This window comes from Macaca nemestrina, chromosome 16 (genome assembly GCF_043159975.1).
Source record: "Macaca nemestrina isolate mMacNem1 chromosome 16, mMacNem.hap1, whole genome shotgun sequence".
In the NCBI taxonomy this organism is placed as follows: Eukaryota; Metazoa; Chordata; class Mammalia; order Primates; family Cercopithecidae; genus Macaca; species Macaca nemestrina.
Genome location: NC_092140.1, coordinates 103,630,943 through 103,703,031, shown reverse-complemented (window position 1 = coordinate 103,703,031; position 72,089 = coordinate 103,630,943). Strand labels below are relative to the sequence as shown.

Below are 72,089 nucleotides of genomic sequence, written 5' to 3'. Positions count from 1 at the left end.
CTCAACTTTAACTAATAGAGATAACACTGTTGAGCTTGTAGTGTAATGAAGTTAAATGAAATATGTGAAGTTCTTTTCCACAGTGTACGCTTGATAAATATAATTGCTGCTGTTAATATTATTTATGCCCCATCTATATTATGAATGTAGGAAAAGTTAAAATGGGTTATGCTCGAGTGAGACTAAAAGAAGAGTGAAGTGCAATGGAAATGAAGAGGCAGATGAAGAGGAGGTGGCCATATCAGGAAGCTGAGCAGCTTTACTGGCCATAAGGCTGGCCTCGGAGAGGGAGATGGGGCAGTTTGAACCAGCAATGTGATGTAATATGGGGACAGCGGTAAGTGAAGAAAATCCCAGGGCTTTGTCAGCCATCTTTTATGACAGGAGAAATAGAGAGAGGCTGGAAAGTAAAATGACCGGGAAAAAAGCCAGACATGGCTAAGGAAGGACAAGAGTTACAGTGGAAAGCTGGAAAGTAGCAGAACTTGCCAAGCTCCCCGAAGGCCTGATGAGTTTGTCTTTTCACATTTCTGGAGATGTATCCACGCACACACACCTGGGGTATGTCGGGTGAAAGTGGCCCCTAATTATGACGTTTTCTGCAGTTGCTCACAAGATTTTGCGTCAGGCACGGTACTTCCATGCCTTTCAGACAGGAATATGTAATTATAGTGAAAAGTTAAACTCTATTATTTTTTGTAAATAAATAACACATTCAACAAAGTGTATTAGTGAAAATTCCCCCTCCCACCCCTTGTCCCCCAGCTATGCAATTTTCTTTTCCAAAGGGAGCCAGTGCTGTTGTAATTATTTCTTGTATATATTTCTGGAGATATTACTGATATATGTAACTATAAAAGGTTTCTCCTTAGGACACAAATAAGGCATGCCATATACACTGTTCTGCATTGTATTTTTTTTCCTTAATATTCTTTGACAATTTGTGCCTACCAGTATCCAAAAAGCTTCCCTGTTTTTTCTTTTAACAAGCTACATTAGATTCTATTTTATAGGTTTACTGTAATTCACTTAAGCAGTCATTCTGGATGGACACACAGCTGTTTGCAATCTTCCACTACTGCATAGTGCCACAGTGTGGAATCTTCAGCACATGCATGCATAGACACATATAAGATAAATTCTAGAAGAGAAATTGCTGAGTCCAAGGGTCCATGTACTTGGAATTTTAACAGAATTTACCAAAGTGCCCCTTCATAAAGACTGTGTCAATTTAATCTCCATTAGTAATATATGAGAATGCCTGATTTCCCAAACTCTCACACACATTGTTTTATATAACTTTTTAATATTTGCCAAATTTACAGGCTAAAAATGGTATACTGACATGATTTTATTTTGCATTTCTTTTATTATGAACAGAGTTAAGCATAGTTGTTAATGTCTAAGAAACGTTTGCATTTCGTTTTCTGTAAACTGATTATTCTATTCTATTGTTGATATATTTTTCTTTCAACACTTTAAATATTTCATTCCACTCTCTTCTTGCTTGCATGGTTTCTGAAGATAAGTCTGATGTAATTCTTACCCTTGTTCTTATATAGGGGTCCACTTTCTGTTGCTATAACAGAATACCTGAGACTGAGTGATTTATAAACAAAATAGGTTTATTTAGCTCATGATTCTGGAGGCTGGGAGGTCCAAGATTGGGCGTCTAGATGTGGTCAGTTTCTGATGAGGGCTTCATGCTGTGTAATAACATGGCAGACCACGGGTGCATGCAAAGAGAAAGATGAAGCCAGCTGACCTGCTTTGTAACAAGCTGCTCTTGAATGAACTAATCCAGTCTTTTGAGAACTGCATTAATCCCTTCATGAGGGCAGAGCCCCCATGACTCAAACACCTCTTAACGGCTCCATTACCTCTCAGTACTGTTATGTTGGGAATTTAATATCAGCATTAATTTTAGAGGGGAAAAACCACATCCATAGTATTCTGCCTCAGACCCCCAAAACTCACATACTTCTCACATGCAAAATACAGTCATTCCATCTCAGTAGTACCATAAATCTTAATGTGTTCCAGCATTAACTCAAAAGTCCAAAGTCTCATCTGAGACTAAGGCAAACTGCTTCCAGCTATGAGCCTGTAAAATCTAAAACAAATTATCTACTTCCAAACTATAATGGTGAGACAGGCATGAGGTAGACATTCCCATTGTAAAAGGAAGAGGTAGGCAGGAAGAAGGGAGTAACAGGCCCCAAGCAAGCCCCAAATCCAGCAGGGAAGACATGAAATTTTTAAAGCTCCAGAATAGTCTTTCACACCATATGTCACCTCTTGGACACATGGGTTGGGGTAAACTCCTGAGGCTTCAGGCAGACTGCTGGGTACAGACTATGTGGCCATTCTCCCAGCGCCTCTAACTATCTCAGGCAGGTGTTGCATGCTGCTGGTGGCTCAACAGTTCTGGGGTCCCAGTGGCAGCCCCACTCCCATGGTTCCACTAGGCATTGACATGGTGGGGACTCTGTGGCAGCTCTACCTTTGAGGCAAGTTTCTGCTGGTCCCATGGGCTTTCTGTGACATCCTTTGAGATCTAGGTGGAAAAAACCATGCCTCCAAAGCTCTTGTATTCTGCACACCTGCAGGGTTAGCACGACATGGACACCACCAAGGCTTATGGTGTGTGCCCTCTTGAGCAGTGGCCTGAATTGCACCTGGGGTCACGTGGGAAGCAAGGACTGCTTCCCTGGGATGTGGGGAACGGGAGTCTGGAGGTGGCCCTAGGCAGCAAGGCTGTTCTGCCCTCAAGGCCCTAAGGTTCTGAGTCTGTGATGAGACGAGGAACCTCCAAGATCTTTATAATGCCTTCAGGACCATTCGTCCATTGTCCTGATGAACAAAACCTGGCTTCTTTCTGTGTGTGCTAATCTCTTTAGCAAACAGTTGTCTGGCTGCATCTTTGTACTGACTTTTTGCTCCCTACATGGCCACACTATGAATTTTCCAAATTTTTCCACTCTGCTTCCTGCTGCTGCTGTAACTCACTGTAAGTGGCCAGAAGTAACCATGCAGTGTCTTGAGCACTTTCCTGCTTAGCTATTTCTTCCACCAGATATTCTAGTTTTCTCTCTTAAATTCCGCCTTCTATAAAGCCCTAGGGCATAAACACAATGCAGCCAAGTTCTTTGCAACTGAATAACAAGGATGCCTTTATTCCAGGGTCCAATACGTTGTTCCTCATTTCCATCTGAGCCCTCATCAGAATGGTTCTTCCTGTCCATACTTCTATCAGAATTCTGGTCACAACCACTTAAGTAATCTCTAAGAAGTTCCAGACTTTCCCTAGTCGTTGTCTTCTTCTGATCCCTCACTAGAATCTCCCTCAATGCTCTGCTCACAGTATAGGGTCTTTCTAGCTGACTCCTTCAAATTCTAGACACTACCCATTACCTGGTTCTAGAGCTGCTTTCACATTTCCAGGCATTTGTTACAGCATCAACCCCAATGTCGTTACCAATTTTCTGTCTTAGTTCATTTTCTGTTGCTGTAGCAGAATACCACAGACTGAGTACTTTACAAAGGAAAAAGGTTTGTTTAGTTAATAATTTTGGAGGTTGGGCAGCTAAATTTGGTCACCTTCTGGTGTGGGCCACATGCTGCATCATAGATGGTGGAGAAGTGAAGGGGGAGGCGGGTGCATGCAAAGAGAAAGACGAAGTGGGCCAACCCACTTTATAACAACCTACTCTTGAGAGAACTAACCCAGTCCCATGAGAACTGCGTTAATCCCTTTGTGAGGGCGAAGTCCCTGTGACTCACCTCTTAAAGGCCCTATTACCTCTCAATACTGTTGACATTGGCAATTAAATTTCAACATGAGTTTTGGTGGAGACAAACCACATCCAAACCATAGCAATAGTAAAGGTGTCCCCGACTCCCCCCCTCCACCTTAGCTTCTTTCAAGATATTCTATTTTTGACTGTCTGCCGTTTGAATATATGCCCGGGTGTACATTTTTTTGGTATTTATCCTGCTTAGTGGTCACTGAGCTTCCTAGCTGATGGTTTGTAGTCTATAATTACTTTTGAAAAATTCTCTACTATTATTACTTCCAATTTTCTTCCATTTATTTTTCTTTTCTTTCTGGCATACTCATTAGAATATTTATACTTTTTATGATTATCTCATAGTTCTTTCATATTCTGATCTATTTTTTCAATCTTTAAAAAAGTCTTTGGATTTTAGCTTCAGAAGTTTCTGTTGACATATCTTCAAGCTCCCTAATCATCTAATTACTTCTTCAGCTTTGTCCAGTTTACTGACAATCTCATCAAAGGCATTCTTCATTTCTGTCATAGTCATTTCGATTTCTACCACTTCTTTTAGATTCTTTAGTTTCCATCTCTCTGTTGACCTTACCTATCTATTCTTGCATATTGTCCACTTTTTCCATTAGAGACTTTAGCAAATTAATCATTGTTAAGTTTTCAGTGTGATAATTCCAAAATTTCTGTTCTCATTTTTGAGTCTAGTTCTTGCTTGTTTTGTCTCTTCAGACTGTACTTTTTTGACTTTTAGCATGTCTTGTAATTTTTTGTTGAAAGCTAGACATAATATATTGAATAAAAGTGACTGAGGTAGACAGGCCTTTAGTGTGAGGTTTTATATTTACCAGGCTAGGGGTTAGGCTGTGTTGACTCTTTGCTGTAGCTGTAGGTGTCAGAGGCTAATATGTCCTCTGATGTCCTTGTTTCAGTCTGCCCTCTTGTCTTTGGGATTCCCTAGAGATTCCTGGTGTCTGAGTCTTGCAGTTCTTTTAGTTCTAGTGTAGTGTAGTTTAGTTGTAGTGATGTAGTGATAAGGTTTGGAGGAGATGTGTTCTAGATTACTATGATTAGGGCGCAGTCTGTTAGTGAGCCTGGGCTGGGTATTTCTCTATCTCCACGTTTAAGGCTAGAAGGGGCTGGAGTTGTGTATTTCCCCTTCCCCAGGTTGGTTAGGCTCTGCTCAAATAGTTTTCATTGAGGGCAGGCCTTGCTAAGAAGAGAGAACCCTGGGCATATTTCGAAATAGTCACTTTTCCCCTCTTCTTGAGGGAAATAGAAGAGGATTTTTCTCAGATCTCCACAGGGAGAACCTGGTAGGGTTCCTGAAGGTAAAACTCAGGAAAGTGTGGGGACTCCTGTAAGAAAATTTATAGGAGAGTTTTTTGATGAATTCTTAACTTTCAAGCTTGTCGCAATGAGCCTCCAGCAATTACAGTTTGAAGTGTTCCTACTGATACCAGCTCCAGCTTTGGGCTCCTCCTCTTCTGTTTCTGCTCTGGTAAGCTGTGATTCTCTGTATCTGCCTGTCTGCCTTTCCAGTTTTCAGGACAGCAGTTTTCCTATGACCTTAATTCTTGACGGATCTAAGAAGCGTTCTTGATTTTCAGTTTATTCAGCTTCTTCCTTGTATGCATGAGAATGATGACTTCCAAGCACTTAACATGTTGGATCAGACACCAACTTTTCTTATTGATTTGTAGGAGCTTTATATAAAGAGGGTCAGATGAGTGCACATATAAAAATATATATGCACTCACACACGCACAGACACAGATACATACACACATATATATTTGAGATACGGTCTCCCTCTATCACTCAAACTGGAGTGCAGTGGTATGATCACAGCTCATTGCAGCCTTGACCTCCTGGGCTCAAGAAATCCTCCCACCTCAGTCTCCCAAGTGGCTGGGACTGACTACAGGCGTGTGCCACCACACCCAGCTAATTTTTTTTTAAATTTATTATTATTATTATACTTTAAGTTCTAGGGTACATGTGCATAATGTGCAGGTTTGTTACATATGTATACTTGTGCCATGTTGGTGTGCTGCACCCATCAACTCATCAGCACCCATCAACTCGTCATTTACATCAGGTATAACTCCCAATGCAATCCCTCCCCCTTCCCCCCTTCCCATGATAGGCCCCGGTGTGTGATGTTCCCCTTCCCGAGTCCAAGTGATCTCATTGTTCAGTTCCCACCTATGAGTGAGAACATGCGGTGTTCGGTTTTCTGTTCTTGTGATAGTTTGCTAAGAATGATGGTTTCCAGCTGCATCCATGTCCCTACAAAGGACACAAACTCATCCTTTTTTATGGCTGCATAGTATTCCATGGTGTATATGTGCCACATTTTCTTAATCCAGTCTGTCACTGATGGACATTTGGGTTGATTCCAAGTCTTTGCTATTGTGAATAGTGCCGCAATAAACATATGTGTGCATGTGTCTTTATAGCAGCATGATTTATAATCCTTTGGGTATATACCTAGTAATGGGATGGCTGGGTCATATGGTACATCTAGTTCTAGATCCTTGAGGAATCGCCATACTGTTTTCCATAATGGTTGAACTAGTTTACAATCCCACCAACAGTGTAAAAGTGTTCCTATTTCTCCACATCCTCTCCAGCACCTGTTGTTTCCTGACTTTTTAATGATTACCATTCTAACTGCACACCCAGCTAATTCTTTAAGTTTTTGTAGAGACAGAGTCTTGCTATGTTGCCCAGGCTGGCCTCAAACTCCTGGCCTCAAGTGATCCTCATGCCTCTGCCTCCTAAAGTGTTGGGATTACAGCCATGAGCCATCATGCCAGCTAGCTTTTTATATATTAGAAAAATGAGTCCTTTATATGAGATGCATTTTTCCATTTCATCATTTATCTTTTGAATTCATGTTTTTCTCCCATGCAGTTAAAAAATGTTTTGTGTGTGGTTGCATTTATCAATATTCTTTTAGGCACTTGGATTCTATGATACATTTAAAAAGGCCTTCACAATTCAGATCAGATCAAAAGAAAATTCTTTCATTGCTTCCTTTAGGACTTGTTATAGTTTTATTTTTTACATTTAAAATATTTGCATTTGAGTTTTATCCTCATGTAAAGTATGAAGAATAAATACTACTTGTGTTATTTGTTTATTCTGTTGTTTCAAAACCATTTACTCATAGTTCATTTTTTTCCCCATTAGTTGATGATCATATATAAAATTCTAATATGTATTTGGATCTATCTTTATAATTTCTACTCTGTTCTTGCTTTATCTGTTTATTCATAGGCTAATATAAATAATTCATATGATACTCTGTTCTAATTATTATAGCTTTAAAAAATATTTTAAAATATTGTATGACTAGTTACCCCTTAATTTTTCTTGTTAAAAAAATTTCTTGTGAATTTTATTTTTCCATATCACCTGTGGCATCAGTGTATCTAATTTAAACAATATGACATTTTTATTGTTATTGTTTTTAGATTAATTTAGGAAGGATTATATATTTATGAAATATAATTTTTCTATCTAAGAATATGATATGCCTTTCAATTTGTTCAGGACATCTTTTGTATTCCAAGAAATATTTTAAGATATTTCTTGGTCAGGCCAGGTGCGGTGGCTCACGCCTGTAATCCCAGAACTTTAGGAGGCCCAGGCTGGCGGATCACCTGAGGTTAGGAGTTCAAGACCAGCCTGGCCAACACAGCAAAACCCCATCTCTACTAAAAATACAAAAATTAGCCAGGTGTGGTGGCACATGCCTGTAATCCTAGCTACTCGGGAAGTTGAGACAGGAGAATCACTTGAACCCAGGAGGTTCAAGGTTGCAGTGAACCGAGATTGGGCCACTGCACTTCAGCCTGGGTGACAAAGTGAGACTGTGTCTCCAAACAAACAAACAAAAACAAAAAAACATACATATGTATTTCTTGGTCGGGAGCAGTGACTCATGCCTGTAATCCCAGCACTTTGGGAGGCCAAGGTGGGAGGATCTCTTGAGCCCAGGAATTAGAGACCAGCCTGAGCAACATAGTGATACCTCATCTCAAAAATAAATTTTTTTTTCTTCATATAGATCTTCATATAGATAGGAAGTGACACTTCCTACCCAGCTGCTGCTTCTTGTTAATTCTATCCCTAGTGATCTTATCTCTCCTTTCCTTCCTTCCTTCACTTTCCTTTCCTTTTTAAAAAACATATTGTAACTGGGGTCTTTTCCTTCCTTCATTTTGTCTTCTAACTAGTTGTTGTTTATATACACTCGGTGTAACTGGTTGTTGATATATACAAGTATATATTACTATCATTTGTTTCTGTGTATTTTGAGAAGACATGCTATTAAAAAATTTAAAAGTATATGCCTGTTATAATTGAGGGCAGTGTTACAAAATGAAGGTCTGACGTCTATGAACTTGACTCCACCATTTATTAGCACCGAGGCAATAGGCATGCTACTTAATTTCTATAAGCCACAGTTTCCTCATCTATAATATGGGATAAAATAATACCTCATAGGACAGTTTTCAATATTAAGAAGATAAAACACAAAAGCACTTAGCAGTGTGTTGGAAACACAGCAGTCAATAAATGGTGGCTGCAAGGGGTCTATCCTCTTACCATGAAACTCAAACCTAGTTCCTGGGGTCACACTGGGAAGAGACTTCAGCCTTCCCAAACCACTCCTCTCCATCCCATGCTCCTTACAGCTCCTAAACAAAAGCCTGTAAGTAGAGTGAAGGGTTGTGGGGTGGGGAGGAGGAGAAGGATACAGATGGAAGGGCAGAGGCCCAGTGACACCTTTATTGTAGAGAAGGAATGAAATGACCCTGTACTGATTTGTATCTGGGGTCCAGGGAAACTGAAGGAAGACAAACTAATGAACAAAGCGGGGAAGGTGGACCTTTTCCAAAGGGCCACTTCCAATTTGCATAGGACTTTATAGCTGACAGGCCACTTTAACCTACACGAACCAGTCTTCCCAGCAGAGCTGGAACCCGTGAGGAGAGGGCCCGTAGCCACGCAGGGAGTAGGCAGAGGGTCAGACGATGTGTTTCAGATTTGCGGGCTCCCATTCCAGTGCTCATTCCTGTTCACAGCCCTCTTTACTTCTCTTGTCCTTTATTCCCATTTGGGCTTAAGTACTAAATTGACAACAGAAAAGACAGATGACAAACATGATAGAAAACACAGGGAAGGGGAAGAAGGAAAGTAAGAGGAGTTAAAACGTTTTGAGAAGAGAGAGCCTCAGGGAGCTGTGGGATTAAAATCAATAACAGTGTTTGCTGAATACCCCCATGGGGGTAATCCATGGGGGGACTATATAAGGAATAGTGTAATGATAGCGACTATGTCTTGAGGGTCTATTATGTGCTGCTTGTTTCGTGTGCATTTTTTTTTTTTCCTTTTACTCCTAACAACAGTCTTTCCAGGCAGGAGTTATTAACCCAATTAAACCACGTGTCTCTAGAAGGCAAGGCCTCAGTCTTCTTTGAATACTAACATCTCTATACTCACTGAAGAAGACTTGTAAAACATACTCATAGTCCTGGACATGAGAGCTCATGGTTTTGCCAGAGCTGTGAAGGAACCTTGAGGATGTCAGCCCTAGCGAGAGGGGTGAGTACAGGAAAAATGTGATGTGGCCAGTGCAAGGAAGCACATTGTTTCTCTTACTATAATAAGAAAAACAACCAGACCAAACCAACCAGCAAAACCAAGCAAGAGAAATCTGATGGGGAAGGCAAAGGGGCGAGGAAGCAGCAAAAGCTTCTTGCAGCTGGAGTTAGGGATGCGGATGAAATGTGGATCAAGCCAACTGCAGTGGGGGAGGCTGCTCAACCTGGGAAAGTGCTCCATCAGCTACTTCGCCCTCTCTCCCGCTGCTGCAACGCTTTTTAAAGCGACAGTCACACGCTGCAGGATTCGGAAGCGGAAATGGTCTTTGCTCATTGGATGACAATCTAAATTCAGACCGAAAGAATGTGGTTGGAGACAGCTGGTGGAAATGGTCCCAGTCTTGTCTTCACTGGAAATGTCCAATGTCCACGTGCTGCTCGTTTCTCTTCTTATGAAGCGTCTCCCTGTCTCTCTCTGGGCCTGTCTCTGTTTCTTCCATCGTTTTTTCCCCCACTAAGTAACCATCCCGGCGCATTGTACCCAACCGGTCGAGGAACGCCCCTGCTGTACCCATCGCTGCTGGCTGCCTGGGAGATTAATGCGAGCGACTCGGGTGGTTTATGAGAAGTGACACTTCCTACCCAGCTTCTTGTATCTGCCGCCGAGCAGTTAACGTTAAAGCCCGCTCTGTACCACCGCGGATGTGACTGCTGCAAATACCACGGGGCAGGGCTCTCATGCTTCAGAAACACGTAAGCAAGACGCACCGAGTCAGCCCCGGACACCCAATGACCCTGGACTGCGGCAAAGGGGGGTGGGAAAGGAAGAGGGGAGGACCACCTCGCTCTTCTCTCCTTCCTCCTCGCCGGGGCGGGAGCACGCCTTCCTCCCCGGAGGGCAGGGGAAGGTCGCTCCAGGTCGCTGGCACCTCCAGCGCCCCCGAAATCTGCAAATTCATCGCTCCGTTTCGTCTTCAGGCGAAGCCCTCCCGTCCGGAGTAGGGCTAACCGCAGTTCTGCATCTCCAGCCTTTAGCTGACTACTAAGGCGGATCCGACTTCTCCCCCATAAAGAGGTTTTGATTCGCTTCCCCACCGCAGGGGTTCAGTCTCTGCTTTAGACTTTGCTTCTCAGTTGCACGCCCCGCAGTCTGGAGCTGCGCTCAAGTCTCGGCAACTTTCACCATCTTGACCCGAGAGTCGGGCCGTTTCTAAGACAATGTGAACAAAGAGGAGCAGGGGGAGGGAAGGGGGGCCCCGCGGGAAGGCTGTGGGCGAGTGTGTGTGTGTGTGTGTGTGTATGTATGTGTGTGTTGGGGGGCGCCGCACTCCGCGCCCGCAGCCACTGGAGATCCGGGCGCAGGCAGGCTGTCCGGGTGCAGAGCGCGCCGCCTCCAGTCTCTCGGGCGGGTCCGGCCCGGCAGGGCCCCTGGCGGCCCCCGGAGGCGGGTTTCTTTGTCCCTGACTCCTGCTGGGCGCGAAGGCCTCCGGCGGCTAGCAGAAACCCGAGCCCGCGCAACGGAGCTCAGGCTTCCACGTGCGGCCCCGCGGGGCAGAGCAAGAAGGAGCGGCTGCGGCCCCCGGGCGCCCAGCAAGCATCCAGTGCCCGGCCCTCCCAGCTCCGCGGGCTCCGCGGGGGGCTTCGGACGGTGGAGTGAGACGCTCGCCTTTCGCCTCCCCGAGCCGATGCAGGGCTTGGGCTGGCGCGGCTCGTCCTAAGCAGCGTGGTTTGGGGCGAGAGGAAGCCCACTGGAGCGCTCCCCTCCACCCAGACTCCCGAAGACGCGCGCCCGAGTCGAAGTCGGGGACAGAGAATGTTCTCTGGCGCCCCCCTGCCGACTGCTTTGCGGCCGTCGGGACCGGAGCAGCGGGGCGGGACCTAAACATAGCCCCAACCCAAAGATGCCCAGCAGAACGCTCCAAACAAAACCGAAACGGTGGCCGCATCTGCGTGTGTGTGTGTGTGTGTGTGTGTGTGTGTGTGTGTGTGTGTGTGTGTGTGTGTGTGTGTGTGTGAAGAGGGGTTGGTCTTACTTGCAACATAGTTTGCGCTTCTGCGTGTGTGGCCAAAGAATGGAAGAGAAACTGCCATGGCCATGCAAGCCCATTAAATCAGCTCCCCTTCCCTCCGACTCTCTCAACTCAGGCATATTCTATAATACAACGCAAGGTTACAGAGCCCACGTGAAAACTAGTTTCCCAGTTTCACTCTGACCCTCCATCAATGTAGCCAGCTAGATTTTAGGTTACCGGCTTCTGTTCTGCAGGAGAACTTTTGAGTCTCGGGAGACTCAGTGTTTCTTCCTCCCGCCTCTCGCAGTGCATCTTTCATTTGCTTTTCTTTGTAAAGCCAGGGCTCCTCGACTGCCTCCCGAGGAAGTCCTGCGCTCTGGCGCGCCGCACCTCGCCTGCCGCAGAGCGGCGCGGGTAGCAGGCCGGGCGCTAGGACCGCGGGGAGCCCTGGCGGCCGCGGCGCTACCTTAAACCCAGCCCAATGCCGCTGCCTGCGCCACTCTGCGCGCCGGCGGGGGCTGCGCAGGAGGAGCGCTCCGCCCGGCTACAACGCTCCGCGAGCCGGCGCGGCAACACCTGTTCGCGGCAGCCTGGGCGGCACGCGAGCTCCCGGACGCGGCTCTCCTCGCTCGCCGCTCGCCACCCGTTCTAAGCCAATGGACATCTGCCGAGCCTCTGGAGAATCCTGGATACTAGCTTTGGACGCCTAAAGTTTCTTCTTCTTTTTGTTTTATTATTATTATCATTTTTTGGAGGGGGGACCGGGAGGGGAGATTTGTCGCCGCCACCAACGTGAGATTTTTTTTTTCCCCTTGAAGGATTCATGCTGATGTCTGCAGAGTCGGTTAGAGAGTAAAAACAGCGCATGCCTTCCTGGAGTCAGGATCCGTAAATTCTGACGTAGCCCGTGCATCTTAAAAATCCCTATAATAACGCCTAGGCATTTAAGTTGCTATGGTCATTCTGATCTCAAACCAAATGGAGAAACTACGGATTTTTTTTCCTTATTACGGTCGGATGGGATGAAGACCTTCCTGCCTGCTAAGAGCTGGGGATCTGTCTATAGAGATACATAGATACGTTTATCAGTATGTCAGTGTGTGAGTATAAAGTGGTGGTTTCTTAGACTATCAGTGGTTTGACCTTGAACCTGTGCCAGTGAAACAGCAGATTACTTTTATTTATGCATTTAATGGATTGAAGAAAAGAACCTTTTTTTTTTTTTCTCTCTCTGCAACTGCAGTAAGGGAGGGGAGTTGGATATACCTCGCCTAATATCTCCTTGGTTGACACCATCATTATTGTTTATTCTTGTGCTCCAAAAGCCGAGTCCTCCGATGGCTCCCTTAGGTGAAGTTGGGAACTATTTCGGTGTGCAGGATGCGGTTCCGTTTGGGAATGTGCCCGTGTTGCCGGTGGACAGCCCGGTTTTGTTAAGTGACCACCTGGGTCAGTCCGAAGCAGGGGGGCTCCCCAGGGGACCCGCAGTCACGGACTTGGATCATTTAAAGGGGATTCTCAGGCGGAGGCAGCTATACTGCAGGACTGGATTTCACTTAGAAATCTTCCCCAATGGTACTATCCAGGGAACCAGGAAAGACCACAGCCGATTTGGTAGGTATACCATTAACCCTTTAGTGTCCATGAGATGGCATGTTGAAATTATAACTACCAAGAAGGTGGTGGCCGGGTGGAGGACGTGGGAAGGGTTCTCCCCTCCTCCCCTCTTTCTCTGTATCTCTCTCTGTCTTGCCAGCTCAGAAAAAAAAAAAAAAATGCCTCCGGAATTGCAGATCTGCCGCTGGCACTGATGCAAGTATACCCTGAAAGGCCCCCTACTTTTAATTTAAAGGGGGGCATAATTTATGAATATAATACAAGTTTCCAGTTCTTTTGCATCAGATACACGGGTTTAGGAAGTTTCTTTTGAATGGACTGATTGCACGAGTTTAAAGCTGTAATCATTAACTCCTAAGAACTTAATGCAGTTTCTTGAAGGCAGTGGGTATCTTGTACCCAAATTAAGGTGTTTTTTTTTTTCCTTTCCCGCTTTCCTCTAATAAGTATACTGCTTGAATTGTATATTAAGCGCATTGTTTATTCCCCCCTGTGAGGGTCTGAAAGCCCCATAGGCGAAGGTTGCTGACGGATTGTCCTGTTGAGAGGACTAAAGTCATATTTTAGGCTCCGTGAAAAGCTGGGGCAGAGGCGTGGGGAAAATGACTTGGGAAGAGGCAGGACGCTCAGGGGTTTTTGTCCTTCCAGCTATCGAGTGACAACCTCTGCTTTTAAATTTCCATAGTGTGCAGCCCTGTGTGTCTCCTGCGTGGCTCTCTGGTGTGAGTGTGTGCGCGCGTGCAAACGCTGCGAGCTAATTTTAAAGGGCATTCCGAGGATTTCATTTTTCAGCGGAGGGTATTTGTGACTCAGCACTGAGGGCTGCAGACTCGAGGGCTGGTGGCTCTGCCCACTTTATGCCTGCACACACGTGCTTGCCTGGGCACCCTGAGCCCAACAGCACGAAGTCAACTAACAGTCATAATTGGGTGTACTCTGGAGTTTTTTCCTTACTTAAAAAAAAAAAAAATTAAGCGCCAGTTTGGGCAACTAGACTGTTAGAAGGAGTTAACTTCTGAGTGAACCCACCTGACAACACTTAAACTAGGTCGTAAAAAATAAAGTCCTGTGGTGATTTTTCTTCCTCATGCTTTAGTGCCAGATGTTGAACACAATCTAAACTGTATGTTTAGCTTCGTGCGGCTGCGGATGATGCCAGAAGGTGAGGAGGATTCAGGCCTGGGCTGGGTATGGTCCCAGATCCACGAGGCCCAGGATTTGCTCCTCGTGCTCACCCCTGAGCCTAAGCCCACAGCTGAGCCTAGTAGTGTGAAATTGCTCTGGTTGTCTCCTCTCGCTGCTTAAAAAAAAAAGTTATAGCTCTTCGCTTTGCAATTATTCAGTTGAAATATAACTATCCCCTCCCCACCCCAGACGTAAAGGTAGATTCTGGTTGTTGCAAAGAGAAGACTAAACTTTACTAAGTAAAGTGCTGTTTCCATCTGGCCTCTTTAAGGGCTGCCACCCTGCCTAGCGTTCGATACCAGAACAACAGGCAGTGGGCGGCCCTGGGTGGGCGAGCGAGTGTGTCCGGGGCTGCGGCGGCCACCCGCAGGGTGTCGGGGCCGCGCAGGCCGAGGCGAGCGGCGTGGGCGGCCGACCTAGGTGTGCCAGGCTGCCGGAGCTCCAGCCCTCCCGCGCTCGCGGCCGGCAGGTGCCCGCTCGGCCGCCCGGGCCCCGCGGCGCACTTAGCGGCTGCCTGGCCGGCTCCGCGCGGTCCTAAACGCGCTCGCGTTCTGGCTCCCTTTCCGCCCGGCTCGGGTGCACCCTTCAGTGCTGCGGGGACCACGGGGGCCGGGGGGCGTCAGGCAGGGGCTGAAACACTTCTGGCCGCGTTTAGGGAATCCGGTTTTTCATTTTGGCCCAAGTTGAGCCCCTTCGCTTTCTCTTTGTGTGTGCGAGTGGGTCTGGCGGGGCTGACAGCCGCCGCCCCAGGCAGCGCGGTGGTTTGCGGTGTGGGAACAGCTGGAGGCGCGCGCAGCGGCAGGAGAGTTGGTGGCGGGGACAGAGGACGGGCTGGAGGTCGGACCCCTGAGCTCCCCTGTCACATTCCGTGTCCCTCCCCTTCTTCTGAAGCACGCAGCCGGGTTGTGGAGACTTGAAGGGCTCCGTGGTGCCCGGGAGGTGGGTCGGGGGCCCCTGGCCGGAGCCGCAGGGGAAGGAGTGGGGGTGGGGGGACAAAGGGCCGCGGAGGCGGGCGGAGGGGGCGGCGTGCTATTGTTAACCGCTTTCCGAGAGCAGAGCTCGCGAGCTCGCCGATCGCGATCTGGCTTTCCCGCGCCCCCGCCTCGGCTCCGGCTTCACAGCCGGGGGAGCCCGGGGTGCGCGCGGGAGCGCGGCGGGGGCGCACGGCTGCAGGGGCGCCGCGGCAGGCCCGAGCCGGTTTTATTGTGTGGATCAGCCGAGCTTGTCTTTGAGAGACCCTGTTGGAACGCCGGTGCAGCACGGCTGGGCCCTGGTGTGCAGAGATTATGGGATGTTCCAGTTGGGGCTCCTCCACGCACCCCTTCCCTCCATGAGCATTTTTTTTTTTTGATGCAGTCACCTTTAGAATAGGACGTTTGCCACACGCAATCGAGTCATTAGAAATCCCGTAACTCTGCCACTGGGGAAAGCGCGGATGCAAGGGCGGGGGCCACGGGGGAGGGCAGGAGAGGCGCGTTCTAGGGTGAACGACGAGGACCGCGGCGGGCTACTGTGGCTCGATAGAAACCGTCAAACAAAAAGCTAGACCCCTCACCCCTAGAGGTCGGAGAAAGGTGTTGCCAAGGAAGTGGCATCTCCACTCCTTAGGCACTCTCGGCACTGTGTTGGTGGGGTGGATGTAGAGGCTGGGGGTAGGGGAGAGGGGGTAGTGTTGGATGAGAGGGGAGCGGAAGCCCCGGCCCAGGTTGGGGACTGGGGGCGCCGAGCCGCGAGCTAGCCCGTCGGCCTGGCGTCGGCCGAGGGGGAAGGGCGCCCTGGCGCTCCGCTGTGCCACTCACCCTGGCTGGGATGGAGTTGAGTGGGTGGCTGTGCGCAGTGGGGGTGGGGAAGCAGGGTGAGGCAGGAGGGTTATTTAAGTCTTTCATCCGGTTGCAGTGAGAAGCAGGCCCCCGGGGTGACAGCAATGCCGCGGTCTCCCGCTGCTGCCGCTGCGGCAGGTCCCAATATTAGCAACCTCCGCAGAGCGGTGGTGCGTGTGCCGGGAGCCTCCTACCCTCGCCTTCCCAGCCCCGCCCGGAACGAGGCCGCGGCGGCGCTAGGACCCCGTGGCGCGCGCGGGGAAGGCGGAGGGAGGGCACGGGCGCCGGGAGGGGGCGAGGGGGCTGCAGCGCCCCGGCTCTGGCACACCTGGCGCTCCCGCGCGCCGCGGCGGCCTCACCTTCGGCCCTCCTCCTCCTCTGGCAGCAGCCTCCCCTCCGCAGCCCGGCTCCCCTCTGGGGACTTCGTCCTCACACTCAGTTTCTCTAGAAAAGAGTAACTGTAGGTGGGGGGCGGGGTGGGTTTACACCTTGATTAAAATAGAAGGTGCATTTTCTACCTGAAATGAAACAGCAGAAGGAAACCTGCTGGAAAAAGGATTTTTGCCGCCCCCATGCAGCCGCAGGTGACTGCAGCTGCTGGCAAGCTTGGCAGTGACACAGCAGCAGCAGTGCAGAGGACTTGGGGGTGGGGGAGTCTTACTGTTCCAGCAGGAGCTGCGGAGGTGACAAGTTAGGTGGGACCTTGAAGGAGCCCTTTGTGGTTTCCCCCCCACCGGGGTTGGTGGTGTGGAGATAAGATTGAACAAGGAGAAAAGGAACTCGCAATTGTATGTCTGTGCAGTAGGCTGGGGAAGCGAGATGTCTTGTTTCATCTGTATATCTACATACCTATATGTATATATAGCTCACTTTTAATTTTAAAGCACTCCAACCTTGCTAGATGGGCAAAAAAGTGAGCAGAAAATCATTTGGGGAAAAAGTAATGTAAAATAATAAAAACATGAACGCTGGGCCTGATATGCTATTTAGCTTGCTTGGGAAGCCTAAGTGTGTTCCCTTTTTGGCGGGGGTTAGGTGGCTCTGAAAGGCCGGTCTTCAGGATCTCAGATGAGCGCCCAAACTGGGGCTTCTATTCAAAGGGGGGTCAGGTGAAAGTTTTACTAGAGGGAAGAAATATGATAGTATGATTTTTTTTTTTTTTTAACGGGTGTTTCAAACTTATTTCCTGGGTTTTGAACTTTAATTCTGTTCTATGTATCTGACTCTTCAATGTCTCAGGAAAACACTGGGTGTTTAAGGAGATGGTTTTAGGATTGCTTCAGGTTCTGGAAAAATTGGTGGAGTTATAACTCCCATTCGGTTAGTCATTTCCTATGTAAACTCTGAGATGTGCTCAAGTTGCTACAGATCCGAATTTACCCCGGTGCAGGATCTGAGATGGTTGATCTGGCAGCCCTGGTTTGAGCTTCTCTGGGTGAGCAGGAAGCTCTTCAGGGAAGAGGCTTAATCATGAATGTTCTGCAGCCTCATGCCCTGCCCCTCTCCACAGTCTGCATATACTTGCGTGGCCTGAAGAGTGCACTTCTGTAATGCGTCGGGGGCTCTTAGGTCAGAGGACCATGTCATGAGGGCCAGAGTGGAGCAGCTCTGACTGCCTTGCTCTCCCACTGCTGGCCTCGCGTGGCCTTGGAGGTGAGGCCCAGCACAGATGGGCTGTAGGGGGCGGTGCCAGCTTTTGATAATGGTGCATGTGAACAGAACTGGGGCAGCCCATCAGCTCTGGGGATAGTCACTAACAGTGAGTCTGGAGGAACGGGCAAGGTCTGGTGTGGTGATTTTCCTGAAATAGTCCAGGCATTGACCTAGTCTCTCATGGACCATGGATGATCTCACACCTCATCAAATCCAGTGGGGTCCCAATGAGCTTGTCCTCATTTGGAACTGCTGACTGCTGTGGAAGACAATAAATGACAGTAGTCACCGACCCTGTGCTTCCCATGTCACCCAATCACTACCCATTATTGTGGGCCTTCTGAGCTAAGGATGTCAAGGCTGTGTCTGCCCAAAATGAGGGACAGGCTGCCATGGTACACGTGTGTGCCATAGTTCTAATTTTAGGCACAATCTCATCATTCCCTCCCTCCCTCCTCCCCTCTTCCTTCCTTCTCTTCTTTGCTCATTCCTTCTTTCCGTTTCTCTCTCCTTGATCATTAAACATTCAGACGTCTCTGCACGGACTTCTGGCTATTACTGATCCAGCCCCCCTGTGCTGCCCAGTCATGTGAGCAGGTAACATGTGGGGCAGGTTGTACTCAGGGAGTGTAGTTGGAAGCACTTGCCTGGCACCAGCTCCACCCCAGAGAGAGGTGAATGGACCTGGTTGAGTTTATAGAATTTATTGTGAACAGGAGGGTAACAGGAATGATGAGGTTTCTGGTCTGGTTGGGCTGGGATCCTTTTGCGAGGTTGCCAGATCTTCCTGACCTTACAACAGTGGAATTCTTTGCGTGGGGGAGAATGAATGTGACCCTTACGTTCAGGTAGTCTACTTGTCCTTGCATCACTGAGGTGACCACATAAAAAGCTGGGCTATTCTTTTGAGGTCTCTATTTTTAAGAAACTGCAGAGAAATGGGTGGTGGTTTGAGGTGATGAAATCTTTTCCACCAGGGGTCACTAGGTAGTTCCTTCTCACTTGGATAGCTTTTTGGAGACTTATCTCAGGTATTTATTTTCTTGGGAAGCTTCTGACTTGCCTTCAGAAACCCAGATGAGCTGCCCGTCTTTGGACTGCCCATACCCTGAACAGTTACCTCTCACTGCGTTCGCCACACTCTTGTTATATTTATCTGTTTACGTGTCCTTCTTCCCAACAGATGGTGAGCAAAAATTTGAGAGTAATAGGACCTAGGCTATATCTGGTTCATCTTCATATACTCAATAAATGGCATGGTGCTTGGCTTATCATAATCCCTCAATAATAGCTTCTTGAATGAAAAAATGAACGAATATGAATTACAGCTGTCTTGTCAATGCCAGAAAAAGAAACTAGATAGATATCTTAATATCTTCATTTCCAAATTATATGATAATACTTTCAGAACTCAACTATATGAAAATGGTACAGAAATCACAGAAACATTAAAAAAGGTAAAACCAAATGTAAGATGTGCATAATAGTTAAGGAAATAGGTTTTGGAGTCCAATTGCTTGGGGGCTAATTATTAACCTCCTTAAACCTCAATTTCCCCATTTGTACACTGGGGATTAGAATATTGTAATGCCTAGAGTTGTTCTGAGGATTAAATGAGAGAAGGCCTCTCATTCGGCATAGACTAAATGCTCGAGAATTTTCGCTATTACAGTTATCACTGCTGCTGTTGTTACTTTTTTTTTCTTGATGTTCTGCAGACCAGCCAGTGAAATGGTTTTGTGAAATCATACACCTTACTCTTTGTTGGACCTGATGGGCAACATTGGCTAATACTCATTATTAGTTCTCAGCTACTCCATGTGTGGAGAAAACAAAGATCATCACATGCCTCCTTAGAAGCTGCAAATATCTTTTAGTTTTATGATTAAACCTTTCCTTATTGATCTGGTAAATTAAATCGTTCAGACCTCAAAAGGGACCAGATGTTTCTGCATTTCATCTTACGATGAAAATTGGACATTAACTCCTTACACTAATTTCAGGATATGTATGACCCACATTTTGGTGTGCTTTCAGGTAACTAAGAAGATATTCACATACCTTTGACTGCTAATAGTAATAAAATGCCACAATTTTAATTATTTTTGACTCAGAAGAATTAGAAGTAGTACAATGAAATAAAATGCATCAAAAAGGGAGCGATTCGTGAGAAATGAATCTCATGGAAATACTGCTTTATTTATATTCCCATGTGCTTTGTGAGTAGGGAAGGCTAGTAATAAACTGGCTTCTTTTGGATGTATCTTCCGTCAGAGTCATAGATTATCAGATTCAAAACACGATTTGTAATTTTACTTTATTTTTTTATATACTATTTAACATCCTATTAAAATAATTAAATTTGAATCTTCAGATATTCTGTAAACTGTAAGCACAAGATAAATTTGTTACATTTTGTCCTTAAAAAAGAATTAGGAATACCCCTTTAGAAGAAATAGCTCTTCTTTTTACTTCACCTTGGAATAGTTTCCTCTTGAGTTAATCCTTTATTAGATTTATGCTGTTCATGTCTTCTTTTGATTGCAGCACCACTGTATTTTGAGAGAGTTGCAAAATTAATTGTTGAAAATTCATGTAAGTGCTTTTTTATTAGTCACATGAGACTGACTATAGCACATTGTTACCGTAAGTTTTTTTCTGAACTCTTAAATGTAAGTAAAATTTTTAATATTTGAAAGTATTTTTAAAATAACTCAGTATTTGATATGCATTAATGTAAGGTCTACATAAAATGTAGCACTTTAGTTTACAATAAAAAGGAAAAAAATCGCTGAGTACAAATAATATTAGCAGTGTCTGGCTGGGCGTGGTGGCTCATGCCTGTAATCCCAGCACTTTGGGAGGCAGAGGCGGGTGGATCACGAGGTCAGGAGATCAAGACCATCCTGGCTAACATGGTGAAACCCCATCTCTACTAAAAAATACACACACAAAAAAGAAAAAGCTGGGCGTGGTGGCTGTCGCCTGTACTCCCAGCTACTCGGGAGGCTGAGGCAGGAGAATGGCGTGAACCCGGGAGGTGGAGCTTGCAGTGAGCCAAGATTGTGCCACTGCACTCCAGCCTGGGCGACAGAGCGAGACTCCATCTCAAAAAAAAAAAAAAAAAAAAAAAAAAAAAAAAAAATAGCAGTGTCCTAAATATACTGTGGGCTAATCATCTTATAACCACAATATAGTTAGAGAAATTGAAGCTGCTGTTGTGTGGCCATAAAATTCTGGATTTATGCCCAGCTTAGGTGTTATTCTTAGTGAGGTAAGCAAGGGGAAAGAAGGAAGTAAAAGAAGATCATTGTGTTGATTTGATTTTGGGATACAGCATTCCATGCCTACTTTAAATCAAGAGCAGTATTATCTCTTCAGAATATTATTATTTTAATTGCTTAACTATCTATTCGAGGTTTAGATAAGCATAGCAGAAACCAATACTTTGTTTAAGCAAAAATATTTGGGATGTATGTGGGCATTTTTAGTTTTCTAGATAGAGTTAAAAAAAAGCTACACAATACAGAGCTGGATAATTTTCTGTATAAACCAGTCAAAGCTTTAGTTAGCACCTCATTCTCCTTGAGAGACAGACCATTCTCTAAACAGAATACTTTCTTTTTTTTTGCTACTTAAACAGGTATTTATTTCTCCCAGTTCTAAAGGCTGGGAAGTCCAAGAGCAAGATACTCACACACAGATACTTAACTTCATGTTTATAAAGTGGAAGTAGATTGTCTTTTTTAAAAAAAGTATTCTGTTTAGCGAATGGTCTTACATCTCTCAAAATAAGAGAATCACAGATACTTAACTTCATGTTTACAAAGTGGATGTAGATTGTCTTTCTCTTAAATTCTACTCTTTTAAGTTAATTAGATTATGTACACACTGGTTTTTCTGTCCTATTACTTCTTGGCATATCTATGTAGATACTAGCTTTTTAATTTTTAAAATGTTGGTAAGTATTTTTGTATCATTATAAGATAGAATTTAGTTGGAAATCAATTCTTTTACACAGTGATTTTAAAAGAGAAGACACTTCTTTAACTAGCATGGGGTTGTCCAAGTGGGGAGGTGGGCTCAGTGTCCTCTCCAAAACCTCAGGGATGCTGGGACTCTTAAGGACATGCTGTGTGCTCTGACCTGTCCTCTGTCTTCTACCCTTTGTTTACAGGCATTCTGGAATTTATCAGTATAGCGGTGGGCCTGGTCAGCATTCGAGGCGTGGACAGTGGACTCTACCTCGGGATGAATGAGAAGGGGGAGTTGTACGGATCAGTAAGTACTGGAGGGGCTTCATCCAGCTTTATGCTCCATGTTTGATTTGAACAGCTGTCTTTTCTCTGGATTAAAAAGGGCCAGAAATGAAACTGAGTCTGTTTGGAAGGCAAGTGTAAGTTTTTACTTTTTGAGGAAAGCCATTTTATTTTTATTAATAGATAAACAGCTCTGCATCTTCACTAGACCAAAGTTGCTAAGAAAATGCTTTATTTATATGCCAAACCGTCTTAATTATCAAGTAAATAAAAAAATTTACAAGTGTGAAAAATCCCATCTCCTTGTATTGAATGAGAGTTATTTTTGAAATGAATTGAAATGATCTCCTCCTCAGCTTTGCCAAGCATTGTAATTAAAACTAGAAATAGACCATGCAGTGAATCTAAACTCTCTCTGAGCTACATCCAAGATTTTCATTGTGCAGAGAAGAAGGGAGATGGAAATTATTGTCAGATATTTTTTGTATATGAATAGGAATATTACAATATTGTAATTATTTGCAAATGTTATGAATTTCTTTTTTTCCCCACTCCCCATCCCCACTGGGTTGTAAGGTCCTCAGGGGAGACAGTGAAGAAGTATTTATTGTGCCCTGCCAGGTGCCAGGCAGGCACTGTTCTAGGTGCTGAGGTGTGAATGAGACAAAGTCTGCTCTTCCACTCTGTGGGGGGGACTAACTTTCCATCATGGTATCGCTTTACTCCTGTTAAGGCAGTACCTAAAACACAGTGCATGGTATGCAGCAGGGACTTAATACATTTTTGCTTAATGTGTAAGTATGAAGAATATATACTAACTTGTATTCAACATTCAAACTTGTAATGAAATTAATCTTTAGTGTTTCTCTCTTTTTCTCTTTTCTTTTCTTCCTTTCCTTCCTTCTTTTCCTTTTCTTTTCCTTTTTCTTTTCCTTTTCCTTTTCCTTTCCTTTTGTTCTGAGATAGGGTATCGCTGTTGCCCAGGCTGGAGTGCAGTGGTGTAATCATTGCTCACTGCAGCCTGGAGCTCCTGGGCTCAGAAGCTCCTCCTGCCTCAGCCTCCTGTGTAGCTGGGACTGTGGGTGTGCATCACCACATGTGGTTAACGGAATTTTCTTTTTGTAGAGACAAGGTCTTGCTATGTTGCTCAGGCTGGTCTTGAACTCCTGGCCTCAAGTGATCCTCTTGCTCTGGTGTCCCAAAGTAATTTATTATTGCAATTACTGGTGGTCAAATGAGAATTTAATCCATATTTTTTGAAATATGAGAACTTTAGTTTATAAAAAGTTGAAAATGAACAGAAGCTTAGAATGAGAAAAGTTTTGGAGTTCTCAATACACAGAAATGAAGGGCAAAAATGTTTCTAGATATAATTTTCTACCATTAGGCTTGTAAAAAATACGTATATATAGATACACACATACATATATATAAAATGCTAAAATGTATTTGTAAGTGTAGGGTTGGCTTTAGTTTTTTAAACACAGTGGATGATTTAGGCAAAATTATGAACTCCCTACACAACTTTTGTGAATACCTTTACGTGTGAAGAAAGATGAGATACAAGATAAAGGAAACTTTTACATTAACAAAATAGAAAATGATGTTCCTTTTTGTAACACCTTTAGTTTTTTTTTTTTTTTTTTTTTTTTTTTCGCTTTTAGGTGTGTAATGTGGGTTTGAGTGGGTCACAGTTGAACTCAATAAAATGCTTTTTTTGTGTGTGTAAAAGAGACGTTCTGACTTTTGGTGTGTAGACAGAACTTTATCGCAATGGCCTCCAAACTTCTTTGATCACGTATCCCCACCAAAAAAGATTTTTTTGAATATGCATTTCAACATATGCATTTCAAATAAATATACTTAGAGTATGCATCTCAAATATGAAATTATTTTAAAATTGTATATATCAAAGTATAGTTTATATATGTTATTTTATAAGCGATAACAGCAAAGAAAACAATTTTAAAGAATAGAATGAATGAGGAAACCTAAATAGGGGCCCTGCTATTTGTTCCCTGCTCCAAGGATCACCTTGCACATCCCTCTGAATTCTTCCCAGTTGAGAGCTGACCAGTCTTTCAGATGAAATCACCAGCATGATTCAGACTCCTGTGGTTTATTGGTTGACAAGGAAAGCATGTCTAATTTTGTGTTCAGCAAAGCTGCTGGTAGGATTGTTGCCCGGGCTGAGTCTCATCTCTCCTTCTGGATGATTTAAATGGTTTCTTACTCATGCCTTCCTGCCTGGCACACCCCAGTTCCTAGCACAGTGCCTGGGGCAGCGTGAAAGGGACACTGAGTGTAGACCCACGGAGTGCCGGTGACAATACTGCGGGAAGCGGCAGCCGGGTAGACAGCTGGAGAGCACCATCTTTCCCCTTTTCTGGGAAGCCCAGCTGTCTTCCTAGGTTTTCTGTGACTCCTGGCTGCCTCACCTTGGGCTTTTTGAGCACACACACAGTGCGTGGGCAGAAGTAGACTTGACACCAGTACCGTACAACCGCACAGCTCGCCGGCAGTCCAGTCACGGAGTCCCCGCCAGGCAAAGGGCAATGAAAGAAAGAAAGGGTAAAATGACTCTTCTTCTGTGTGTGCTTGAGAAGCGCACACCTTCTCACGCGAAGAGAGCCCGGGATGGAAACTGCTCCGAGGAAAGGTGGCTGCGAGAGACACTTTTCCCGTATTGCGCTTTCCTTGCGGAAACATCTTCGGCTGCTTCGCTGCATCCCTAGTCTTGTGTCTCCATTCTCCACGCTGATGCCAGACGTACCTTCGAAACCCAGACAGGAGTGTCAGTTGTGCACAGAGATCCCTTCAAATACTTGCTTTTGAAGGATAGTGCCCACATTCTTTAATGTGGCATCCAGTGCTTGGGATGAACCGCTGCTTGGATCTGCTTTGCCGGGAGCACCCCGTGTGCCTCTTTCCCTGTGCCACTGGAGTCTGTCTGTTTGCTGTTTTCCAAACACATCATGCAGTCTGATTTGTATTTGTGGTCCAGTGAATTTCTCTCTCAGATGAAAGCTCTTGCCTTCTCCACCTGAAGCAGCAGACTCTATTTAAGATTCAATGGAAATATGACTTCTTCTGCAAAACCTTCATTACACCCCCAATTCTAATCCTGTTTATCTAGTTAGCATTTCTTGTGTTTTCCTTTGGGCCCTGGGAATGCTTTGTTCCCGTTATTACATAAGTCACAGTACAGTTTGCAGTGTGGTCAATTGTGTTCCTCTATTCCCTAATGTATCTAAAGGCCATGGACCACATTCTTTTCTTTTTTTTTTTTTTAAGGTTTCCTAACACACAGCAATGGCTCTTGTACACAGTAGGTGCTCGATGAGCGCTCATTGGCTTGAACTGAATTAAAAATTATGATTATTTCTGTCCCTCATTGGGTGCACTGATGTGGCCTCGTAGTATCTCCCTTGTATAGTTACTGTGTATTTAGGTCTCCAGTTGAAGGAGGAATCGCCCTCTTCCATTTCTATGCGTAATTGGCCTGCGTCTGCCTGTGTTGTCTCTGGTGTGTGTGGCCCGAGGGGGATGAGGCTGAGGCTGGAGGAAAGATAGTGTCAGGAGCATGGTTAACTCTCCTGTATCTGCTACGAAGTAGGCACCAGGCCCTCTTTCTCCTCTTCGGTAAGATGAAGAGCTGGAGTTAGACATCTGGAATGTCTCTTCCCAGTCTGGACGGATCCCAAGAATTCTGTAGTTTGAATATCTCAGGCTTCTTTCTCAAGTCTTCTCTGTCTGACCCGTGATGTTCTCTGTGCACACAAAGTGTTTGTGCAGTGAGACCTTTTTGCCTCTTTTGTAGGCAGCTGGGAGGGAGGCTTCCGGGCGGGAGGTTATTTCCCTTTGGTCTGTTCCTCCTGCAGGTGAGGGGGAGGGCGAGAGTGAAAGTCTTGTTCCTCAGGGGCTGGAATCTCATATTTCCCATTGGGTTTGCGGTTATCCTGCCTCGTGCGGCAGTGAGAATGAGGAGTGACTAAAATATCTCATTTTCATTGTGATGAGATTGAGAGAAGGAAAGAAACGAGCAATGGTTGTATTACTAAATACACTAACATTTGGAGCCTCCAGGAATCTATCTCTGTGAAGTTGCATGAAGCTCAGTAAACTAAATTGGAGATTTTCTTTTTTTTTTTCTAAACAGTTAGAAACTGATCTCATTATGAAAGAAGGTAAATAGGAGATTTGGAGAAATCACTTTTATAAAGTAAATGTGTAAATGTGAAATTCATTTAAAGTATATTTTCCTATTTAGGGATTAATTTTCTCTTTTCGTCTATGTAGTTTTTGTTTGCTTGTTTTTGTCTCCAGGTTTACCTTGAGAGTCGATCTAAAAGGTCAGAGGTAAATGGGTTAATACTTCGTCAGAAAAATATACAGGATTCTGATATCCTATTAGAATGTGGAAATAAGAAAAACTATATTGCTAATGGGTATAATGATTTGATTAGAAGGAGAACATGAATAATTTTAACTTGGGGATTGTGTTTGATTATTATATGCATGTGTAATTTGTCCGTGTATCCATTCATGTATTTGTTTATTTCACATTTATAGCTATGATTCCTCCAGCACTGTGATGAGTGCAAAACAATGAAACAGGTAGCTATACTTGTAAATAATTCAGGGCAGTGCGACATCTGCCATAGTAGAGGAATGGACAGATGTTTTGGCATCCCAGAGGAGTGTTTAAATAACTGCTTGGGGAGGTTGAGTGGTAGCATTTAAAATGGGTCTTGAGGGATAAATAGGAGCCTCAGAAAAGGAAGGGCAGGCAAGTTAAGTCACATGACCCTTCAAATGTGACAATTAAAATATGCTGCCAGGTTGAAATTTCGAGAGGATATTAGATTACACACACACCACACTTGGCCAGGGGATTAGAGTATTCATTGACATTGGTCACTTTTGTTCTTATCAAAAAGACTAGAGGCGTGGCTCTGATAGTGACTTTTAGAGTCTTAATCTAAACTGTTTGAGTATGATAAAAATACTTTTAAAAAGTTTTTTTTTATTTTATGAGATGGAGTCTCACTCTGTTACCCAGGTTGGAGTGTGGTGGCATGATCTCAGCTCACTGCAATCTCTGCCTCCTGGGTGCAAGGGGTCCTCCTGCCTCAGCCTCCTGAGTAGCTGGAATGACAGTGCGCAGCACCACCACGCCTGGCTAATTTTTGTATTTTTAGTAGAGGCGGGGTTTCACCATGTTGACCAGGCTGATCTTGAACCCCTGACATCAAGTGATCTGCCTGCCTCACCCTTCCGAAGTGTTGGGATTACAGGCATGAACCACCATGCCCAGCTTTCAAGATGCTTTAAAACATCAAGAATAATTGACCATAATAAATGCCTCCTTAAAAAAGAATGCCATGAAAAAATTAATATCCTTCAAGGAGCTTGCATTTAACAAAAGGAATTGACCGTTTCATTAAAAAAGATAGCTGGCACAGGTACTGGCATTGCAAGGATGTTGGAACATACGGCATGGAGTCTGTAAAAGTGACACTGGAGGATGGCGCAGAGATGGGGGAGGTGCCAACATTTCTGGTTTGTATCCCTTTGTAGCACTTACATTATTTTGCCCAGAATTGTAATTCCTGCTGGCCTCTTTGTTAGATGAAGGTTTTTGGAGTCAGAGTCTTTGGCTTTGTAATTTTTCTATTTCTTGAAGGCCAGGCAGGGCAATTTATGTGCAGTTGGCACATGGTAAATGTTTGTTGACCCAATTATTCACTCCGTCATGAACACGCACATGCGGTGTCTACTGTACATGAGCATGAAATAGTGATAGCACTGATACAGGGTTATGAACTTGTAGAGCCCAGGTGTTTCCACAGGAATTAGTCAGCTACCGAAACTGAAAATGAGAGAGGTTAAGTGACTTGCTCAAAGGCCCAAAACTTGTAGATGCAGAGTGAGGACCAGCCTCAGACTGACTGCCTCAGACCAGTGCTTTGCAGCCATTCCTAGCCTCATCCTGACAGGTGCTTCTTAAAGCAGGTGTTTACTAGTGGGTTTGGTTATGTTTCCAAGGACACAACAGGGCCTTGGTTTATATGGCTCCGTGTAATCAGTAACCAAGGTGTGATGGGTTTCAACTCTGTTTCCAAAGCACAGAAAGTTTCTTTTAGTAAATACCTCATTTGGGGCAGTTTTTTCCGCTGGGCAGACATATATGAGTCAAAGAAGTTTCTTGCTTGGTGTTCCATATTGTGGGGTAGGTGGGAGGAACCTTGTAGGTCCCTCTGTCCCAGAATTGAGGGACAAATCCACCTCTTTAAAAGGGGACAATGAAGTATATCTCATATCCTTATAATCCTATGTTGACTTAGATTATTTTTGTCATGTTATTTGAATATGTGCACACATGAAACTAGATAACTAGTTGGGAATTCCTTATGCCTCTTTGAAAACTGTAATTCAAAACATTTATATGCCAAAATTCAAGTTGAACGGCAAGATCAGTAAAATGCACGCTGACACAGTGGATTTCACATGGAGGAAGATGCTCCGTGACTGAGACGAAGATGCTGCCTCACTGTAAATCCAGCCTTGGCGCTTGGTGCAGCTTCCTGTGAACTCAGGGCACCTGTCTGCAGAGCACCTCAGGATGACTTGTTCCCCTGCCCCACTTCTTCCTATGTGAGTTCCCGGGACAACAAATGATCTCATGTGATCTTCACGTGTCTCAGACACACCACCAATGTACTCAGTGTGCCTTTTCTTTTTCCTATTGGTCCCGATGGTGAAAGTATTGTAGCACTGTGTACCACTGGCAGTAATTTTAAACCCCAGTCCATTCTTGGGGGGCAGTTATGTAGTTGTGGGATGGCCATCGGTGGGCTCCTGGATACCCTTAAAACAATTCTAGTACTTTTTCATTGACATGGAAAGGCAACGTGAAAACATTCTTGGAGAGAACTTGTGGCCCCGCAGATTACGCCCTTTGCCTTCTAGGTATCTGCGGTGCCAGTGTTGAAGAACACTGCATAGGCATGAAGCTCTGGGCAGGGTCAGAGTTGGGGACGGAGGCCAACCCGTGCAATTCATCAGAGACCTCCTCGTCTCCGTCAGGTGCTCTGCAGGAGCAATTTGGAGCCACTTTTGAACAAGGAGAATAACCTTATGTGTTCGTGGAACGGGATACCACACCACATGGCAAGGACCACTCAGCTTCTGATTTGTCACTGTAGTGGTTCAGTTCCGATTGCTTTGATGGGAGACGTTCAGACACGTCCTGTACAAAGAATGCAATTCACATAAAGGAGATGAATAGGTTCATTTCCTTAGTCACCTACCTGATAACAGGCATGCTCTGGAGTTGGGTGGTTTTCAACAGATATTTTGAGTAATTGAGCATTGCCTTATGCTGTCTTTCATATGTGCATGACCAATTTTCAAAGAATTGAATAATAATTCTTAGATGATACGGAGGGCAGCTTCTGCTGTGTGACTGAGTCCGTGTATCGTCCTGGTTTTAGAGATGAGGAGGTGAGATTTTAGTGGCTTAATGACTTGTTGAAGGTCACATAGATGATGACAAGTCAGGATTTGAATGTAGGTAAATTAGTAAATCTTGTCTGATATGTTAAGAGTGGCCATGCATTTTTGTGAATAAAAATATATTTACTAGAATTAATCACATGAATATTTTTAACTGGAATTAACTGTATAGTGGAGCAGGGTTTTAACATTTCTTATACAGATGTGATTTTGGAGGATTTTTTTTTTTTTTTTCCAGTAGCCTGGTTTTAACTTAGTGGTTCATTTGTTTCCTTAGCATCTATATTGCTGGCCATTAGTTAGTGGACAATCAACTTTTAAAATAATGTATCTGTTTGACTTTAGTTATGGTGTTGAGCATGGTAGCTCCATTTACGAATTGTCTAAGGCATACTGAAGACATCCCGAGCTAGTATAGAACACAGGTCTGGAGATTTTCCGGGTTTGGGGAAGGGTTGTTTTCAATTCTTAGTTGCCCAGCAGAGGCATTTCCTGTCTGGGATAGGAATTGGAGGAACGTTGCTGTGGGTCCTCAGGAACATGCTCGGGAATCCCAGAGCAGAGTTTTCCTGATGACCAGGTGCAGCTTTCGTACATGAGCCCAATGCCCCTCTTTCCCACCCTGGGTTTTACTCTCTTCCCTGCTTCACACTGCTGCGTTTTCTGAAGTCCCTCTGCCTCTGTCCCTGCCAGAGAAGCCGATAGCCTGAGAGAGTCGTTTTGGGAAGCCCTGAGTCAGACGCCTATTAAAGCTGCCCCGTTTGGTAAAGCAGAGCTCTGTGAAGGCAGGGACTTGGTGACTGTGGTTCCTGTGGTCCTGCCAGTAGTTAAAATCGAGTCTTGCATGCACTTGGCACCTAATGAATATTGCATAAATGAATGTATTGTCGGTGGGATCCCAAATCACCTTTTTAAAATTTTTTTTCCCTACAAAAAATGGACTAGGCAGACCCTAGTTGATAAAGTACTTGATTCGTGAATAGGTATTTGAGAGCTGGAGGAGTTGACATGTAGACCTGTGGTTCCTGATTTTGAGTATAAGGTTCCTTTTTTGATAAAAAGTATTAGGGAGCCCCACATGCTAGTAACTGCACTTCTAAGTGTCTTATGATTGAAAGGATGTATTATGACGGCAACTCCTCTGAATTCATAAACACTTTCAAATGAATTCCTCACTGAGCAGTCTGTGTGAGGGTCTTCCGTGTCTGTGGCTTGCTGACGGTGCTGACTCCTGCTTCCCCTCATCCTGAGCCTTGAGGCACACTGGAGAAGTCTGATCAGGTTGTAAGTTAGGGTCTGCAAGGATAACCGGATGACAGTAGCTTCAGGGACAGCAGAGGCACAAGCTCAATGTCTCCAAGGTCTTCTTGCTTCTTCCACCTCCTGGCCTCCTAAATCCTGGCACTCCTTCCTCTCGCCTCTTCCACATCACTCCTGTTTTCAGAATAGGTTGTTCATCGCATGGAACCCTGGAGAACCCCTCAACCAGAGCCTCAGTGTCATGGACAGTTCCTGAATTGAAGAGCTTCCTGCTTCTCTCCAGGGCAGCGCAGTCTCCCTGTGTTCCCTGAGTTAATGCTGTTGCACAGCCTGATGCAGAATAGGGCTCAAATTGGAAGCGCGCTCTAATCAGTCACTCATTCGCACACTCGCTCACACACGCACTCCTCCATGCACACATACATGCCTACATGCTCATGTGCACATTCACTCTTCTGTTCACACACATACTCCCATGCTTACTCACTCACGTGCTCACACTCACACATTCTTCTTTTCACAGTTCGCTCACACACTGACTTGCTCACTCTTCCATTCGCAGGCATATGTGCTTACACATTCACACACTCACTTGCTCACACCCACTCACACACTAGCATTCACCTACAACACACACCCCCTCATACTCATGCACTACCTCACGACCCCTTCTTTCTTGTTCTTTCCCAAAATCAACAAGTCTTATTGATTACCTACTAATAATGCATGCTGAGTGCTTTGGTAGGTGCTGGAAATACGTTGATCCTCATTGTTCACAGATTCTGGTTTTTTGAATTTGCCTACTTAGTAAAACTTGCTTGTAACCCCCAAATCAATATTTGTCTGACTTTCATGGTTATTTATGGACATGGGCAAAAAACGTGAGTAGCGTCCATGCACACGCTCCCAGCTGAGGTTGAAGAAGACACTGTTATCCTTGTCTCAGCTCTGCTGGAAGCAAAGGGTCCTTTTCGGGATCTGTTTGGTGCCATGTGTCACGTTTTGTGCCTTTTATTGGTGATTTTGCTGTAGAAAAACATTCTTAGTGTGGTGCTGAAGTGCGGTCGAGTGTTGCTAAGTGCAAGAAGGCTGTGATGCGGCTTAAGGAGCAAATACGTGTGTTAGAGAAGCCATTCGTTGTGAGTTTGATGTTAATTAATCAGCAACAGATATTAAATGAGGTATCGTTCAACAGAAACACACATAAAACAAGGTTATGTATCTGTTGGCTGACAAAAATGTTATGACCAGAGGCTCACGGGAACCCAACTTTGTGTTTCCCCCAGGAGCAATGGTTCAGTATTGTAGGAGAGTTTATAGAACTTAACTACCTCAAGTAAAGAGAATCAGCTGTACCTACAAATGCAAATGTACTTCCTCGTGTGGGTGATCTTAGAACTTATTCAGGAAGAACTTGCCACTTCGTTGAGGGAGTCAGACATGTAAACCAAGAATTATAATGTGGTGTGATGAATGTTATCATAGAATTATAAACAAAAGGGGCTTGGAGAGCTCGCAGGAGGGAGCTTAATTCTAGGAGTAGGAGAGAATGTCAGGATTATTCACAGAGGAGATGGAGACAAACAGGCAGGTGTTCTCAGTAGAGAAAGCTTTTCAGCCAAGAAGGCACCTTTGCTACAGGGTTTAGAAACGTGGAAGCTTCTGGATGTCCCCGGATTCTGTGGTCTTTCCTCTGTCCCTGCCTCATCTGTCTCATCTTGTCTCTGCTTCTGTTTATCCTAGTTGCTACTAGAGGCATCTTCGCTGACATTTCGAGAGTCCTCCCCTGTCAGCATCAACAGCCCCTCTGGGGCTGTTGTCCAGCGTCCTGGCCCGAGAGGTGCCCTCCCTCCTTACAAAGCGGAGTGGGAACCACTGTCCTGGGCCAGCTTTGGCAGCGGCCTGGTCGCCTCACCCCTTCTGAATCCCCCTCACCGTGGACTGACTTGAACTTGCACAGAAACATCATTTGTCAGCCTGCTGGCCTGGTGTGCCTCAGTGGCACTGTGACAACCGGCCGAGAAAAATGTCCGCATCCCTGATACCCCGTTGCAGAGGGCTTCCCCCGAGGACTAAAAGGTTATGGTGCTAAGTGTGAGAACCACGCTCAGAGCTGTCTTTCTTCATGCTGTCTGTAAATGCTTACAATCCTGACACTGGCTGATTCCCTTTGCATCTTTTTTTTCTTGGTAATTCTTCATTGCAATCTCTGTTGAAGTTTGCTGCTTCTATGTAATGAGGTGCCCCAAGCTCAATGCAGTATTCTAAGAACAGACTTGCCAGTGTCATACCAAAGACATCCTTGTCCCCATGGTGTGTGGCGTGATTGTTTTGCTGTAGCCCCGAATTATTTTTGCCTGTTTAGCTGCCATGTTGCGTTGTGCGTTCGCACATAATCAGCTGTCCGCTCTCAGCTTTAGGTTCTCCTGCTCTCTTCCTTTCTTTCCCCCTCCCCACTTTGCTTCCTCCCTTTCTGTTTCCCTGAAACCTTCTTTCATTTTCCATATGAATTTCTGTGTTTCAGATACTTTTCTTCTGGTTGTGTTGACTTGGCTTGTATTCTTTTTCCTTTTTTTCTCTGTGTCTTTCAAGCTGATTTTCATTCTGCAGTGTTGTGATGGGAGACTCTAGTCTATACTTGCATGCTGACCAGTTGCAACTTGGAGATGAAGCATGGTTAGTGGAAACGCAGGCCCCGGAATCACCACTTTGTCGCTCACTGACCCTGTAGCCGTGGGCAATCTTCTCACTGTTTCTGAGCTGAGGCTGTAGAACGGGCTAATGATAGACACTTCATAGCTGGGCTGTGAGGATTAGAGAAGATGACGCCTACAAAGTGGCCCATGTAGTGCTTGGCTTTTGTGTCTGCTCAGCATAGGCTCGTGCTCCCAAGCGTGTGGTAGTGACGGAAATGCTGTACTCAGGCGAGAGACACACTGACACTGTTTCTTGCGAGTTTGAATTCTGAAATTAAGACCCATGACACGGCCTCCGAAGATAAATAAAAAATTTCCTTCAGGTCAAAACATGACATTCCTCAAATTATATGTTAAAATGTCCACAATAAAGCCTTATTTACCAAGATTAATTTTACATACTTTATTCTCATATGCTGCTCATGATTATTTTATCTGCTCAATTAAAGAAATTTATGAGGGGTTTATTTGTGATTATACTTATTATTTTTTAAATGGTGAACTCACAGGCTGCCATAGCACCCAAAATGCTGTCATCAAAGACGGTCTCTTAGGGTTAAGGCACAATTTTTAAAACGGTGCATGTCAGCATATTCATTTGGTGTCTTGGAGGAATGGAATGACCAGATGGTCAGGTCACCTTATCCTTGAGAGAATTAGACATAGCCTACCGCATTGTTGAGGAGGGGAAGGGCCATTTCTATTGATCTATCAAAAGGTGGAGTCAGCATAAGGATTGATTTCCGGAGAAATCAGGGCTGACGTGAGTATACTGGGGGCTAGGAGTTGGGGCCCAAGGAGTGGGGAGGGTGCCAGGGACGGCGTCATCTCCCTTGCATTCTTGCTTAGGACTTCTCTGTGGGTATCAGGTGGACATGGTAGTGCTGAGGGGACATGGGCATCCGCTGTGGGTGTCTGAGAAATTCAAGAGCCACATAGAAATATATAGTGTCCAGGGATCCCTGGCATCATTGATCTTCAGGGTGCGTCTTCTCTGCCTGATGCTCATGTCCAGCTGCTCCCCCAGATTTGAGTGTCCTATGACGTTGCTAACTTTTTGTTTTCTTACGGGATTTGGCTTTTTTTCCCAGTAGGTTCTCTTTGGGCAGTTCATGGTGTAGGGTTTATTGGTCAAGCAGACAGCTCATGAATGAGCCCTGTCTGTTGAGGCCAACGTTGGGAAGAGGATGTGGCAGGCCCCACAGTGCAAGGAAGTAGCCATGCCTTGGAGAACTGTATCCTCCCAGTGGTCTCCCAGGGAAGAGAAGGAGAGCCCCTCGGGCCAAAGTGGCTGTCTTCTTCCCTGTCCTTTCCTCCTTGAAACAGCAATCTCATTCTCTGCCAGCTTCTGGAAGCATGAACTCAGTCTGTGCTTTCCATCCTCTGCCCCTCCCTGCTGCAGTGGGCAGTGATGCAGCCCATTTCTTTCGGTTTCTTTCCCTGTTTTCCAACTGCACCGGACTCTCTTTTTTCATTTCCTGTTCAATACGTCCTTCCAGAGTTACTGTGGATAACTTCGCTTTCCACATTTTGATGTTTCCAAGACTGAATCACTAGAATCTTAGACTTACAGGGACCTTAGACATCGTAGTCCAATTTCTTCATTTTCACAGAGGAGAAAATGGAGCCCTGGGAATGTTAATCAGCTCACCCACAGTCTCCGGATTGGGTGTCTGTGTCGCTGGAAGGTCAGCGTGCCTCTGCTAGGGACACTCTGTGCGTCTTTTAGGTTTTCAAAATCTGTCTTTGAGCTTATGCTGTCGTTGTATTTGTTAATCTTTCATTTTCTGTCATTTTATTTCTACAGATCATGTGCTGAATTTAGTCTGCTTTCTCTATCGTAGAAAGTCTGGTACATTAAAAAAAATTCTGAGGCCGGGCGCGGTGGCTCACGCCTGTAATCCCAGCACTTTGGGAGGCTGAGGCGGGCGGATCACAAGGTCAGGAGATCGAGACCATCCTGGCTAACACGGTGAAACCCTGTCTCTACTAAAAATACAAAAAATTAGCCAGGCGCGGTTGTGGGCGCCTGTGGTCCCAGCTACTCAGGAGGCTGAGGCAGGAGAATGGCGTGAACCCGAGATCACGCCACTGCACTCCAGCCTGGGAGACACAGCGAGACTCCGTCTCAAAAAAAAAAAAAAAAAAAAATTCTGCCTCCTCCAGTATCTCCCATGATTATCATGGGAACAAAGTAGATGCAGTCAATTGTCTTTGTAGAATGTCTTTCTTGAATCCTTATTTCCGTAATTTTACCTCTCAGCCTTTTAGCTTTCCATTTCTCCTCCGTTGTCTGCCAGTCTGATCCTTCAAGGGCATTCAACTCTCAGCTTTTACTGAGTAATATTTAATTTGAAGTATTTTCAGCTTTTGTGTGTCTTCAATGTGCATTTTAAGTGATCATTGAATTATATTACTACTCTTACCAGATACTAGTCTATAGGGGAAAAATGTTACATGTGATTTTTTTTTTTTTCAACTTGGTGTTGTAAGGTGTTAAATTTGATGAATTTTTCCTGTAGGTTTGTTTATGGAATGATTAAATGTACATTGGCTAAACATTAACACAAGCAAAAATGCTTCTCAAAGTAAATATTACACTTTGAAAATTTGAATTCTGTTATTCCCTGAGCAAGACTTTCTTTCCTCTGTGGGAATACCCCTCTGAACATGTGTTAAAAGTTTATGAGCTAATATGATTTGCTAAACAAACATTCATTTTTATAGGCAGCTTCCAAGGAAGGCCTCTCAGTCGTTTAGTTTGTTCTGTGGTATATTTGGCAGGTTCTGTCCTTGGCAGCAGACTAGGTACCACATGGTTGGTGAGCATGCAGCACTGAAGATGTGTGTGTGCATGTGTGCGTGTGTGTGTGTGTGTGTTTGTGTGTATGTGACTAGATTCAGCCTGGGACCCCTATCATTGAGTTCCCAAATACTGATGTAAGCAGCTTCTGGGAAAGGGTCTTTTCTGTTTTCCTTTTGTATCTTAGGTGGAGGAGGAGGGGAGAGAATTTAGGAATTCTTAGTTTCCTATATACTTTGATGAGACAAAATGCAAAATGGCCTGCCGACTTGATTCATTTTGTGTATGTGGACCAGACACAACTGATTCAATTGTTCCCACAATTCTGGTGGCAATTTTGACAGCCAGGAATGTGGATATAAAAGCAGGCCCATCTGGAATACTGGGGAATTTAGAGGTTTTGGAAAACTGGCTTAAGGTGAGCCATATTGGGTTGGGTCTGGGTCGGAGCTTCTCGTGAAATAAATAGTGTCCTCTTGCCTGGTGTCTCTGTGTTTGTTGCTTTCTGTCTAGTTGGGGACTTCTCCCATGAGAGAAGAGCGAAGAGACCTGGCTGCTGCTTAATGGTCCTTTAGTCATTATATTTAATCACCCTGATCCTTGCAACAACTCCCCTTAAGGCTTTACTGCTAGATTATTAACGAAGAAGAGTACATCTGTACGAGTAATTGTGGTTAAGGGAGGTTTAAAATATCCTGACTGTAATGAACAGTAGATATGAGAATGAATGATTACATTGAAGTCATTAACTTATGAAATGTTTGGGACCTCTGCAGTGAAGTCAGTGTCTGTACAGTTACTGATCCTAAGTTGATGTGTTGTAGTAGTTTACAGCATAGCAGCAAGTAGTCTAAGCAGCCCGTTGAGTAGAATAAATGCAACCATGTGGACAAAACGACACCATAGGTTTATTAATATGGAAATTATGTTTTAAAATAACAGCATGGCATAAGTCTATACGTTTTCAATCACTCTTACTAAGTCTTGACTTTTGAACCAACTCTGGCTTCATGTTTTAAGTGGGCATAGATACGAATTGAGCATCATGTTGCCCATGTGGATTACACATTTTCAAATTGTCTCATATTTTTAAATAGTGTCTGTATAAGTTTATGTCTTATAACATTCCTAAGCATTCTCTGGGCTGTACTATAATTTTCACATTATTATCTCATACTTTGGTTTTAATAGGATTGGTAAAAGTTTTGAAGTTTTAATTTCAGTTTTTCCCACCGCTTGGAATTTGATGATATAAAATGAAAAGAGGTTTCCATAGTTGCTAACATTCACCAGATTTTGTTCCAAAGCATGGACTTTAGTAGACTTTTGAATTAAATCCACATTCTCCACCCAAGCCTAGTGATATAATCCAACAGTTCAAAGATAGGTATGCCATAAACAGCTATAGTTAAATAATCTAAAAAAAAATTAAAACATGGAAATACAATAAAACAAGAATTGATCACTTTATAGTGGAATACTCTATAAACTGTCTGCATTAGAAACATGTGGTGAGTTTTAAAACATCTGAGTTCTGTAATTCTAGAGTGTATAGTTTATTTGAAGGCAGACACGCCCTCCCCCACCCCTTCCCTTCATCCGCACATCTATATAAGAATACAGGTTAATATTTTTTGCTATCCAAATTTGCATTCATTTACTTATTTTTTATTTAGAAAAATGGTTGTGGAGTATAAATACATAACATAAATATTTTCACCTCAACTAAATATTGTATCACTAAGTACTGAAGTAGGATCGTAAAGAGATTATTTCTGTAGATCTTGCTACTCATTCTAAAACAAAAATCACACATTGGCATAATCCCCAATAAAAGGAAGAAATTATTTAAAAGCATATGTATGATTTAGACGAGTAACACAGTCTTTATAACTTTTCATGATAATTTTAGTTTTTAAGGGATCTAAGCTGATCTGTGTGGCATAATTGGTGTAATTGCAGGAACTTAAATGTACCAGTGGTTTTGCAATGTCATGTTTGCACAATCTCATTTAACTTGTGGACTGAAGTTGTATAACCCTCGTGTGTATGAGACAATTGGAATTGGACTCAGCCATCACAAAAAGTGCTGGCTGTAGATTATACTGTTTTTCTTTTGTTTGATTTTTAGAGACAGGTTCTCTCTGTTGCCCAGGCTATAGTGCAGTGTCACAATCACAGTTCACTGCAGCCTTATCTCAAGTGACCCTCCTGCCTCAGCCTCCTGCGTAGCTTGGACTACAGGTGTGCACCACCATGCCCAGATAATTTTTTGTTTTGTAGAGATAGGGACTCACTGTGTTTCCCAGGCTGGTTTGAACCCCTGGCCTCAAGTGATATTTCTGCCTGGGCCTTCCAAAGTGCTGGGGTTACAGGCATGAGCTGCTGTGTCTGGCTAATTATACTGTTTTAAATTGAATAATTCGCTTTATTTTCTAAGTTACGTGTGTGTGTGTGAACGATGCTCTAATAGCCTGCTAGGAAAATAGGGCAGTGTTAACTGGCAGTGAAAAGGTCAGTTCAATTTCTTAGCATATTTACTTTTTTAAAAGGGGGGTTTCCATATTCTTTAAAAAAGTAATAAAATGAGAATCTTTTCTTAAGCACTGAAAACAATTTCATGTTTCATTCTTAGATAGTGATACCTCTACCACTGTGGAATTTTGTTCATGATTGCTATTCTCTTGCCCTCTCCACTTATTCCTCCTGCAGATAAATAGAATTACTCAAAAATTACATTTGGAAATAGAGAGACACATAGGACTCTTTTTACTCTGCTTAGTGAAAAGTGAAAAGTGGAAGGGCCTGGTCCCAAGAGTGTGGTGGCTGTGCTAGGTAGGGCTCCTGGAAACTTCTTGGTCTGGTGGCTTCATTACATAATAACAAGATCCTGTGGCACAGACCAGGTGCAAATTGCTTCACATCTGGGCCTTGCTGTCCCATGTATTTAACTGGAAAAGTTGCATTTGCTGTTTTCTAAGGTTTATTCAGGTTCTAAGATGTTGAGATGTTATTGTGATATTAACAACCCGGTTGTTGCCTGGGAGCTTCCTCGATGTTCAGCACTGCTCTCTGGTTGGATCTCTGTCACAGCTCTGCCTCAAGACACTTATTACTAACCTGTTTTAAAGGTGAGGTTACTGAGACTTGGAGAGGTGAGAGAACCAGTTGTAAAGCCCTGCAGCTAGTGACAGTGAAGCTGGGATAGGAGCAGGCTTCTCACTCCAAAGTCAGGCTTTCCTGTCACATAAACTCATTATCTTCTGCTGGGATTTTTGTGTATCTGTTTCTGATCCAAGAAAAGCCACTGTGCTGTGGGTATGAGATGTATGCAGAGGAAGTACATGCTGGCACCTCACTCGTGGCTCAGAAAGGAGGAGGAAGTGTTCTACATTTAAAATAAAGTTCAATTTCATAGTATTTGTAGGTGATGTGATTTCCTGCTGCAAAAAAGAAAGGTTACTTTGAATTCCTTTTTCTTGTCCCTTGTAGAACTAAAGGCTCATCCAATCCCATCTTTTGGTCTATTTTATTAATGATAAAATAAAGGCACATATTTGTTTAGAAATTTCACTTAATTACAGCAAACCGAAACCAGCTATTTTTAGCCAGGAATGATCTTGCCTGTGAGGAGACTATCATGCAAATGGAAGTAAGGACTAAAATAGCCATCAATGTCTTTAACACACTTAAACTTTTATCAGTTTCAATAGAGAGGAGAGGGAAGTCACATTCAGCCCCATCTCCCCAGCGTAGGAGGAGGTTGAGTTTCCCCAGAAGGGCACCCTCTAGACCGTGTGCAGAGGAGGGTGCAGGAGTGCCTCCCTCCCATGCACCCCTCCTGTGGGGTGGAGCTGCTTCTCCTGGCCACCCTCAGATGAGAGTAGTCCAGTTTGGGGTGGGGTTTGGTTTCTACGATTGATTCTGTCCCTGTGAACCCAGCACCAGAGGTCTAAAGTTTCCCCATCCTTTTTGTCCTTGCCTGATGCATTGTTTTTCCTTTCTGCTTCCCGCCATTTCAGCTCACTTAGCACAACTTGACCAGTGAGATAGTATTTTGCTGAAAAAACCTACTCAGTGCTTCCAGACACGTAGGAGAGCACCTATCAGGAAGTGCCAGCTCTCACAACCTCTTGAGTGTGGTTTAAACCTTTGGATTAGAGAAGAGACCTAGAAAAGGCGGCCTCACGATGGGCTATGATTGGTTTTGTCAAATTCTCTTCCTTTGTCCGCTCCTTTGCTCTCCTGACTTACTGTGCAAGGAGTTGGGAATGATGCATTCTACCCAACTGATACCTGTGAATTCATTGTATTAAACTGTGTCCTTAACTACATACATGGAAAGAGAACATCTGTATTTTCGTGATGTATAAAGTTTACTGTCTGTCCCGTGGGTCTGCATGACAGAAACGGATGCCCTTATCTGCATTTGCTTATTTGTTTTCTTATTTATATAAGGCGCCAGGTAGGTAAGAGAAAAGAAACTATTTCTAACAAGTTATTTTCATGTTTACTGTTTTAAACACTAAAGAGACTGATTTTAAAAGTTTCAGTTGAACAGTGAGAAGAGCGAAAAGGCCAGTAAGTCCAGTCACCCTTATTTCTCTAGGGGCCAGCTTCGATGCACACATTTTTGCCTGGGGCGTGTTCACGGCTTTGGGATGTGGGGTATGTGTGTGTGTGTGTGTGTGTGTGTGTGTGTGTGTGTGAGTGTGTTATTTTTGTTGTTACTGCCCATGAGTCTTGCAACCCCAGGAGCCCTCGGTTGTGGGGTTCAACTGGACCCCACCTTTCATAACGCTCAAGAAGAGAAGGTGCCGTCCATCTGGGGAGAGGCAGAACCTTTCTGATCTGGATCAGTGTACGTTTCTTCTTGGTATCTGTGAACCTGAGAATGTAGCCTTTTTAGTTAAGGGTCTCTTCTTCTATCTAAATTCAAGGGAAAGGAAGGCCAGGATATTTGCTTTTACTTTGGGTTCAGGAAAACTCACTCAGTCATGATAGAGGCATTATGTTTTAAAATGTAGACTGAGAATTAGGATTCTGCATTAGAATTCTCCCAGGGGCCTGTTACCAATGCATATTTTGAGAATTGCTGAATCAGAGTTTTAAAGGTTTGGGGCTCAGAAATCTGCATCTTGAAAAGGCATCTCAGGTGATTCTGCTGCACACTGAATGAAGTTTAAAAACCACTCAGAGAGAGTAGTAAGTAAATGCTGCTGCTAAAAAGGGCAGAAAATATCTGACCTCACTGGTCATGTTGCTAATGTTGATCTCTGCAGCAGGTACTTTATAAAATATATACTGGTGTTAAAGCCGTTATCTGAGCCTTGCCACGGGCATAGGCTCTCCCTCTCAGTGTGGTCACCACATAGCTGCTCTAGGAAAAATGGGAACAACGTATCACATTAGGTGTTCCTTGCATTTGACTCATTCAAATGATTGTATATGCAACAGTTTAACTAGAAAATGTTTAGACTCTTGCGCTTTAGTCATTATGAGTTAGAGATTAGAATGTAGTTACATTTGTAGGGTTAGGCAGTTTTTGCAAAATGCATTAAAATGGGTAAAATGGGCTAAAACATCAGTATTTTCTCATGGGGGTTATATTGTGTAGCAACGGAATGTTACTTTTAATACAGAATGTAGCTAATTTTGCAACATTTATCTTTTAAAAAAATTTTAATTTTAATTTTTAGTTCTGGGGTACATGGGCAGGATGTGCAGGTTTGTTAATAGGTAAACGTGTGCCAAGGGGGTTTGCTGCACCTGTCAATCCATCACCTAGGTATTAAGCCCAGCGTGCATTAGCTATTTTTCCTGACGTTCTCCCTCTTTTTCTTTTTACAGGAAAAACTAACCCAAGAGTGTGTATTCAGAGAACAGTTCGAAGAAAACTGGTACAATACGTACTCATCAAACCTATATAAGCACGTGGACACTGGAAGGCGATACTATGTTGCATTAAATAAAGATGGGACTCCGAGAGAAGGGACTAGGACTAAACGGCACCAGAAATTCACACATTTTTTACCTAGACCAGTGGACCCGGACAAAGTACCTGAACTGTATAAGGATATTCTAAGCCAAAGTTGACAAAGACATTTTCTTCACTTGAGCCCTTAAAAAGTAACCACTATAAAGGTTTCACGCGGTGGGTTCTTATTGATTAGCTGTGCCATCACATCACTCCACTGTTGCCAAACTTTGTCGCATGCATAATGTATGATGGAGGCTTGGATGGGAACATGCTGATTTTGTTCTGCACTTAAAGGCTCCTCCTCCTGGAGGGCTGCCTAGGGCCACTTGCTTGATTTATCATGGGAGAAGAGGAGAGAGAGAGAGACTGAGTGCTAGGAGTGTGTGTGTGTGTGTGTGTGTGTGTGTGTGTAGCGGGAGATGCGGGCGGAGCGAGAGCGAAAGGACTGCGGCCTGATGCATGCTGGAAATAGACACGCTTTTACATTTCTGATCAGTTGTACTTCATCCTGTATCAGCACAGCTGCCATACTCCGACTCATCAGGATTCTGGCTGGTGGCCTGCGCGAGGGTGCGGTCTTTCTTAGAAGACTTTCAGTTAATTCTCACTGGTATCATCCCAGTGAACTTAAAGCAAAGACCTCTTAGTTAAAAAAAAAAAGAAAAAAAAAAAAAAGAAAAGAAAAAGAAAAAAAAAAGTTAAATTTATTTATAGAAATTCCAAAGGCAACATTTTATTTATTTTATATATTTATTTATTATATAGAGTTTATTTTTAATGAAACATGTACAGGCCAGATAGGCATTTTGGAAGCTTTAGGCTCTGTAAGCATTAAATGGCAAAGTCTGCTATGAACCTGTGGTAAATTCATGCAAGTAGATATAATGGTGCATGGATATGAGAAACTCTGATGACCCTAATGTACTAAAGGCGACAATCTCTTTTGTGCCCATATTATTGTAAACTTATGCACATCGCTCATGACACTGAGTATTCACTCTTCAGACTGCTTGTTTCATAGCTTATCCCAGAGGATTAAAGATAAACTGGGTCTCAAACTTCGATTCTGTGTCTGCAATATTTCCTCTCTCATAAGTGACTCCACTGTTGTAGCTTCATGGTTGGAAAATATGAGGGTTGGTATATGTCTTATTTGTTCAAATCTATCGCAGAATATACCAAAGCTAAATAATAACTATGCTTTTATTTTAGCCGATCTCCAGAATGACAGTATTAACATCAAACATTGTATTGATTTAGAATTCTCAAAAAAGGAAAAAAAAGTATGTAGCACAGACTATTTTTTTTAAGACGTAAGAATCAGATTAACGGGATCATACTTATAAACATGTTTTGGTTCCCTTGGCTATCAAATATGAAATTATAGAAGGATCATAGGGGTCATTGTAACATCTTTTAGAGAAAATGGCTTTCAGTGTGAACTGTCCTAATTACGTGGTAATAGCACCCTTAGTAAAACTTGCAAAATGAAACTAATAAATCGTTATCAATAATGACAATGAGGGGGAAAGTATTACCCTTGTTGACTGTGTTTTGTTTTTTAAAATGGTCTCCACAAGCGCTCAATTTTTTTAGCGGGGGTGTTACTATATAGAATATCTTTTACAAGGCTTTTATAACATTTTATGCTGAAAAGCATAAGAATACGTATTTCTTTAGTAGCAATAATTTTGGAACTTGCCCTTGGGCAAGCGAGACTATTTCTTACTATATACTAAGGAGAAAAGAGCCAAATTCTTAAAGCAATATTTAAGAAAAAAGGAAATTTATAACAAATTCTCATCTACATATGACACTTTCTAGCCAGGTGTGTTGAGAAGTGGAAAGTGACAGTTTAAACATGTGTTGGGATTTATGGAACTAATTTTAAAATTTACTATTCAAACTTTGTTTTTTTCTGATGCACATTCTCTATGAAAAATAAAAGTGTGTCACTGGTGAGTGACAGCTGTTACGAGCTAGAAGCGCGTGACTTACTGTTGTGACGATGTCTTGCCTTTCTGTGGTCCAAGTTGGAGTACATGGCAATGCCCGCCTGCTGATGTGCATTACGGAAAATCTAAGTCTAATATTTGGAATTAAGAGATATTTTAGGGGGAGGGGACAGAAGCAATGTAAAATAGTTGATTTATGATAAAGCTCAGAATGTCCTCTTCATTTATTTTCTTGTTTTTTTTTTCCTTTCTAAACAGAAACTGCATTTAATTCCAAAAAGTAGTTATTCTTATTTATTATTTAACCCTTTGCTGCTGCTAAAATGTGCACATATTCAGGCTTTAGTTTTTCCAAAAGGCATTTTTTTTCTTTTTTTGGCTGAAAAATATTAAACATTTGACCACAGGGAAGAATCAAGTTTCTAGGATATCATAGGTATACTATGTAGCACTGAAAAAATTGATTTTAGGCGACAGCCAAAAGTAGTCTTAAAAGTAGCATGAGACCTTAGATAATCGACCTAAAAGAAAGAAATTTGTGAAAAAGACTAAAATCTTCATGCATTCCTAGAAAATGCTACTTTAATGTCTACTTTTGGAGTTAATTTTGTTTTGGTACTTTTTTTTTTTAAGACAAGCAAAATGTTATATGCTTTTGGCAATTGATACAATAAACTGTAATGGTCTGTAAATAAATAAATATTGACTCATGCGATTTATGTAAATAGTCGAACCGGGAGAGTGGATGGCTCAGGGTTTTGACGTGGGCATTGTCTGTTGGGCGGTAGAGTGAGTCATCCTCAGCTCACGGGTTTGCATCCAGTTCTTGTCTTAAGAGACCCAAAACCCAGTGAATGGCAGCCCTGAGCCACTGTGGAATGGGGCTTCTGGTTTCACAAACAGATGCTTCGATAGCCAAACCACTGTCTTGTTGGTGCCAACACTTGCACCATGGTCAAAGACTTACCGAGCATGGCCCAAACAACTTTCCCATCTGTCATGCGAATGTCCCCAAGCAGTGGTGAAGGACATGCCAGGTCAGTGTTGGGGAACATGCCCTGCCAGGTCCTGTTTTGTAGATACACAAATGGCTTCCTTCTGGTGTTTTTATTCTATCTCATCTCGTTAACACTACAACCTTGTGTTAGTTACTTGATAATCTGTAATTGTATGTAAATACATACAGGATTATGTAATTTGTGTAAATACATAATTACAGAGTTTTGAAAACTGGTATTTTTTACTTGATGTCCATTTTGGAGCTGCTTCAGATTCTGTGCCTGCGTGAGCCAGTGGAATTTAAAAAGCATATTCTCCTTGCTCTTACAGCTGGGCTGTGTGTTGAGGGGTTGAGGGTTATGGGGGATGGAGGGGAAGGAACAAACATATCCAGATGTCTTATCTCTGTAAGTGTTCAATGAAGAAGCAAGTAATGTTCTGGGATGAAGATTTATGAACTTGGAGCAAGCGAAGCTAAGTGTGTGTGCACATTTACGTGGATGGGTGAATGGACAAAGGCATATTGTTTGAGGTCAGATTCTGTTTGCTGCCTCACTTGACCTTGAAATGTGCCAAATTTAGACCCACTGTTTGTGGTCACTTGCACGAAAAAGCAATGAAATGGTGGGGGTGGGGGAGTATGCCAGATGAATTAGAAAGAAACATTAGCCACCAAGGCCTTCTCAGATGTACGTGTGTATACGTGTGGCCTACATGCTCTATGACACCCACATGTATCCATAGACATTTCACATTTTAAAATTTATGTTTTATTCTTAAAAGTGGAATGGGGAGGAATTATAACAATACATCGTGTTGACTTCTTTAGTACACAGTCCAGAATTCAGGCCTTCAGGTTTGTAGGATGGACCCTGGCCACAGAATGTTTGGTGACAAATGTGTGAATAAATGGCACAAAGTGTGATTTGTGCTTTTTACTTGCCGCATGCTTCTATCGTTTCCCTGAGGTCTTTAGAAAAAATTTTTTGATGTACCCTTCATTAGAGAGGAACATGCAGAAATAAGAAATAGACACTTCTATACTTTTCTTTTGGAAGAAATTGAAAACGAATATTCTTAATGTGTATTCTCCACCAGCTTAGTCACCGGGTTGCTAGACAGACTCTTAGGTCAGCCAGTTATGAGGCCTCTGCCGTTTGGGTTAATGGGAAAAGAACATTCTTCCTTAAAATTCTCATTATTCTCCAACCATATTCCAGGTTATATATTGGAAAATATTTTAAAAATTTAATTTTAATTTAAAAATTTGTAGCCATAGGCCAGGCGCGGTGGCTCACGCCTGTAATCCCAGCACTTGGGGAGGCCAAGGCAGGCGGATCACAAGGTCAGGAGACCGAGACCATACTGGCTAACACGGTGAAACCCCATCTCTACTAAAAATACAAAAAATTAGCTGGGCGTGGTGGTGGCACCTGTTGTCCCAGCTACTTGGGAGGCTGAGGCAGGAGAATGGCGTGAACCCGGGAGGCAGAGCTTGCAGTGAGCCAAGATCACACCAGTGCACTCCAGCCTGGGTGATAGAGCGAGACTCCGCCTCAGAAAAAAAAAAGCAAAAAAAAAAAAAAAAAAAAAACTGTGGGCATAACTGGACATCTGAATAGCCTTTGGCAAACTGTGCTCTTGCTTTTTTTTTTTTTCCTGTCCCTTTCTGAACATCCTTCTAGCTCTGCTGTTTTGGTTGTTATTCCCATTGATATTAGTAGACTTAGGAAAATCTGGAATTAAAAGGAGTTAAAAGAAAAAGTTGTGTATGAGAGCATTCAGAACTGAATGACCGGTGCTGCCCTCCTCACTCTGGGGAAGGGCATTACCGACAATGTTCAAGGCCCAGCTTGGAGAAACTTATTTTTGGGAGCACTCAGCGCAGGCTTCTTCCTTACCATTTTGTGGGATGTTGCAAAACGTTCTCTAAGTTTCTCCTAGCTGTTGCCTCTCGCTCCTAGTGTATACACAGGCACAGGGCTGCAGCCTGGTGAAATTTCTGTTTCTTACCACTTACTAATAAGAGGGCTCTTCCTGGTCTGTGAAGATACTAGAATTACAACTCCTGTTCAGAGCGCAGCACTACTCCAGGTGTCCCCTTGCTCTGTGGTTGACCACACTCATCCTCCCTCTTTCCTGCCTGCTTATTTTTCTTCTCAGTCCCTTCCCTCCTTCCTTAATTTCATTATGTGGAGCTGGAGTCAGGTTGAAGAAGACAGACTTGTCACTGGTGGTACACACACAGTTTAGATAAATAGACATCATGGTGCGTTGTGATGAATACTGGGATAAGGAAGGTAGTGGGGGCTGTGGAAAGTAAGTTGCATGCAATCCGGACTTATGAGGGTCCAGGGAGGTGATGTTTACGGTGAAATGCAAAGAACGAGAAGGGCAATGGAAAAGAGAGCTATAGATTCTCTGGCGTTCTATGTGTGTCCAGAAAGTGCTGTGTCCCTGGTGAATTTGGGCTCATTCTATCTTTGGTGTTTCCCAGATAACCATGGCTGAGCCTGAAGTAAAAGGGACGTAAAAAGCCTGAGGTAAAAAGTGCTGGCTGATGGGCCAGCTTTGGTCTTGCAGGGTTTCCTAAGCCTTGTGTGGGGGTGTTGGCTCATGGAGACAATCAGAACACAGTCATTGCGTCAGATCAGCTCTGTTGCCTTGGGCTCACCTGTGGCCTCCTTCAGAATGCTGTTGTGTTGTTCTTGGTTTCTTTCCAGAGAAAGGTTATCCTACTCATTTTTGTTTTAATTTAATTTAATTTTTTGAGGCAGGGTCTCACTCTGTTGCCCAGGCTGGAGTGCAGTGGCACGATCTCTACTCACTGCAGTTTCCATCTCCCAGGCTCAAGCGATTCTCCCACCTCAGCATCCTGAGTATCTGGGATTACAGGCATGCGCCACCACACTTGGCTAATTTTTTGTGTTTTTAGTAGAGATGGGGTTTCACCGTGTTGGCCAGGCTGGTCTCAAACTCCTCGGCTCAAGCGATCTGGCTGCCTCAGCCTCCCAAAGTGCTGGGATCACAAACATGTGCCACGGCGCCCCGCCATGTTTTTATTAACGTTACTTATTTTAATTATCTCTCTCACATTTACCTCATGTCACAGGCAAAATCTGCAGTATAAAAATCATTAAAATATAGGAAAATAAGAGAGGCAAAAATATAATCTTTAAAATATCTGATTCATTCTTTCAGTAAATGTGTATTGAGTAACTGCTGTATGATATGAAACAGGGCTGGGGATATCGTAGTACAAAATAAGACAACATTCTGATCTTGTTACATAAATACCGTGCTGGATTCTATGTCACTGAATCTGTAGACACGTGGTACCTGCTCAAGAAACTGTGGAACTGGGATGCCCACGTCCAGAGGAAATGAGGACGCCTCGGCAATTTTTCATGAACTTTGCTCTTCTTCAACTATGTATTTAATATACCTTAATGTGTAAGAACTCAGTTTGAAGCAGCCTTATTCAAGTTCTATTGGTTTAAGTAGGATGGCATTGAAAGATGTCCTCAAATTTGATGATACAGATTGTTTCAGTAAATGAGCGACTGCTTGGCAAAAAATGAGTTTCTTTTGAAATAAACAGAATGTAGGCCAGTCTGTTCTCTGACCTCCCCTTCTTGGGAAAATTCAAGGGGAAAGGCAATGGAATTCCAAGTTTTTCAGTTGTAGATTTGCGCTGTCTTTTAAGGGTATGAGAGCTCAGTGAAGATGTCACCTAGTGGGGCTAAACGGACTGATGGAGCTTGGAAAATGCCTCCTCTCCTCCCATTGAACTCATCTCATTGAAATATCAATGGCCATCTAATATATAGTCATAGGTTTAATGCCAGAGAGATGAAATTGTACATCTTGGTTAGAGAGATGAAACCTTTCATTTTGCTCATCTTCATCGAATGACAAATCTGTAATTAATCTGTCTCTGGATTCCTTGTGGCTTGCTTTGATTTCCTTTCCTAGTTGTGAGGGTGCCATGGATTCCTACTCTCTTGGGTCTCCCTCTCCCTATCCCATGTTTAAAGAGTAGACATGTTTAGGTTCATATTACAGAATAAGTAGAACTGACAGAGCGTGGTGGATGGTCTTTAGAATTGTCTCCGAAGTGTCTTATGATCTTAAATTTGGCTTAGGAAATAATAGTGAATTGAATCAGAGCAGTATTTAAAGCAGGGCATCTTGGCAAGCAAAGAAACTCTCCATTCTTCAGGAGATACTTCATGACTGACACTGGTTGAGTAAAGCCTAAATATTTCCACGATGCTGCCATTCACCTAGCATCTGAAGTGCCATCTGGAGATAGATGAGGGTTATGAATGACTCTTGGTAAGTGGGCACAAAATTAGAAATCAGGCCATTTCTTCTGATTATTTGCTTCAAAGAAGCAACTTAAAATTTTGTAGTGACTCTAATGTGCCTAATGTATGTTTCCTCTTTCTTCCTCTTGGCATATTTCCTATGCAAACAGGCTGAATTCTACTATTTTCATCTCAGAGCATTCATTTTCTTCCAGATGCAAAATGCTTATTTCTTTTAAAATATAGATTATTGGGTGAAAGAGTTGTATTAACAATGCTTTTTGTTGAAGTGGATAAATTCACTTGCCTGAAAATATGGTCCAGTCACCTCTAGTCCCTATCCATCAGCCCAAAAGCAGATTTCTGTGTTTTGGCCCCATTCTGTATTCCATGTGGTCCTAAATGTCTTTCAAAAGTATCAGTACCTTGAAATGGCCAAATTGCATCTCAAACGAGTTATGTCCTAATGAACTGATTTTAATAGAAACTTGGGTTGTATATATTTTTTCAAATATCAAAAGGTCAGCTTATAGGAGAATTAAAATACAAATAGCAAATATTGTAGTATGAATAATAAAGGTTATTTTTGTAGTCATGAATCCTATTTGGTGCCTTTTTAAACAACAACAGCAACAACAAACCTTTAAAAACTGGCCAACAGTTGAGGTTTAGTTTTAGGTAAACCCACGATTTTTTCAACATGTCTGTAATTCCCATATAGCTTAGAACCTGACCAAAATTCAAGTGAAGGGAACTTGTCATTGAAACTTATTAATATATTCAGCAAGCAATTATTGATAAATACTATGTTCTAAGATTATTAAAGTAAAAACATTAAAATCTGTTTTCATGTACAATATGGATATATATTGATCCATATGGTTTTTGCATGCCTCTTGCAGAAGTGAGGTAAACTAATTTTTATGAGCTTTTTTTTATTGTCTTCCTTATGGAGAATATCTCTTCTTGGTGGGGAAAGGGACTGGGATATGACTTAAAGTAGACACCATCTCTTTAAAGTAAGTACTTTAAATAACAGACCTAGATCATTTGGAAATATTTTGTTTCTCATTCAACTGGGTGTTTAAAATTTTTCCCCAAATAATTCCTTCTTGGTTTGATTTTGAATTGTGCTTCTGAAAAATAAAACATACATAAAGTCAATATGCGGTAATTTAGCATACCTTTTGGCATGTTTTATAATGATTAGTTCTACATTTTTAGTTCAGAACAGTAGTTAAGATTCAAAATTCCTATGTGACTATGTGACTGTTTTTATCTCAGAAACATGTGACAGCTTGTCATGAGGCTATCTTATTTGGGAACCACACCCAGTGGTTCTGAGCACGCTCAAGGAACTATATTAAGGAGCATGCGGCAAACGTATGAACAATTATAAGTATATTTGATTAGCTGCTACTCTCTAGAAAGGGGCCGTGTACTGATTAGTGCATGAGTTTCAGGAAACTACTAAAGGACAGGGAAAGAACCACCCTAAAATATGAGAGGCAACAGTGCTTGGCACTTACAAAGGGCCAGGAATAGTGCTTGTTCCTACAGCCAGATAGAAAACTTCAAGATTCACAGAGTCCTGGGTAGAGTACAGAGAAGAGTTTTGCCTTGGTTATGGAGAACAATTAGTCCTAAACACTTTTCCAGCCCCACCTAACATATTTTAAAAGCAACACCAAAAAGGATAAAACTATATTCCAGAAGCTCATCCCAGAGCAAATCTCAATATGTTTAGAAATAAAAAAATCCAGCACCCAAGAAGATAAACAATGCCTGGCATCCAACCAAAAGCCAACAGACATGCAAAGAGGCAGGAAAACGTAACTCATACTAAGGAGAAAAAGAATCAATCAATTCAACTTGACTGAATAGGCCATTCTTGTATGGCTATAAAGAAATACCTAAGACTGGATAACTTATGAAGACAAGAGGCTTATTTGGCTCACAGTTCTGCAGCCTATACAGAAAGCATGGTGCTGGCCTCTGGCCTCTGGTGAGGCCTCAGGAAGCTGCCAGTCATGGTGGAAGGTGAAGGGGGATTGGGTGTCTCACATGGTGAGAGTGGGAGCAAGAGAGAGAAAGTGGGGAGGGGAAGTGCTACACACTTTTAAACAACCAGATCTCATGAGAACTTGCTATCACAAGGCCAGCACCAAGCCATTAGGGATTCACCCCCATAACCCAAACCCCTCCCACCAGGCCTCATCTCCAACTTTGGGGATTACAATTCAACATCAGATTGTGGGGGACAAACCAAACTATATTACCTAGAAATAGAAAGATGTTAGAATAAGTAGAAAAATACATGGAAACAGTTTTTGTAATTGTGTTCTACATTTTCAAAGACAGACATGGAAGATACAAGAACAGATTAAAATTTGACTTCTAGAGATGAAAACTACAATGTGTGAGGTGAAAAATACACTAGAGTATATTTTAAAAATGGCAATTTAGACAAATTTAGGCAAAAGAAAAGATAAATTCTCTTGCAATTACAGCAAAAGAGACTAAAATGAAAAGCAGAGAAAAGATAATTTAAAAATATTGAACCATGGGACAGCTTCAAGTAGCTCAAAATGTGTGTAATGGGAGTCTCCAAAACAGAGGAAACAGAGAAGAGGAGAAAAACATATTTGGATAAATAATGGTCAGAACATTTCTAAATTTGATAAAAACTGTAGACATACAGATCTGAGATGCCCAATAAACCTCATGTATAAGGAAAATGAAAAACAGAAAACCAACTATACCAACGCACATAATAATCAAATTGCTGACCACCGTTGATAAGACAAAATCTGAAAAGCAGCCCTTTAAAAAACACTGCTTACAGAGGAACAAAGTTAAGGATGAGAGATGATTTATTATCAGAGACAATATAAGCAAGAAAACAGAGTAATATCTTTAGTATCTTTATTAAAGGAGTAGTGTCTTAAAAGTACTAAAAGAACAAAGCTGTCAAAATTCTATATAATATAGAATTACATACCTAGCAACAATATATTTCAAAATCAAAGGTGAAAATTTTTTCTGACATACAAAAACTGAAAGAATTCATCAGCTGACCCTGACATACTGTAAGAAATGTTAAAATTGTAAATGTTGGCCGGGCACCGTGGCTCACACCTGTAATCCCAGCACTTTGGGAGGCTGAGGTGGGCGGATCACAAGGTCAGGAGATCGAGACCATCCTGGCTAACACAGTGAAACCCTGTCTCTTCTAAAAATACAAAAAATTAGCCGGGCATGGTGGCGGTGCCTGCAGTCCCAGCTACTCGGGAGGCTGAGGCAGGAGAATGCTGTGAACTTGGGAGGTGGAGCTTGCAGTGAGCTGAGATCACGCCACTGCACTCCAGCCTGGGTGACAGAGTGAGACTCCGTCTCAAAAAAAAAAAAAAAAATTGTTGATGTTAAAAATGTTAAAATGTTAAAATCCTTCAGGAAGAAGGATAAAGATACCACATGAAAATACGGATCTATACAAAGGAATGAGGAACACCAGAAATAACTTCACGTGTATTTACGTGAATAAATACATAATATTTTTTCTTTTTATTCAAATCATTTAAAAAGATAATCGACTGTTTAAAAATAACAATGTGATGTGAAATTTATTGCATATGTAAAAGTAAAATAGATGACAGCAATAGTACAAACCTGGGAGGGTGTAAATGAAAACTTATTATTGTAAGGTTCTCATATTACATCTGAGATGGTATATTACAGTAAGTTAAAAGATGTGTGGTATCAATCCTAAATCAATCACTAAAATAATAAAGAGTTATAACAAGATGATATAGTTAAACCTACCTGTACTAATAATCACATTAAGTGTAAATAGCCTAAGCACCCAAAGGCAGAGATTGTCAGATTTGAAAAAGCAAGACCCAAATGTATGCTGCCTACAAGAGAGACATGTTAAATATAAAGACACAGATAGGATAAAAGTAAAAGAATGAAAAAATATACACCATGCTAACAATAATTAAAAGAAAGCAGGAGTGGCTATGTTAATACCAGATAAGATTATTTCACAGAAGAGAATATTATCAGGGATAAATAAGATCATGTCAAAATAATAAAGGGGTCAATTAATCAATAAAACATAAAAATCCAAAACGTTGTGTACCTAATAAACAGAGCTTTAATGTACATGAAGCAACATGTGATAAAACCTCAAGGAGAAATAGACATCACAATTATAACTTCAGATTTCAATAACCTTCTTCCAATAATTGATAGAACAAGTAAACAACACATTATTAAGAATATAGAATGTTTATACAATACTATCAAACAATATGATCTAATGGATATTTATAGAACACTCCATCCAACAATAGTGTATTACATAGTGTTTTCAAGCACACAAGGAACATTTACCAAGGTATTCTGAGCCATAAAACATATCTCTTGTAAATTTCTTTAAGTTCTTTGTAGATTCTGGATATTAGCCCTTTGTCAGATAGGTAGATTGTAACAGTTTTCTCCCATTGTGTAGGTTGCCTGTTCACTCTGATGGTAGTTTCTTTTGCTGTGCAGAAGCTCTTTAGTTTAATTAGATCCCATTTGTCAATTTTGGCTTTTGTTGCCATTGCTTTTGGTGTTTTAGTCATGAAGTCCTTGCCCATGCCTATGTCCTGAATGGATGAGTTCATGTCCTTTGTAGGGACATGGATGAAGCTGGAAACCACCATTCTGATCAAACTATCGCAAGGACAAAAACCAAACACCGCATATTCTCACTCATAGGCGGGAATTGAACAACAAGAACACTTGGACACAGGACGGGGAACATCACACACCTGGGCCTGTCGTGGGGTGGGGGAAGGGGGGAGGGATAGCATTCGGAGATATACCTAATGAAAATGATGACGTAATGGGTGCAGCACACCAACATGGCACATATATACATATGTAACAAACCTGCATGTTGTGCACACGTACCCTAGAACTTAAAGTATAATTAAAACAAAACAAAACAAAAACAAAAAACAAAAACACATATCTCAATACATTTAAAAGAATTCACAGCAGTATGTTCTCTGGCAATGGAATTCAGTTACTGGACAGATCTGTGGGTAATCCCCAAATACTGGAAACTAAATGGTATCCTTTTACCCAAGGTTCAAAGAAGAAATCAACAGTGAAATTATAAAGTAATTTGAATTGAATAAAAATTAAACTACAATATATCAAAAATTCTAGACCACTGCTAAAGTAAAGACCAATATCCCTCATGAATATGGATCCAGACTTTCCAGTAAAAGAAAGTTTCTTTCTATTACTAATTTATTACAGACACGGTGTCTCACTCCTATCATCCCAGCACTTTGGGAGACCAAGGCGAGAGGATCACTTGAGGTCAGGAGATTGAGATCAGCCTGGCCAATATAGTGAAACCCCGTCTCTACTAAAAATACAAAAATTAACCAGGTGTGGTGGCGGGCGCCTGTAATCCCAGCTACTTGGGAGGCTGAAGCACAGAATCATTTGAACCCAGGAGGTGGAGGTAACTGTGAGCTGAGATCACACCACTGTGCTCCAGTCTGGGTGACAGAGAGAGACCCTGTCTCAAAAAAAAAAAAAAAAGAAAGAAAGAAAGAAAGAAAGAAACTTTCTCAACCTGATAAATGGTGTCTATGAGAAACCTACAGTGAACATCATACTTATGAAAGAATGAGTGCTTTACTGCAAAACTCAGGGAGATGACAGACATGTGTACTTTTATCACTCTTACCAGCATTTGTACTGGAGATCTAGACAGTGTGATAAGGCAAGATAAAGAAATAAAAGACATCCAGATGATAAACTAAGAAGAAAAACTGTCTTGTTTTTTTGCAGATGGCATGATCATGTATGTAGAAAATTTGATAGAATCTACAGAGTTGCTACTGGAATCAAAAAGTGAGTTTAGCAAGGCTTCTGGAGCAAGAACAATCAATTGTACAAAAAACAACTGCATTTCTACATACTATCAATAAACAATTGGATATTGAAATAAAAGTACCATTTAATAGGATAAGAATGAAATAGAGATGAGAAATGACAAGAGATGTTCAAGGCCAATTATACTGCAAACTTCAAAACATGGCTGAGATAAATTGAAGAAGGTCTAATAAGTGGAGAGATATATCATGTTTATATGTTGTTGTCATGTCAATTTCCTTAAAATAGATCTATATCTCTAAGGTAATTCCAGTCAAAATCTCACAGGCATTTTTTTTTTTTTTTTTTTTTTTTTTTTTTTAGTTTAAGAAATTAACAAGCTGCTTCTAAAATTCATATAGAAGTGTGGAGGATCTAGAATAGATGAAACAGCTCTGAAAAGGAACAAAGTTGGAGGATTGACACTACGTAAATTCAACATTGTATATAAAGCTGCAGTAATTAAGACAGTGTGATGTTTGTAGATTATGTATCTGATAAGAACTTATATCCAGACTGTAGAAAGAACTCTCAAAACTCAAGAAAATAAACAACTCAGGTGAAAAGAAATGGCCAAATATTTGAACAGACAGTTCAGCAAAGAATATATGAATGGCAAGCAAGCAGATGGAAAGATGCTCAACATCATTGCTCATTAGGGAAATGCAAAATAAAACCACAGTCATACAACACACATATTAAAAGGCCTAAAATTTTTAAAAATGGACTTTACTATGTGTCAGTGAGGATTTGGAGGAACTGGAACTCTCATACACAACTGGCAGGAATGTAAAATTGTACAATCTTTTTGGAAAACATTTTGCCAGTTTCTTAAAAAGTTAAACATATGCCTACCACACGATCCAGTCATTCAACTCCTTGTTTGTACCCAATAGAACTAAAAGCATATGTTCATACAAAAACATGCAGCTTTATTTGTAATAGCCAAAAACTGGACAAAACACTACAGGCAAATGAATAAATAAACTACACTATATCTATACTGTGAAATACTGCTCAGCAGTAATACAGAATTAATTTCTGCACCACACCACAGCACTGATATATCTCAAAATAGTTGTGCTGGAGGAGAGATGCTAGAGAAAAAACAGTACATATTGTACATTTCTATGCACATATAATTCTAGAAAATTAAAGCTAGTATAGAGTTCTAGAAATATCATTAGTTACCTGGAGATGACAGGGACAGGCAGGGGTGGGAGAAGGGATCACCGACAGACATGGGAAAATTTTTGGGGGTGATAGATGTTAACAATCTTGATTTACCAGGTGTATGAATATGTCAACCTTGTCAAAATATATACTTGTGTGCGGACTATTGTATGCCAATTGTACCATGGCAACACATTTTAAACATATGATATGAAATGATCACAAACCATAGTGACCTTCCAGAGCTGTCATGCAGTTTAAATGAGATAAGGGATGCTGGTGTGATCCTGGCATGTCAGGGAGTCCAAATATAAGTCAGCCCCCTTTCCTCACAACTATAGACTGATGTTTTCACATCAAGGACATGCTCCTCAAGTTGCTAAATAGCAGAGATAGAAAAAATTCAGAGGAAAGGAGACAATATCAGGATATTTGCTCTTGACTGCCACTTTCTAAAATTCACCTCTAAGGAGTTGAGTGATCTGCCAGAGACAGGTGGATGAATCTTGGGGCAAGGGAGAGCATTACAGAGGGTGAAGGTTCAAACAGACCTCCACCTGGGTTCTACCGAACCTGCGTACCGGAAACTCTAGCCTTCTGATACAAAGAGACTTGACTTACAATATACAGTAAAGGAGATGTAGACGTAAATTAAAAAAGGAGAACATCATGTCATGTATGTAACGTCATATGGAATATCTTTTTGACATGCCTTGGAATGATTAGCTCTATATTTTTAGTTCAGAACAGCAGTTAAGTTGCAAAATTCCTGTTTAGCTGTTTTTATTGCAGAAACACGTGACTGTCAGGAGGCTAAATTAGGAACCACACCCAATGGTTCTGAGCACACTCAAGAAACTATATTAAGGGCCACATGACAAATGTATGAACACATTACAAATCCGCTTGATCAGTTACTGCTCTCTATTAGAGGATGAGCATTTGAAACAAACGCCAGAGTTCAGACGTATGCTGTGAAGTTCACGAGAGATGAGGGAAAAATTAATATGATGATGACTGAATTACTCATCCTTAGGGCTATAGGACTTTATATTCAAAATATGACACAAAGAAAGGTCAAGACTGTAGGATGATGGATGAATGGTCTGAAAACAAGTTATGTGTAAGAGAGGAGTTCCAATCAAAGCCTTATTTTTGCTTTCTACAACTGGACATGAAACCTTTTTGTTAGGAGGGCAGTAAATAAATCAGCTGTGGTTTGTCTTAATGGAAATTGGGCCTTTTTTAATTTTAATTTTAATTTTTTGCTTTTCATTATGTAGCATTGTGCCCAACACTAACGGGGAATCTTCTGGACTTAAAAATTACACATTCTGACTGTGATGCTTAACTATTAATAGTTATAAAGGAGAATCGAGCCCTTTAAAATATTGATCATTTGTGTTGGTACAAATTCAGACTTGGGTAACAATAGTTTATAAATAATATTTATTTGAATTTTCATGGGATGCTGACTGATGACGATCAGTGAGACATCAATATTTTAAGGATAGTGGAGGTAACATTATAGTGTCATTCTTCAACATCTGTTAAACACCATTCTCCACCAGGTGGTTGAGCAGTGTTTAAAAGCATGGACACTGTAATCAGGTCACTTAGATTTGAATCTCATCTTCACCATTTCTTCTAACTTTGTGACCTGGGACAAAATTACTTACCTCTTTGTGCCTTAGTTTAGTCCTCTATCCCTGCCTCTGTAGGGACTGTCAGGATTAAATGAAAGTCTGTGAAGCATTTTGAATAGTGTCTGGAACGTAGTAAGCACTTCTCAGATATTGGTTGTCCTTATATACCTCACACTGGAATCTTTAAAGTAACATAAGAAGGAGCTGTGATTATCCCTGTTTTATGGGTAACAACCTAGGTAGTTCATATTATATCTGTGCTTGGACCTACGCTTTCTGACTTGGTCTTAACTTTCTTCTCTATACTATATTATAGCACCTGCGGCATGCTGCCCACTAAGACTTCTACTTCCAAAAAGTCCCACCTAGCATTTTTCTTGCATTGTAACGGACTTTGGGGTGCCCCTCCTGCCTCTGCTCTGGCAATTCAAATGTGGAGTCCATGATGTTCTTTGCAAGCCGTGGTGCCTCTTGGAATGCAAAGCTGTGGGCAGGCACGATCTCACTTACCTTCACCACATGCCAGAGAGGTGATGCAGTGGCCCTGTGCGAGCCTCCTTTATTTCCAAATTGAAAACAAATGGAAGTTTGAGAAATGATGTGACTTGATTTGGTTTGGTTGCCACTGGGAGCGAGATACAGTCCACCTTGGAAGCCCGCTCGTCCAGTTCTCACATATGTCTCCCAGTAACATGCCATCTCCCTTCTGTTGTGTCTTCTAAATCCCTCTATTCCCTCCTCCATGCTGAGGAGATTGGGCCACATAGGTAGTCAGGGGATCCAGAGGCAGCACTGGCTTGGGCCAAACTCGTCATTGAACGTGAGGGCAGAAGACCTCAGACTGTATAGTAAGGTGGGGCCTTTTTTTTCCCAACTGGTGGGTAGCCAGGCCCATGAAACACATCTGACCTTGAGACTTAGCTTTGACCTTGCAGCCTAGTGGCTGGTGGCATGATGGAGGTACAAGAGAGACAAGACCTTAGTTCCCTGAATGTCTTCATGGAAAAGAGAAATTCACAAGGACATATTTGAAAACATCGAAGCAGAGTAGAAAAGGGCTGGGGTGGGAGGATTGGGAAGATATCGATTAAAGGACACAACAGTTTGGGTTGATAGGAGAAATAAGTCCAAGACATCTATTGTACATCATGATGACGATAGTTAAAAATAATGTATTGTACAGTTATATATTGCTATGAGAGTAGAGAGTAAGTGTTCTCACCATGAAATAAATGTGAGGTAATACCTATGTTCACTAGCTTGATTTAGTCATTTGCAGTATTAGTATACGCATTTGTAATATACACATTTTTCTTCTTTTTTTGAGACTCACTTTGTCACCCAGGCTGGAGTGCAGTGGCACAATCTCGGCTCACCGCTACCTCTGCCTCCCGAGTTCAAGTGATTCTCCTGCCTCAGCCTCACAAGTAGCTGGGATTACAGCACATGCCACTGCACCCGGCTAATTTTTGTATTTTTAGTAGAGATGGGGTTTCACCATGTTGGCCAGGATGGTCTTGAGCTCCTGACCTCAAGTGATCCACCTGTGTCGGTCTCCCAAAGTACCAGGATTACAGGCGTGAGCCACTGCGCTCAGCCTATATATACATTTTTCAAAACATCATGTTTTACAACATACATACAATTTTATTCATCAATTAAAAAGTAAATAAAGGAAAAAACCCACAAGGACATATTATTTGAGACTATAATATTGGTTCTCTTTGTTTTACCTTAGCCTTAACCTTGGCTTTATGCTGGGTCTTTCACAATGAAGTTTTGTCCACTTTAAGTGAGTAACAAACCCCAAAGACAAAAACAAAAAATAGCTCATAAACGGTGCTGCTCATCTACATTCACTGAGTGAGAATAATTTGTCTCATAGAAAATGACTTTGCAGCCTTGGGTAAATCATTGTTTGTTTTTCTCTCTAGAACTGCACATTTGAATAAAACCACCTTGTCAGTGACCCTTTGCTGGGTATACTGTTACGTGTTGCCTCCTGTTTGGAATTTGGGTGTTTGTTCTAAGGATCATGCCTGCATTTTATAAATGACTTTTAAAAACACTTCAGAGATATCTAGAGAAGAGTACACAAATCTGTATACACGGAACTGAGCACTAGGAGAAGTGCAGGTGGGAGGAGACAGGAATGTTGAGTCATTCACTCTACCTACACTTAATAAAAAGCCAGCACAGAAGGTCGCGTAACTCCTTATTCCACCAATTTTAAAACATACCCAAACCCACATTCTTCCAACTCTACAACTCAAAACAAATAAATGAAACTAAAATAACAAATCCCAACAATGTGTTTTTATTTAGTTATATAATGGAGCTTGAATTGGTACCCTGTTGCTCACCTGATAACTTGTCTCTGGAATTAATGAAAGAGGTCCTTCGGGGTGACAATCCTTGGGAGGCAGTGGAGGTTGTCTAGTCCAGGAAGAGGTGTTTGGGTGCCGACCTGGGCTGACGGGAGTCAGCAGCTTTGTATGCGACCAAGTCAGCACAGGGCAGGCAGGAGGAACAGAAAGTTGGGGCAATTCAAGAGCTGCTTCTCTGTCATCCAGCACCTGCCTCAGCATAGATGACTGATCATCTTCAGGGAGTTTCTGGAGAGGCTGGCTGGAGTTTCTCTGCCTTCTCTTCTTGGTAGGTGGAAAATAATTCTCTGAATTGCCTCTTCTCTCCTCCCTCTTTTCTTGCTCAGGAACAATTTATGAAATTTTAATTTACCAGCATGTGTTGCCAGACATCTCCCCTGAGCTAGCTTATGACTTGTCTGTCCAACTCCTCGTTGGGTGTCTATCCAACTCTATCCGGATGTCTCCTTGGTGCCTCCAACTCAGTGTGTTCCAAACTGAACGTATGATGTTACTCCCTGAACCTACTCCTGGGAGAAGCATCTCAACAATGTACCACCATCTTCCCTGGGAGTCAGGGAGAAACTTGAGAGTCCTTGTCCCCAACCCCTCAAACTTGCATGTCACAATCATCACATCATGTAGATGTATCTCCAAATTATTTTTCAAAATCATTTCCTTTCCTCTACCTCTCTTGTCATGTCACAGTTAGGCTCCCCAAAGTCATCTGAACTGGACTCCCCGCCTAGGCTCATGGCCCCCATCCATCCTTCACAGAGATGCCAGGACGGTACAGAACTGCGACTTCGTACCTCTGGGGCCTGCTGTGTTTTGGAATGGTCCAGATTTCAGAAAGGTGATGTAGTATACACACCATATATTATGTAACACCCAGCAGGGTCTGAGGTAGCACCTTGTGTTCCAACACGTTCATATTTCTGCATGGAAACATTGACCACATTAAGTGGGTAAAATAAAGTCTATACATAGCTTCAGACCAGGGCATGTCAGGTTTTGCCTATGTCCTAAGCTTAGATTGGGTCTCATTTTTTCATCCAATGTGTTAGGAATCGATTCTTCATGTTCTGAACTTTTCGGATTCCAAGTCGTCTACCCTCAGTTAAATTTCACTGCGTCTGTGCCGCCCTATCTGTGTTAGGAACTTCCCCTTAGCCTGTAGGACAAATTCTAATAGAACATCCCATCTGCCATCACCTGGGCTCCCCGGACTCCTTCAGGGTCAACATTTGCTCCTCTTTCTCTCTGCCCTGGCGTCCCAGAAATGCTTGCATCTCCCTGCACACCCCAGCGATTCTTGACTTTATGTTTTGCTCACCTTTGCTCATGCAGCCCCTTTCCTTAGGACCTTCCCTGCTCCCTTGCTGGGCTCCCACAAGATCGCACCTTTCCCCTCACTAGCCTGGCAGCACAGTGGTACAGCGCGGTTTGTTTTTGTCCCCAGGTTGGTGGAGGGGAGGGCTCAGTCTCCTTTACCTTTGTCTTCCCAGTGCCTTCAAAGGGCCGAGGGCTGGAGGGGTGCTAGGCAGGGGTACTGAGCAAACCGAAGAAAGGGCTCTCTCTCCTAGCTTTCTCCCTGGGATGTATTTGCCATTTTCTTGTGGGTGTTAATGGGGGAGCTGGAGTTCCATAGACGGACTTTAAAGTTAACTATTGCAGAAACAAATGTTTGCATCAAGGGCTGCCTGGGCTTTGCCTCCGAATTTCATAACTACAAGCCCTAAGCATTGGATAGATTGACAAAGAAAATTGTTCACCAGGAATCTGTGAGCCTGCGCTCAGTAGCTTTGTTTGATGACCTGGTGCAGAGGGATCTGGGGAGTGGGGGAGGCTCTGTGAGGAAGCAGGGCAGGTGGCCTCCGCAGGTGCTCAAGCCAGCCTTCACCACTCACTCTAGGCAGCTCTTTAACTTGTTAAACTTCAGTCTTCTCATTTGTAAATAACAACAGCATACTAAGAACAGTGCCTGATAAACTCAATCTAAGGGGTCACTATGGTTTTGGGTGTGCTGTGAACTGGGTTGTCTGGGGCGCCATGCCAGCTAATCTGAAAAGGAAGATGTTGAACTAGAATGGTGGTCTCCAGCCCTCTATTTACCCCCAAACACAAGTCACTGTCACATGACTAATGGAGCAAATACTGTTGTTATTCAAAATGCAAAACAAAACACAACAAAACAATATTCTCAGGCCCCTGGGAATGTGCTGGACCCTGCTTCAGGGCTGAGGACATGCAGAGAACCAGGTAGCCCTTGTCTGCAGGGAAGGTAACGCCCAGGAGGGGACACAGGTTGTAAGTAAGCAATGCTCAGGGGCAGTTAGGGAGGACTAATACTAACAGCCCATGAATTATTCACATATTTGTTTTTAACAGATAAGAGTGCCTTCAAGGTTTTTCATGTAATAATGCCACTCTCATTTGACTGTGTTCTGATAAGTGGTTTTTTTTTTTTCATTTTCCTTTTATTTCACATTGTATAAAATTTGTTTTAACAACTTTATTGGGCTATCATTGACACATAAAAATTGTATATATTTGAGGCTTACAACTTGCTGTTTTGATATATGAAACCATGTGAAATGATCCCCACAATCAAGGTAATTAACATATCCATCACCTCACATAGTTACCATTTTCTTCTTCTTGTTTGTGGTGAGAACACTTAAGATCTACCCTCTCAGCAAATGTCAAGCAAACAATCCAATGTTGTTAGCTATAGGCACTGTACAATAGCAGAGCTGCAGAACTAAGGCATCTCGCAAACTCAAACTTTGCACCCTTTGACCAACATCTCCTCATTTTCCTCTCCCCACAACCTCTGGCAACCACAGATTCTACTCTCTGCTTCTGTGAGTTTGACTATTTTAGATTCCACACATGAGTGAGAGCATGGGGTGTTGGTCTTCCTGTGTCTGGCTTATTTCACTTAGCATCTTGTCGTCTAGCTTCATCCAAGTTGTCTCAAAGGACAGGATTCCCTTCTTTTTAAAGGCTGAATATTACTCCACTGCGTGTATATACCACATTTTCTTTATCCGTTCATCCATTGACTGATACACATTTCCAGAGGCGGAAAGAAACAGAAACGTATTAATGTCCTGAAAACTGTGCATTAATGTAGGTATGTACATGTAATGGTTTGGGAAAAAAAGTTGGGAATCATTGAAATATGACTTTTAATGGTCCATCTCACTCCAAAATTTTATATCTTACAATCCATAGCAACGATCCTGCGAGATCTTTGGTGCTTTAAAATGACCAATACTACGTATCATTTTTGGCAATCAATTATTTCATTCTATTTCTTTGAAAACTGTTCATTCAGTTTTTCTTTCAGCCAATATTTATGGAATAATGGCTATGAGCCAAGTACTGCATTAGGGGCTATGGAGTCAACAGTGAGCAAAACGGATGCATTTCCTCTGTTGCCGGGTTTACAATCTAGTGGGAAGGAATGGCAATAGTGTTGTACAAGTTGGGGTAGTAGACGTGCAGAGACCGGAAGCCAGTATGATTTAGAAAAATAGGATTTTCGGCCGGGCGTGGTGGCTGACGCCTGTAATCCCAGTGCTTTGGGAGGCTGAGGCAGGAAGATCACCTGAGGCAGGAGTTTGAGACCAGCCTGGCCAACATGGTGAAATCCCCTCTCTACTAAAAATGCAAAAAAAATTAGCCATGTGTGGTGGCAGGCGCCTGTAATCCCAGCTACTCAGGAAGCTGAGGCAGGAGAAACGCTTGAACCCTGGAGGCGGAGGTTGCAGTGAGCTGAGATCGCATCATTGTACTCCAGCCTGGACGACAAGAGTGAAACTCCATCTCAAAAAAAAGAAAAAAAGAAAAAAAAAAGCATTTTTTTTCCCTTCTGCTGAATTGGAATATTACTCCTTGGTGTCTTTACTTTCTCTGCCTTTCTCGCTGTCTTAAAACAAAACAAAACAAAGCAAAACATCAAAACTCCAAACCCAGCGACACAACTTTCCCAGCATTCTTCATACATTGTCCTTTCCCAGCGTCTCCTCCTCCCCGGGGGCTGTGCCTCCTTGCACCGTGCAGATAGTTCTGTCCCAGTGTTTACATGGCCCCATTATTTATAGGCTGCGAGCCTTCCCCCCGCTGCTCCCAAGCATCACCACCCAGACGTGCTGTACATAGTTAGTTATTTTAATCTTTCCTAGTAAATCAAGTCTCGCAACCTCCCCATCATTTTTATTACTCTTCTCTGAACTCCCTTCAGCTCTCCTACATCTTTATGGTATTGAAGTGCCCGGAATTTAATGTAATTTTCCAGGTGGGGTTGGAGAAAGGCTATTAGAAAGGCCTCTCACCTCTGTTCTCCGCTGATGAAACCGCTGGGAACGAAGCCCACAACTGCATTAGCCCTTCTGCTGCTGTATCGGCTCGACGAACTCATATCTCATTTGCTTTTCTCCATCACCCTGGCAGCTCTTCCACACAGCCAGAGTGGCTGCTTGAGGCCTAGTGCTGGCTTTGGTGCTTCTACAGTGGTTTTGCTTTTAGCTGTTAGGGATCAGCAGCGAGAATCTGAGGAGGGAAAAGTCGAGAGCAGAGACCCAGGGAGCAGGTCTAGCTGTATAATTAATTACGGTGATAGTCGCCGCTTGTGCCCAGTGCTGACTACTTGCCAGGCTACGTGCTGAGGCTTATTTATGGATTCTCCTATTTCAGCCTCCTAAGAATCCTATCTGGCCGACTGAGGAAACTGAGGCTCAGAGACATTTAGGTCAGTGTCCAGATGTCGCTCAGCTGAAGGTGGCTCCGCTGGGTTGCAATCGAAGCCAGCTTGACTCCAAATCCTCTGCTGTCCTCCAGAGGGGACGTGAGGGGCAGGAGGCCATGACAGATGCGGCAGGGAGGTTCAGCCTCAGCGTTTGCTCACCGAGGAACCCCAGCAAGCACTGTCTGGGCCTCATTCCTTCATCCTGAGAAAATGTACATCCTCAGAGAACCACTGAGCTCCTTCAATAAGCGAGTGGAGGTTCAATTTTTCCCAGAGGCTCAGTAAATGTTGGCCCTCTCCTGCCTCCCTCAACGCCAATTGTCCAGAAAGTAGCTTCAAGAGTCCCCCAGATTCTTAGTATTGTAAAATTGGGCAAGTCATTACATTTATTTTATTCTAATTTCTCTCAATTGCTCAGTAAGATATACCCGGACAGGGCAGCTCTTTCCGTCATTTGAATTCTGAGGAACAAAATTGGCTGATGATACATCTGAGGTTTCTCAGTGGAGCTTCTCTCCACGTGCGTCCTGACGGCGGCTTCCCAGCTCGCAGCCTCAGGGCAGCTTCTTGATACCTCACTGTCGTGTTTCCTCTTCTTTGTACATCAAAGTTGAAACTGAGTATTCAATTTTATTACCACTAACACTTACATAAACCTTGATCAGTTGTCGATGGAAAATGAAGTTTGACGGGGAGATTAGGATACAAATGATATAGTTAGTATGCATAAAGATGGCCCTTTCAGAGAAAAACTATGAAGTTTATGCTTTGAAACCATTATGGTCTTGAAAAAACACTGCTGGGCTTCTCTTCTCTCGGGCCATTAATTACCCAGAGGCTTATTTGTGCAATAGCATGGGGCAGTGGGAAGGGCACTGTTACCAGAGTCATCAGATCTCAAACACAGCCATTGTTATTTCTTAGTATTGTAAAATTAGGCCTGTTATTACATTTATTGTATTCTAACTTCGCTCATCTTTAAATCTGAATTTCTGCCAATCAGTTTTTGTGAGGTATAGATGAGATAATACATCCTGCACAGAGCTTGATATTCAAGCAGTTGGTTCACAACTTTGGTTTTCATTTCTTGTTATCTCTACCTCTTATCTCCTTTATAACTCATGTAGTGTATAGTTTGCCAGACAACCCACATATCAATAAATATTCCCAAATTATCTACTATATATTCAGAAGTATATGATGCATATACTAACAACATCACCACCACCACCATCACCACCACTACCACCACCACCACAATCACCACCATCACTACCATCACCATCACAACCCCACCACCATCACATCACTACCATCACCACCACCACCATCACCACCACCATCACACCACCACCACCACCATCATCACCATCACCACCACCATCACCATCACCACCACCACAACCATCACCACCATCACCACCACCACAACCATCACCACCATCACCACCACCACTGTCACCATCACACCACCACCACCACCATCGCCACCATCACATCACCACCACCAACACCACCAACATCACCACCACCATCACATCACCACCATCACACCACCACCACCACCATCACCATGACCATCACCATCACCATCACCACCACCATTACCACCACCATCACCACCACCACCACCATCACCACCACCACCACCACCACCATCATCACCACCACCATCACCACCATCACCACCACCATCATCACCACCATCACCATCATCACCATCACCACCACCACCATAACCACCATCACATCACCACCAACACCATCACTACCACCACCACCATCACCACCATCACCACCACCATCACATCACCACCACCACCACCACCATCACATCACCACCACCACCACCATCACCACCATCACCATCACCACCATCACAAACACCACCATCACCACCACTACCACCACCACCACCATCACCATCACCACCTCACTACCATCACATCACTACCATCACCACCACCACTATCATCATCACCATCGCCACCACCACATCACCACCATCACCACCACCACCATCACCATTACAACCACCATCACCACCACCATCACCACCATCATGACCACCATCACATCACCACCATCACCACCACCACATCACCATCACCACCACCACCATCACCATCACCATGACCATCACCATCACCACCATTATCACCACCACCAACATCACCACCACTACCACCACCACCACCACAATCACCACCATCACCACCATCACCACCTCACCACCATCACATCACCACAGTCACGACCACCACCATCACCATCACCACCATCATCACATCACCACCATCACACCACCACCACCATCACCATGACCATGACCATCACCACCACCACCATCACCAACCACCATCACCACCATCACCACCACCACCACCACCACCACCATCACCACCATCAGCACCATCACCACCATCACATCACCACCATCACATCTCCACCATCACATCTCCACCACCACATCAGCACCACCACCACCACCACCACCACCACCATCACCACTACCACCACCATCACCACCATCACCATCACCACCACCATCACCACCATCGCCACCATCACCATCACCACCATCATCACCACCATCATCACATCACCACCACCACCACCACCACCACCACCATCACCACTACCACCATCACCACTACCACCACCACCACCATCACCGCCACCATCACCACCATCACCACCATCACCACCATCACCACCACCATCACCACTACCACCACCACCATCACTGCCACCATCACCACCACCACCAGCACCAACACCAGCATCAGCACCATCACCACCACCACCACCATCACCACTACCACCACCACCATCACCACCATCACCATAACCACTACCATCACCACCATCACTACCACCACCACCACCACCATCACCACCACCATCACCATCACCACCATCACCATAACCACCACCGTCACCACCACCACCACCATCAGCACCACCATCACCATCACCACCATCACCATAACCACCACCATCACTACCATCACTACCACCACCACCACCACCATCACCACCATCACCACCACCATCACCACCATCACCATCACCATCACCACCAGCACCAACACCAGCATCAGCACCATCACTACCACCACCATCACTACTACCACCACCACCACCATCACCAACATCACCATCACCACCACCAGCACCAGCACCAACACCAGCATCAGCACCATCACCACCACCACCATCACTAGCACCATCACTACCACCACCACCACCATCACAACCACTACCACTATCAGTACTACCACCACCATCAGTATCATCACCAGCAGCACTTATTGAGCACCTATTGTATGCCATGCAGTAAGTCAATTGCTTTATAGACGTGTTCTCATTTATTCTTCATGATTAACCTGTTAAGTAGTAGGTACTATTGTTATTCCGATTTTGAAAATGAGAAAACTGATGCTTGGAGAGGTTAAATACCTTATTTAAGGTCATTATGTGATAAGAAATAAATAAGAAACACGAACTGTGAACCCTGCCCTAAGGAAGCATATAATCTGTTGGGAAGCAAAATTAAAGCATATGCAAGGTCAGAGACTTTTAGAAGATGTTACAAACAAGTGACAGATTGCATGGGCTCAGGCTGGAAATGCTGTAGACATTCAGAGAACAGGGAACAGTGAAGGTCAATGTGTGCATCAGGTTTGTTTATTTTATGGAATTAATACTTATTCAGTTTCCCTTAGATATTGTATGGATACGCATGGGAAACAGGAACCTCAGTAATCAGGCTTCACAAGATCCCAGAAAATGTCCTTCAGACAGGGTTCCTAGGGAAAATGAAAACAGTGTTATACATGGCCCCATGGAAACTAGAATTGGGCGGCTGTCCCAGACGCAAAAGCATTCTAGTTACAAGGCAGTCTTGTGGCCTGGCGCAGCAGGGTCCGGACTCCCCTCTCAGGCTCTGCTGTGAGTGTTGACTGCTCGCTGATGTTTCCACGCCTGCTCCTGGAAGGACTCCTGCTGTCTGTGTCTTCTGCAGAGGTTTCCAAGCGAGGGGATCCCATCGGTCTGGGTAGAACTTTCACATCTGGCAAACTCATGGGACCCTGGCCAGCCTGTTGACTGTTGGCCTAGGTTAGGAGCCTACCCTTATCCAATCGGCTCTGGCCAAAGGATCTCGGTCATATGGAGCATGGTCACCATGCAGAAGGAGCCCCTTGGGACTGCTGTGGCCCCAGGGCTGGTTTCATAAAAGTGTGTGTCACCGGGAGCTCTGAGTACTGCAACCATCCTGACTGACCTGTTGACTGCGTTGGGGGAAGATCCTGAAAGAATGGACCTTGATGGGCAGGAGTTTTAAAGGGGTAGATCAGTTTAGGGGAAAAATATCTTAGAAAAGGTACAGATGATAGACTGAGATTAGCTGTTGGTGGTAGTGGAGGCCACAAGGAAAGAAAGAGTGGGAATTTGGGTCAGCTACATAGACCAGATCAGGCGCCTTACAAGTCACGCAGAAATGTTTAGACAGTAGTATCTGAGTTTGCAGGATCTTGAATGCCAGGTTGAGAAGGATCTACACTAAACTTCATGCTGATGGGTTGATAGGAAGCTGTGAAGCTCCTGAGCAGAGGAGTTACATGAAAGGGAGTATTTTAGGAAGGTGGTCAGTAATATGTAGATGGATTAAGAAGGGGAAAAAGAGAAAATGGGGAGACCAGGAAGCCCTACTGTAACATTGCAGTGGAGAATTAATGGTGTCGGTGAGCATATAATGGAGCTTTTAGACTCAAGACGCATTGCAAAGTTGATGAAGCAGAACTGGTCAGTGGAGAGTAGAAGAGAGTAAGTCAAAGATGATGCGGAAGTTTCAAACCTGTATACTTGTGGGAATGGGTTTGGCAATATCTGAATTATAGGCATGAGTAAGAAGAGCTGGCTTAGGGAAGATTATGGTGGGTTTGAATATGTGAAATTTGAAGTTCCAGCAAGACTTTGCAATAAGGCATAAAATGGGCAGTTAAACTTGTGAGACTAGAAAGATAAGGTAAATTAGTTGCTCATGAGCCACATTTGTCTTTTAGGTGCAATTTGCCTAAAATCGCTGTACATAGTTAGTTATTTTAATCTTTCCTAGTAAATCAAGTCTCCCAACCTCCCCATCGTTTTTATTACTCTTCTCTGAACTCCCTTCAGCTCGCCTACATCTTTATGGTATTGAAGTGCCCGGAATTTAATGTAATTTTCCAGGTGGGGTTGGAGAAAGGCTATTAGAAAGGCCTCTCACCTCTGTTCTCCGCTGATGAAATGTTTAGACAGTAATTGTGAGGTACTGGGAAGCTGTTAAGGGTTTTGGAGTACAACAGCGATGTGAAAATGGTATTTAAGAATCAGGGTGGTAGAGGCATGAGGCATACGTTGGATCAGGTAAGACCAGAGTCAGGGATTCCCAATGGGAGGCGGTTATATTCATCTACATGTGCGGCCAAGAAGCAGGAAAACAGAATTCTTGTTGAGGGAGGCTTTAGTTTCTTTTCTTTAGGCACCTTTTAGGATTTCTAGCCCTATTCCGGATTTAGCCAATTAACATGTTCACATGACACTTTGTTTATTAGATACTCACGCGGTTCAGTTTGAACAACAACAAAAGACCTATTTGAATGAACTCAAATCATACATTAGGTTGATAATGAGTCACAAGTTATTTTAAAAATAGCTATTTTGTTTACCAAATTCACTTGCTTGATATATTCCTGAACTAAATTCCCATAACAACTCTTGTGTCATAATTTACTCCTATGCTTTCTGTTGCATTTTCTACCTTCTCTTTTTAAGAACTACATTTTTGGTGTTTTTTATGTTTTGTTTTGGAGAATCCACCTCCGTTTTTATTGTTTAAGTTTTACGTGTTCTTACCTGTTGTTGCCTGAACACTGCCAAGGTAACTACCTGACCCTCTGTAGTTTCTCCTGAACCCATAAGTGAGTTTGATTAGCTTTTCTTCAAGGAAGCACTTCATAGTCTCTGCAAGCTTTAAAATACAAGATTTAAAATATCTGCTGTTTAAAACACAAGGTTTAAAATATGATTAGCAAACAGTACACGTCAGTGATGGCTCTGCTCCCTCTGGCCTAATGCGAATCATTTGATTTTCTATTGTGTTTTGAACATATTCACTCATTTCATAAAATCCAAGATGCCATCGATTTGAAGATCCACAATGGTTAGTTGTGCTGCTATCACTCGGAGATAAAATATACTGCCAATTCAACTAAGACACAAAGAATGTTCGAAGATACCTCCTACAATTAGAGATATTAACATGGGAAAAGGAATGTGTTTTAGAAGGGGTGAATTATGACGGGTTATGAGACTCTTTTGAATCATGTTTTCAAATGGGGAGTAAACCAGTGATAGTCTTAATTCTAGCCCAAACCCTTCTCTAATCCTAACCCAAGTACTACCTAACCCTGCTCTCCTCTCTCCTACTGCCCATATTCAGTGGATCACTCAGTTCTGTCAGTATTATAGTAGAAACTGTTCATGTGTGAGATGACTTCCCAGCTCTGTTACCACTGCCTTCATTGGATCTGTATCCTCGCTTGCCTGGGCTCTTGTAACAGCCTATTGTTTTGTCTCCTTTCCTCTAGTCCTGCCCAACTCTTTCCTTGCATATTGAAACCATTTACCTTCCTAAAATTAAAATCTGATCATGTCAGTTTTCCATTTAGTCATTTTCCCCCCTCTACC

The 72,089-nt window shown here is 43.0% G+C and overlaps 1 protein-coding gene across 1 annotated transcript; it reads left to right on the top strand.

The window, feature by feature from the left end:
* The first annotated feature begins 11,912 nt into the window (after nt 1-11,912).
* Nucleotides 11,913-43,271, top strand: LOC105490268 (fibroblast growth factor 9). Its single transcript, XM_011755718.2, has 3 exons — nt 11,913-13,032; nt 21,871-21,974; nt 42,080-43,271. The coding sequence occupies exons 1-3, from the start codon at nt 12,756-12,758 to the stop codon at nt 42,323-42,325; spliced, it is 627 nt and encodes a 208-aa protein (XP_011754020.1). The 5' UTR covers nt 11,913-12,755; the 3' UTR covers nt 42,326-43,271.
* The last annotated feature ends 28,818 nt before the right edge of the window (nt 43,272-72,089 follow it).

Coding starts and splice junctions, on each gene's coding strand:
- LOC105490268 (XM_011755718.2), top strand. CDS start 12,756: ATGGCTCCCTTAGGTGAAGTTGGGAACTATTTCGGTGTGCAGGATGCG. Junction 13,033..21,870: donor GAAAGACCACAGCCGATTTG/GTAGGTATACCA, acceptor CTTTGTTTACAG/GCATTCTGGAATTTATCAGT. Junction 21,975..42,079: donor AGGGGGAGTTGTACGGATCA/GTAAGTACTGGA, acceptor TTCTTTTTACAG/GAAAAACTAACCCAAGAGTG.